Below are 72,089 nucleotides of genomic sequence, written 5' to 3'. Positions count from 1 at the left end.
AGATTGTCAATACAAGAAGGCACGGTTTATGCCATAAAAATTATGTCCAAAGATGAGATGTTATCTCTAACGGACAAACTTCATACTTTAGAATCCTCAATGAAGGCTTTGGAACATAATTCTGGACAGGAGATTCAGACATTGCAGAAGGCAATGGTGAATAGAATTGAAAAGATTGAGGAATTTCTAAATTCTGATGAAGAAGAGCAAAGGGTAGAAAGGCAAATTTTAACTACATCTGTGGGTAAATCTCTCCGGGACAATTTCCACAAAGCTCTACCTACATCTCTACCTGCCTTTCCAATAACAACAACAGAGAAGGTGATTGGTTCCAGAAACCCTAGGGTCATCAAGGAAGATACATGGGAGCCTGTCCATATGAATGATCTCAAGGAAATAAAACAGGCTGTCATGACTTTTGGGATGCAAGCCTCTTTAGTTAAAGAGATGATAAGATCTTGGGCCACGACAAGCAGAGCAACCCCCTCGGACTGGCTCCAGCTGAGCTCTGCGGTACTTGAGAGTGGACTGCAATTGAAATGGAAATGCTTATTCAGGCAAGAGGTTAGACTTTTAGAACAGCAGGAAAAAGCGAAGGGAATTGACATTTCCCTAGATAAAATTCTAGGTGAAGGGCTCTTTTCCGACCCTCAGGAACAAGCTAATTTGGATGAAACCACACTCTCCATGTGTACTACAGCAGCCTTCAGGGCTTGGGACAGGGTACAAGACCCAGGACAGAGAATGGAATCATTTGTCACAGTTAAACAGGATCAGTGAGAACCCTTTAGTGACTTTTTACAAAGATTAACTAAGGCTGTACAAATAGGGATATCTGACCCAGAAGCAAGAGGTATAATGATTGAGTATTTGGCTTATGAAAATGCAAATGTGGAATGCAAAAGGATTTTGGGGCCTTTAAAGCTCAGATCAGCTCCCTTGGAAGAATGGGTCTTGCATACACTCAATGTTGATACATTTGATTATGGCACTGAAGCATGGGTAGAAGAAGCAATTTCCAATGGTAAAAGGAGACACCAGAATATCAAATGTTTTAATTGTGGCAAAATGGGTCATATGAAAAGGAATTGTAGACAACAGATTTTCAGAAATAATAATAATAATAATGCATCTTTCAGAAATAATAATAATAATAATAACGTATCTTCTAGAAATAACAGAAATAGGAGGACTCAGGCTTCAGGTTTATGTAGAAGATGTGGAAAAGGCAGACATTGGACGAATGAATGCAGGTCTACAAGAGATAGACAAGGCAACCTGATACAGAGAGGAAACGGCCTCACAGGCCCACATGGCAAACATGGTTCAGTCATTTCCAGTTTCTGCAGAGGACGTGCCTCGTCAGGACAATTAGAAAACCCATGCCTACTGTTACAAGCAATAATGATCAGAAAGATAAGTTACATGTGTTTTGGCAAACTTCTATAAATGATCAAAGACCTAAACTGAGAGTGTGTGTAAATGGCATTTTTATTATCGGCCTGCTGGACACAGGTGCTGATATAAGTATCATTACCCCAGAATCTTGGCATCCGTATTGGCCTCTTCAGAATGTAAATGTTCAGCTCCTGGGAATTGGAACCCTGTCTTGAGTAAGGCAGAGCACGAGATGGGTTGAATGTATAGGGCCAGATGGACAAATAGGAAAATTAAGGCCATATGTAGCCAATATCGCAATGAATTTATGGGGTCGTGACCTATTAAAACAATGGAATACCGAAATTAACATTCCTGCTACTTCTAGAGCCTATATTTCTGAGGATAATATTAAAAGATATTGCAAATGGAGAAAATCGGCCATTTGGGCTGTACAAGAACAAGCTATTGATGTCCCTTCAGAGATACCAACAGCTTTGCCTCTAAAATGGTTGACTGAGAAACCAATATGGACAAAGCAATGGCCTTTAGCTGAGGAAAAGTTACAGGCTTTAGAACAGCTGGTACAAGAACAATTAGATGTTGGACATATAGAAGAATCTACCAGCCCTTGGAATTCTCCTGTATTTGTGGTTAAGAAAAAATCAGGTAAATGGAGAATGGTGACAGATCTCAGGGCCATCAACAAGGTTATTCAACCTATGGGCCCTCTGCAATCTGGAATTCCTTTGCCCTCTTTATTACCAAAAGGATGGCCTCTCATAGTTGCTGATTTAAAGGATTGTTTTTTCACTATACCTTTGCAAATAGAAGATAGAGAAAAATTTGCGTTCAAAGTACCTACTTATAATAATTCTCAACCTTCGAGGAGGTACCACTGGACCGTCCTCCCCCAGGTTATGTTAAATAGCCCTTCCCTGTGCTAATATTTTGTGAACCAACCATTGCAAATAATAAGCAAGAAATTTCCCAAATCTATAGTATACCATTACATTGACGACATTTTGTTATTCGATTCAAACATGGATACCTTGAACAGACTGTTTGAAGAAATAAAGATACTTTTACCTAAATGGGGATTGCAAATCGCTCCTGAAAAGATTCAGAAGGGAGATATCTGTTAATTATTTAGGTTATAAAATAGGTTTGCAAAAAATTAAGACACAAAAAGCACAAATTAGGAGAGATCGCCTACGGACTCTTAATGACTTTCAAAGACAGTTAGGAGACATTTCCAGTCTACGACCAGCTATTGGAATAACACCTGATCTAATAATTCATTTGAACAAAACCTTGGATGGTGATAAAGATTTAAACAGTCCCAGAGAATTAACAGCTGAAGCAGAAGAAGAACTGACAATGATTGAGGAAAAATTACAATAGGCACATGTGGACAGGGTGAATCCAGAGCTTGATTGTATTCTCATCATACTACCATCAAAAATTTCTCCTACAGCAATTTTAATGCAGAGAGATGATATTATTTTGGAATGGATCTTTTTACCACATAAACCAAGTAAAAAACTGAAAACTTATGTGGAAAAAGTCTCTGAGTTAATTATAAAAGGCAAGCTGAGACTTCGTCAACTAGCAGGCATAGACCCAGCAGAAATTATAGTGCCTTTCACTTCTGATGAACTAAAGAAATTATGGGAAGATAATGAACCATGGCAAAGAGCTTTTGCTAATTTTTTGGGAGACATTAATAACAACTATCCAAAAAGCAAGAGGCTTAACTTCATAAAGAGAACTTCTTAGATTCTTCCTCAAATCATCCGTGATGCTCCAATAACTGGAGCCCATAGATTCTATACTGATGCCAATAAATCAGGGAAGGCAGGTTACAAATCAGAAGACTTGGGTAAGGTGGAACAAAGTCCTTATAATTCTGTCCAGAAGGCGGAATTATATGCCATTCTTATGGTGCTAAGGGATTTTAAAGAAGCTATTAATATAGTCACTGATTCACAATATGCAGAAAGTTATTTTACATTTTGAAACTGCTAAATTTATTCCTGATGATACAGAACTAACCTCATTGTTTATCCAGGTTCAAGATTTGATCAGGAACAGGCTTTGCCCTATGTACATAATACACATCCGATCCCATAAGTGTCTGCCAGGTCCTCTAGCACAAGGTAATGCAGAAATCGATCAATTATTGATTGGCAGTGTGCTACAAGCCTCTGAATTTCATAAAAAAACATCATGTTAATAGAAAAGGTTTGAAGAAAGAATTTTCAATTACATGGCAACAAGCTAAGGAGATTGTAAAGAAATGCCCTACTTGCTCTTTCTATAAACAAATGCCACTGCCTGCAGGGGCTAATCCAAATGGCACCCAAAGGAATGAAATCTGGCAGATGGATGTGTTCCACTTTGCAGAATTTGGCAAATTAAAATATGTTTATCACACCATTGACACTTATTCAGGCTTTCAGCTGGCAACTGCTTTAAGTTCAGAAAAAGCTGATTCAGTAATCACTCATTTATTAGAAGTTATGGCTATCATGGGTATACCTACACAAATAAAGACGGATTACGTCTCTAGGAAAATGAAACGGTTTTTTGATTATTACAATATCAAGCATGTTACAGGTATACCATACAATCCTACAGGTCAAGCAGTCATAGAAAGATCAAATCGAACTATAAAGGATATGTTGAACAAACAGAAAGGGGTGGAAAACACCCCCAGAAATAGGTTACATAATGCTTTGTTAACCTTGAATTTTCTCAACGCTAATGAGAAGGGAACAACAGCTACAGAAAGACATTGGATAATGGAAAAGTCTACTGAACTAAATCAACCAGTTTATTTCAAGGATGTGCTGACTTCACAATGGAAGCCAGGAGATGTGCTACGTTGGGGAATGGGTTTTGCTCTTATCTCCACAGGTGAGGAAAAATCGTGGATATCCTCAAAATTAATAAAGGTTCGGTTTGAAGAAGAGAAGCCACTTGGAAAAGATAAATAACAATTCATTCACAAGGATGGTGAGCATACTGATGGGAAGAAATACAGATAGGTTGGGGGCAGGGTTCTTTTCTTATCTCCATAGGAAAATACTCATCTTCAAAGAAATTAAGGGACCCAGAATATTTAATTACTGATGGATGGACACATTTTTGTAAGAATTAATTTATGTATATATATATATATATGTCTTATTAAACATTTCTTTATAAATATGTAGAGCTGGTTTTGAAGTTGGACTCTGATTCAGTCCCTCTCCAATTCCAAGCCTGTTAGTAAGAGAAAAACCCAGAGTTTCTGGAGTTTCTGTCTCATGTCAAGAGCCATGATATGGGACAGAAAGAAATATGAGTTTAGAAAACATCTTTGCTTTTCTTCATCTCTATCATACTTTTCATTGAATATATCTGTCATGCCTTTCATTGAATATATATATGTATGTCTATATATGTCTATATGATTAATGTTTAAGTTTTTCACAGTGAACAATGAGCTTTTCCTGAAGTGACATTTGAAGTTTCCAGGAAGAAGATGGGGACCCACAACAACAACTCTACCTGGTTGATATGACGTCATGATACTTATAGCGCTACTACAAGACCTATTTTGGGTACCAGCTGGACAAGATGATCCTAACTTGGTTAGCTGAAATGGTGCACATCTTGTACAACATTCTGGCCAGACCTCCACAAAATACTCAGAGACTATTTGCAATTTCAAAAGACATTGATCCTGAAATTTAACCATCATTTTACTTTCACAGGATCCCCCAGAAAGAATGTCTCCCCCATGATAGCTAGAAGTAATTCTAGAGGATGACGTCCCCTCTCCCAGTAAAGTTTGTCCCTGGGTTTAAGGACATCATTTAGGGGTTGGAAGTTTGGGGGAGGAATTTTATAAGCTCAGGGATCATTTTGGAAAAAAAAAGTGGGAATGATGGGATAATAGATTTATTATTGTGAGTTACTTCTTTTAGACAAATATATTGTTATCGATTCTGGTATATTGATACAAAGTTCAATTGTATTGACTATTGTATGCATGCATGTTTCTACCTCTGTTTAAAACATTTTTTATGTATTCACATATATTGTATTGATATATATATATATATATAGTATATATTTACCATATTGCAGTGTACATTTCTACCTCTGATTAAGATACTTATATATTGTTTGTGTATTGATATATATTTACCATATTGCAATGTATATTTGTACATTGTTTATATTTGGAGGTCATTATCCTCATTTTTTTCACAGTTGTTTATTGTCTTAGTCTTTAAATTAGATAGATATTGAGAATTATAAAGATAAATAGTCATCTAAGTTTGTCGTTTATAATTAGACTAATCAGGTTCTCTAGATATATAAAGATTATACTTAGTATAGATAGATAATCTTCAACCTATTCAAAGAGCTGTAGAAAATGGCCTTTAATCTAACTCAGAGTTTCATGATAGTGAGACACAATTGCTCCTGGCAACACTGCTCTATTCCCGAGAGAATGTTGAGCACCAAAGACACTCCAGCTGGAGCCTTTCTTTTTGGCAGAATTGGCCTTTGGACAAAGAAATGCCCATACCTCAACCACTGACAGAGATAGAGAGCGTGCATCAATGGAAAAAACAGGACTGTCATATCCTGCCAAGACAGGGTAAGATAGTTTTGACAAGTTTCTTGCCTTTAATAATGATATGTCAGTTATGTTAGGCCTTAGCCAAAGTTGGTTGACTCAACATTGCAAACAAGACTTTGGGTGATTGCCCAGGTAGTCAGTTGTCTCTGACAATTGTTGCACATTTTGGATATATCTCGTTTGTTAAGTAATATTTATTCCCTTCTCAGATCTTTGACGGAGTTGAAGACTATATAATTGTATTTACTCTCTATATTATTTAGACTCCTTGAGATAGAATGTTTAGCAAAACTTTTGTTCTCAATATTGTTTGTTATATTTATTATTTTTTATTATTGTATATAGTTGTATTTGGTTTAGTTCTGTCTTATTTAGACAAAAAGGGGAGATGTAGGGATAAGTCCCGCCCCTTAGGGGGCGTGTTCACCTCGGGCTAATGTTTGCCTATAAATTTGGCGAGCGTGCTCCCAGCCACTGCTTCTGCATTCCTGGTCTCCGCGGGAACGGTGGTTCTGTAAGTCTATTTCTCCATTAAAGCTGTATATATATTTTTACAATCTGCCTGCATTCGTTTACACCGTTACAAACCCCTCATTATCTTTCGTGAAACTTACTTGGAACTGCTTGACTGCTCTCTAGTTGAGGCACTTCCTTTTTGGGTTCTCCTTTATCTCTGTATCATGGTCTGAAGTCTCTCTAGACATTCTCTGACAGCACTTTACAGGTATTTCTACCATTAAATCTCCCACACATCTGTTTCTACTTTGGGCTCTACCTCTTAGAGAACCTGGACATATAAAATAGACCTTGGGGGAGTTTGTTGATTTGTTTGGTTATGCAATACTGAGGATTGAACAGGTGCTATATCACTTAGCTGGATCCTCAGCCATAGAACTTGGTGTTGCCATAGCTGGTGGACTTGTTACTGACTGAAGATACTACCATTTAGTTGCACCTACTAAATGAGTGTGGCAAGGAGCATGGCAATACCAGTGGATTCTATGCCAACACACCCATTGACATATTGCTAAATTCCATTGTCATGTTATAACATGTAAGGAAACCACAGTACATGCCAAAGGTAGTCAGAGTCTTAAATCTCTGTATGCTGATTAGGAGAGGTGATGATTGCAACAAGATAAGCAGACTTCTTCATATGGTATCAAGTATCAAAATTGAAAGACCTGTTGAGCCTGCAGCTCAGGCAAAGTGAGAGGTAGAAATAACATAGTATCCACTGTGTGGGCAACCACTTGTCCTTGCAGTCAGTTTGACTGCTATTTGGATGTACCATTTCATATCACATGTATTCATCTTGTCACATTCTGTCAATTAACTTCATTTCTCAGTAACGAACATCTAGTTTGATTTCTATTGCTGTAATAAATATAACAATCAAAAACACCTTTGGGAGAAAAGGGTTAATTTAACTTATGTGTACAAATCAGACTCCATTATGAAGCATATTCAGGGCAGGAATCTGGAGGCAGGATCTTGGAGGCAGGAACTGAAGCAGAGGCTATGAAGGATCATAGTGGCTTACTCGACTTCCATTTCATAAAAGCTGGGGACACCTGCCCATGGATGGCACTTTTCACAGTAGGTTCGGCCCTTGCATATCAACTATAAACTAAGTAAATGGCCCCACAGACTTGTGTACAGGCCAGTCTGATGGAGACATTTTTTCAATTGAGATTTCCTCTCCCAGATGACTCTAGCTTGTGCCAACCTGATAAAAAAAAATATGAACTGACACACAACACTTCCTTCTACAGCATTGATGCTAGGGCTGGGACTCTGAACCTCTCATTTCTCTCTCACCAGTGCATGACTAGGTCCTGTAAATAAGAGAATCTAGAAAGTTGAAGGATACTGGTTCTTCACCTTGATAGGATCACTTGAATCCAGTTTCTGGATGATCACTTCATTGTTACCTCACACTCTTTGAATCAGTCTCTTTAGACACCAGCATCAGTTGCCTCAAGCTCAGTGCTCCAGTTCCCAGCATCATGGACCTCTTCCTTCATGTTACAAAGCTACTGTGAATACCAGTCAGAGTCTGCTTTTCTTCCTTCATCTGTTGCTTCCTTTCTTCTTTTCTTTCCTCTCTCCCTCCTTTCCCCCTTTTATTCCTTCCTTTCCTCCCTTTCTCACTTCCTCCATCCCTCCTTCCTTCCTCTCTTCTTCCCCTTCCTTCCTTCTTTCCTTCCTGTCTTCATTCCTGAGACAGGGCCTCACTATGTACCCCTGACTGGCTTGGAACTCATTATGTAGACCAGAGTGATTTAAACTCAAAAATCAAATTCCCTTTACTTCTTAAGTGCTAGAATTAGAAGTATGTTCCACCACACTCAGCAAGTGCCTTTCTTAAAGATCTGGGTCATAAATTCTAAAAGCCTCTACTTGGAGCTTCAGAGGCCACATAATCTTGTCCTCATCTTTTTATTCTCTTAGGCCTCAATTTGATAGAGACTTCTTGCAATTCTATGTTACTATAATGGTTCTTGGTCTGCATTTTTAGCCTTTTAATATATTTTATCTAATTCCTATGTTAAACTCTATTCAAATTAATGGTATTATTTATTTTCATGCTTGATTGAATAAGAATATATTTGGGCTATTATTCCCTTGTTAGATGTATAGTTGGCAAACATTTTCTCTCAATCTAAAGTATATCTCATTATTGTGTCATTTCTTTCCATTTCTTTACAAAGTTTTTTTGTGTATAATTCCATTTGTCCATTTTCATGCCTGACCTTCCTTTTTTGCTCATAAAACGATGTTTTTGTATTATACATTCTAAACAGTACTTTGTGGGGGGCTAGAGAGATGGCTCAGTGTTTAAGAGGACGTGCTACTCTTGCAGAGAATCTGGGTTCAGTTCCCAGCATTCATATGCCAGAATAAAACATTCTCAAAAGCATGAAGAGTTTAGTTCAAAACCCAAGTACTTATGAAAAATCCAGGCATGACCCTGTACATACTGTGACTCCCAGTACTGTAGGGGCTGGAGACAAAAGGATTGCTGGGTGGGCCTTGTTGGCCAACAGCCTAGTTGCAGTTTCAGTGAGAGACCCTGTCTCAAGGTGAAGAGTGATAGAGCAAGACATTGCTGTCTTTCTCTGGCCTCTGCATGCACACTCGGGTGCTCACATTTGTAACATGCACATGTAACACACACACACACACACACACACACACACACACACACACACACACCAAAAGCTATTGAGTTTTGGCAAAAAACAGAGTAAAAGAAGCTGTTACAACCTATTAATGGTTGAGTAGGGCAACTGCAAAACAATTTGAAGGTTCCCCAAGATCCAAAAATACAATTGTCATATGACCATTTTGGGTATATAGCAGAGAGAAATGTAGTCTGAATACAGAAACAACACTCCCAAGTCTATTTCAGAACCATTCAAAATAGCCAAGAAATGAAATCAACCCAAGCTTGTTTCCTTAAAGAATCTGGTAGGAAAATCTAGGCCATTAGCTAGCCACAATTTGACACTCACCAATGAAACAACCTTCTCAAAGTACATCCCCCATTACTTAATGCTGGTGTACCAGTAATGGCTTGCATGAGCACATTCCATTGCATTGATGATGCTTTGACAGTGGCCCTCATCTAAGAAAATATTCTCACTGTAATGTATGTTCTCTCACTGTATGGGTTATCTACATGTGACTGGACCCTAAATGAGAGTAAAGCCTGGAGTCAGGCTGTTGTAAGCAGACTGGGCCTGATTTTCATCCCACCTCGCTCCCGGCTGCCCGGTTAGCTTATATCCCAAAATAACAACACACAAATTGTATTCATTTAAACATTGCCTGGCTCATTATCTCCAGCTCCTTATTGGCTAACTCTTACATATTGATCTAACCCATTTCTAATAATCTGTATTGCCACTTGACTGTGGTTTACAGGCATGAGTCTAACCAGCTTCTGTCTCGAAGAGGAGAGCCATCACATCTGCCTGACTCTGCTTTCTTTCTCTCAGCATTCTGTTCAGTCTGCTCTGCCTATCTAAGCTGCTGTCCTATCAAATGGCCAAGGGAGTTTCTTTATTTAACCAATGAAAATAACAAATAGACAGAAGACCCTCCTACACCATCAAGCCAGTGAAGCTCATATTTGGACACTAAAAAAAAAAAAAGCAAGCCAAAATGTCATTATCTTTTACCACTGAGTAATATTCTAATGTGTATATATTCCACACTTTCTTTATCCATTCTTCCATTGAGGGGCATCTAGGTTGTTTCCAGGTTCTGGCTATTACAAATAATGCTGCTATGAACATAGTTGAACAAATGATTTTGTAGTATGATTGGGCATCTCTTGGGTATAATGATATTTTGAATTTTGCATGCAAATGGATGGAAATAGAAACACTATCCTGAGTGAGGTTACCCAGACCCCAAAAGGTGAATATGGTATATACTCACTCATTAGTGGACTCTAGCCATAAACAAAGGACATTAAGCCTATAGTTTGCAAGCCTAGAGAAGCCAAATAACAAGGTGAACCCAAAGAAAAACATATATAGATCCTCCTGGAAATTGGAAGCAAACAAGATTGCCAGGCAAAAGTTGGGACCATGAGGATGGGGGTAGGTATAGGAGTGGGTTTCGGGGAAGGGGAGAGGGGGAGAGAGAAGGGAGAAAGGAAAGACTAGAAAGAGTTTGGGGGAGTGGGAGAGTGCAGATGGAGGAAGGGCAGATATAGGAGCAGGGAAGAAGATATCTACATTAAGGGTGCCATTTTAGGGTTGGCAAGAGACTTGGCTCTAGAAGGGATCCCAGGTATCCACAGGGATGTCCTCAGCTAGGTCCTTGGGCAGCAGAGCAGAGGGTGCCTGAACTGGCCTTGCCCCACTATCACACTGATGATTATCTCGAATATCACCATAGAATCTTCGTCAGGCGATAGATGGAGATAGAGACAGAGACCCTCATCAGAGCAATGGACTGAGCTCCCAAGGTCCAATTGAAGAGCAAAAGGAGGGAGAAGATGAGCAAGGAAGTCTGGACCGCAAGGGGTTTGTCCACCCGCTGAGACAGTGTGCCTGTTCTAATCCAGCTAGACTGGGACTGAATGAGCATATGATCAAATCGGACTCTCTGAATGTGGCTGACAATGGGGGCTGACTTAGAAGCCATTGATAAAGGCACTGGGACTTGTTTCTACTGCATGTACTGGCTTTTTGGGACCCTAGTCTATTTGGATGCAAAGCTTCCTAGGCCTGGATGTAGGGAGAAGGGCCATGGACTTCACCCAAGGCAGGGTTCCCTGCCCTCTCTTAGGGAGGGAGGGGGACGGAGGAGGGTAGGTTGGGGAGCAGAAGGGGAATGAGAGAAGTGTAAATTTTTTAATGGAAAAATTAAATAAATAAAAATTAAAAAATTAAAAAAAAGCAAGCCTAAGGGATATTTTATAGCCCAGTAAAGAAAAACTACCAGCCTCAAAGATACTACCTGCAAATGAAGACTTGTGACCTGTTCTTTTTAGGAATCAGAAAGAGTATACCCACACCTAGGTATGTTATTCAAACATGACAGTCAGGGTTACATAGAGAGACTTTATTTCAATAAAGAAAGGAAAGAAAGAAAGAAAGAAAGAAAGAAAGAAAGAAAGAAAGAAGAGAGGGAAGGAAGAAGGGAGAGAGGGAGGGAGGGAGGGAGGGAGGGAGGGAGGGAGGGAGGGAGGGAGGGAGGGGGAAGAAGGAAAGAAGTACTTAGGCCTGGTACTGTAAACCTCATCAAAAGCATGCATATTTAAATCATAGGCCTGATGGACAAATCTACTACCTAAATGATGTGTTGTCAAAATTGGACTGTATTTAGGCAAGCCTGCAGAGCATTTTTTTTAATTAGTGGTTGATGTAGGTGGACTCAGCTCATTGTGGGTGGGACCACCTCTTTCCTCCAGGGCAGGTGGTCTTGGGTTACTTAAGAGATCAGTGAACAAACCATGAGGAGCAAGCCAGTAAGCAGCACCTCTCCATGGCCTCTGTGTCAGTTCCTGTCTCCAGGTTCTTGCCCTATGTGAGTTTCTGTCTTGACTTCTTTCAATGGTGTACTATGATGTAGAAGTGTAAGCCAAATAAATACTTACTTCCCAACTTGGTCATGGTTTTTTTATGCCAGCAATACTGGCCTTAACTATGACAAGGAGAGAGAAAGGGTGTAGGAATCAGAGAATGGGTAATAGTGCTATAAAATTCTGCCTTCATGACATGGCATAGCCATTGTAGATATAAACTCATAGAGCTATGGCTGGCTGTACAAGATCAAGCCAGTAAATAATTTTGGCATGGATGGAGGAGAGGCTCTCAAGGACCTACCCCAGCTGAGGAGCTATTGGCAATTGATTGCTGTTGCAGGAGTGACAGTCACTTTTCTGTGGGGGTGCTGCCACTAGTAGGTTCTCCATTCTCCAATGGGATGACTCCTTAATCATGTACACATTGGTAGCATCAGTTGGTCTCAGTTGATTTTAAAACATAAATCAATTAAGAAGGACATGAAGTTGGAAGGGAGATGTAATGAGGGAACCTGGGAAAAGTTGGAGAAGTGAGAGGTGGATATAACCAAGATACATAGTATATATGTATGAAGTTATTGAAGAAAAACATTATTTTTCCATATTTTAAAATTTAAATTTAAAAGTTTTCTAAATTTAAAAAAAAATTAAAATATAATCACATATTTACCCTCCCTTTTCCTCCATACCATGCTTCATGTACCCTCCTTGCTCCTTCTCAAAGTCATGCCTCTGTGGTGGTTTGAATAAGAACAGCTCCCAGTGGCTCATATATTTGAACACTTAGTCACCATGGAGTAGAACTCTTTGATATAATTAGACAAGGATTAGGAGGTTTGGCCTTATTGGAATAAATGTGTCACTAGGGGTGGACTTGGAAGTTTTGACAGTTTATACCAGGCTCAGTTCTCTCTCTCTGATTGTCAATCAGGATGTAGCTATCAGCACTACAACTGTCTACCACCATGTTCCCTGACATGATGATAATGGACTAATCCTTTGAAACCTGAATCAAGCCCCGGTTAAATGCTTTATTTTCTAAACGTTCCCTTGGTAAAGGTATCTCTTCATGGCAATATAAGAGTGACTAAAACGTGTTGACCAAGGTTTCTGTCCTGCCTGATCCTGCAGCCATTAAATCCCAAAGAACCACACAGCCTATTAGCTCAGGCTTCTTATTAACTCCTATAACTTATATTAGCCCATAATTCTTGTCTGTGTTAGCCACGTGGCTTGGTACCTTTTTCAACAAAGCAGTCACATCTTGCTTCCTCTGTGTCTGGATGATGACTGCAGACTGAACCTTTCCTCTTCCCCAAATTCTCCTGTTTTCTCCTGCCTATGCTTCTTGTCTGGTTACCCCGCCTATACTTTCTGCCTGGCTACTGGCCAATCAGTGTCTTATTAAAATACAATTGACAGGGTATAGATCATTGTCCCACAGCAAAGGCAGTCTCTTTTTCTTTAACTGTTACTATTACATATATGTATAAATACATAAATAGATAAATACAGCCTGATGAGTCCATTTATACGCTTGTGTGTATATATTTTCAGGGTTGACCACTTGGTATTGGATAGTCAATTAGGGGTTCATGCCTGACTGGTTCTCCCTCTTGCTAGTGAATAGTTGCTTGTAGTTCTTTGCCAGGAGGTAGAGCCACATGAGATTTCCCCCTTTCATGATGGCATGTCTATTAGTGTTATCATTGTTCAGGTCCAGTTTGGACATTCATATTGTTAAGGTAGCATGGGTGTTGCTTTCCTACTATTTCTAGGAGATAAAATTTCATAGCTTTGCTGGCTCTATGGCTCTTACAATCTTTCCACTCTTCTGTGAAGCTTCCCTGAGACTTAGGCATAGTAATTACAGAAGGATAGGTATAAAGGAAGAAAAACTAAGGATGCTTGGAAAAGTCACATTATATAACACAAAGAAGTATGTGAGTGTGTGTCCCTGTATGTGGCTTACGTGAAGTTGCAGTTCTTTGACTGATGATGTTATCTTCACAAGCCATAGACTATAAACAAAAACCCTAGTACTAGGCACAAAAATATCCCTCTCAAGTTGTTGATCAGGGAAGTCCAAAAGATTTACCCAAACAATATAGGCTATTGCTGCTACTCTTAGTTATCTCTCAGAGGCTAAAGTCCCTATTACTGAAGGCACCTTGTACTTTGAACATAGAATAAAGTTGGATCTGACATGGAAGCCTCCTCCCTGAGGACTAGCTTTCATAGTACCAGAAGGTACTGTATAAGATGACAAGGAAGGAGAGCAACCAAGAGTTTTATCCAGCTGTGATTCCTGTGAACCACAAGGTCCTGCAAGGTAGAATATCCCAAAAAGTACAGTAGTGACACTCATATCTTGATAGTAATCAAGAACAGTCTAATTGAACTCATAGCCCACTCAACAATGGAGTTGTGCCCCTGAATTCCTGAAGCATCCAATTCAGAAACAGCTGCACTAATATTTGCTCCTTCCTCACAGGTCAGCAGCCTAGCTAAAGTGAAATCATGTATTAAAGCAGTGGTTCTCAACCTTCCTAATGCTGTGACACTTTAATAAAGTTCCTCATATTGTGGTGACTCCTCCAACCATCAAATTACTTCCAATGTTACTTCATAACTGTAGTTTTGCTGCTGAGTAGTGTTTCAGTTCCTAAGACAATTGGAAACATATTTTCTGATGGTCATGATCCTTAGGGCAAGAACCACTAGTTTAAAGACACAGGTTTGCCATTCAGTTTCACTTACTTCATGGGTGTAACCTCTTCATCAGAAAACCATTCAAACCTCAAGATATCGCAGGTCCATGGCTAGAAGTCCAATGCCCTTTTAAGTATATTGAAGCCCCACAGGCCAAGACTCACTTTCCTACACATATCTGTGGGTGGTCCATAGTGCTCAAGTGCTAACCTAAGTTCCCAAGTATAGGTTACATCAGCTGTTTCAGTGGCAGTAGGGGGGGGGGGTGAAAGTAGAATATTTTCCTTCTGAAATTATTTTCCCTTAGGATTTACAAAGACTGGCAAGGGTTAAATTATTTCAACCTGCCTATTATGGTAAGCTTTCCAAAGCCTTTGTCCATAGTCATAGGTCATAAACATGGTCACCAGAGATTTCTTCTCAGTCACATTTACTTGTGATGGTTTTATGTACCTTAGATCTCAAACTTCTGATCCTTCCACCTTCACTTCCTGAGGGCTAGATTACAGTTATGTAATGGAGGAAGGTCATTGGTTAAATAAAAAGAAACTGCTTGGCCCTCATTGGTTAGAAGATAGGTGGGAGGAGTAAACAGAACAGAATGCTGGGAGGAAGAGGAAGTGAGCTCAGACTCCACAGCTCTCCTCACGGGAGCAGACGCCTCAGAGAGACGCCATGCTCCCAGCTCCCAGGCAGATGCATGGGATGAAGCTCCGACCCAGAATGGACATAGGCTAGAATCTTCCTGGTAAGCACACCTAGGGGCACTACACAGATGATTAGAAATGGGCTAAATTAATATGTGAGAATTAGCCTAGAAGAGGCTAGATTGAAATGGGCCAAGCAGTGATTAAATGAATACAGTTTGTGTGTTGTTATTTCAGGCATAAGCTAGCCAGGCAGCCAGGGTGCTGGGAATGCAGCCCCACTGCTCCTACTTCAACAGTTATGTACCATACTCAATTCATGTAGTATTGGAGCGGGAACTTGGGGCATCCTGAAAAGCTAGGAAAGCACTCTACCAACTGAGTACCTCTTTAGCTCAATTCTATTTATTACTACTAGTCCTAGGTGGGGTACATATTTATGCAAGGTACAGTTCTGTTTTTATCCCTTTTGTAGTTTCCAAAGGACAAGGCAAAGTTTGTCTCAAGTTAGGCATCATCTGTGAAGTAGTGAGTCAAGGCAAACCACACAGTATATACAAGAAATGAAGGTTTAATGAGGACAATTTAGTAGCAAAGGGTTAGCAGGAAGCAGTCCATGGATTCCATCCCCTCATGTCAACACAAACGTATGGCTTCTACACCTGTACTCCAAAAGTGCTGCTCTGTGAGTCTATCTGCATATAGAGCAAGACCTATGGCTGTCTTGCATAAGGAAATTTAAATTAGGACTTACATGTCAATCAGCCTGAGTCTAGATGACAGTTTTCAGCAGAGAACTCTTTGTCTGTAAACACCTGCTTCAGGGAATTATAACCTTAGGTATCATGGGGTTCACACTGCAGGACACTAAAGTCTCCAGTTAGATGGGCCTAGGATTTGGGCAAAACCCTTTGGCAGTCAAGACTGTGTCAGTCCTGGTGGACACAGTAATTAATGTGCAAATCTGATTATTTACAGTTTTTAAATGTTTTTCTCAAATGAAATTTCAGTTTGGTTTCCTATAACCTCAGCAGTACCTCTTAACTCTTAGAGATTCTAAGTATCCTAGTTACAGCAAACTTGGAAGTTTTCTGAAAATAATGGCTTTCCCTTGCATAGATCTGGTGTGGATGGTCTTTCTGTCTATGTGTTACTTTTATTGGTTAATGAATAAAGAACGGCTTTGAGTTTATGACAAGGAAGAACAGAACTAGACAGAGAAAGCTAGGCTGTATGCTGGGAGAAAGAAGGGCCAAGTCAGAGAGAAGCCATGGAGCACTGGAGACAGATGCTGGGAACTTTAGCTGGTAAGCCATAGCCACGTGGCAATATATAGATTAATAGGAATGGGTTAAATTCATATAAGAGTTAGCCAATAAGAAGTTAGAGCTAATGGGCCAAGTGGTGATTTAATTAATATGGTTTTTGTGTGATTATTTTGGGTCTAAGCTAGCTGGACAGCCAGGAACCAACAAGTGACCTCACTCCCTTCAACAAATTTGTACCCAACATGGTGCACCAACATTGTAGACTAAATCCATGTAAAACCTAAAAAAAGCTTAAAAAGGAACTCTAGACACAGGAAAACAAAGTTTAGCCTCATTTTTTTTTCAGCTGGTGGCTACTGCAGCTCCTTTAAGAGAGGTTTTTCTGATTCAGCCATAGCAAAAAAAAAAAGCCACATGGTTTTAAAACACAGTTTCCTGGGCTGTGCTGCCAGTGAAAACTCTGGCTTTGGGGCATTTTCATGGCATTTGTGGGCCTGGGTATTTGTTGCTTTGGAAAAGAGGTTCTTCTTTTGTTTCCACAGAGAATGTGAACCTGTGGATTCATTCCAGGCTAATATGGTTTGATAGACCACGACAACCTGAAAGGTCACTGTGAACACTCCTCAAAAAACTACTTTGCCCAACTGCTGACTGAGATGAATCTGTCACACAGGATATACCATGAAAGACCTGTTTAACAGTGTCCCCAATCAACAGGAAGATGTATGGAGAAAACAATGCCCATACTCCCAAATATTGTCTATAAATGTTTATTTACATTTAAAGAGGGATATGATATAGATAAGAATAATTTGCATTGGTATGGATCTTGGTTTATTGATACAAATTTAAGGTCAATTTTGTTATATGTATATTTCTGCTCTTGATTAAGGTATCATGTTTGTGTAGCTCATTTAAAAATGTAATGTTTAATTTAAAATATAGGTTAATAAATGATCATCTACAATAGTCAAGCTTGTAGGCATGTTAGTTATATTTTCTAGATGCATTAAGATATATTTTAGTTAGATAGGTATTCTTCAAATCTTTCAGAGACCTTCAGAATATGACATTTAAATTGTTTCAGAACATAAGACTTTTCATGACAGTGAGACACATCTGCTCCTGGCAGCACCAAGCTACTTCAAGAAGATGATAGGCTTTGAAGAGGCTCCTTATGAAGTCAGTTAGTCATGTGGGCAAGAAACTGCTCTTGCCTGAACTGCTTGATGAACTGGACATGCAGGACTCACAGAGAAATGACTGCTGAATTTGCCTAAAGGTGATACAAACCTTTGGGGTTCCTGCTTCATGAAAGAGTCTGCTAGACATTCTGCAGGACACAGAAAAATGTGACTGACCAAACTGCCAATATAGGCGGAACTGTCTTTGAAATTTCCTGCTTCATGGAAAAGTCTACTGGATACTATGGGCCTGTGGGCTGAAGATTGGGTGCCCCAATGGTAGAGAAGAATTTTGTATGACTATCCAGGCAGCAAGATGTCTCTGTCAATTCTAGAGTTTTGGAAGTTGCTTACAATGCACTTCTTGTTTATTTTGGTAATATCATATCCTTCTGGAGTCTTTGGTGGAGTTAAGGCATTTATAATTATAGTTTTCCTTAGTTATGATAAAAGATAAAGTAAATACAAATATTATATCTGCAATTCTTGATTGATAACTGTTTTGTTATATATAATTTTACTATGTTAAAGTTAAAGCTTTCCTTTTTGTTTAAACAGAAAAGGGGAAATGATGTGGGAGGTACTTCTGTTTATGTGTTGCCTTTATTGGTTAATGAATAAAGAACTGCTTTGAGCTTACAGCAGGGAAGAACAGAACTATGCAGAGAAAGCTAGGCTGTATGCTGGGAGAAAGAAGGGCCGAGTCAGAGAGAAGCCATGGAGCCACTGGAGACAGATGCTGGGAACTTTAGCTGGTAAGCCACAGCCACTTGGCGATATACAGATTAATAGAAATGGGTTAAATTAATATGAGTTAGCCAACAAGAATCTAGAGCTAATGGGCTAAACAGTGATTTAATTAATACAGTTTTTGTGTGATTATTTCAGGTCTAAGCTAGTGGGGTGGCTGGGAACCATCAAGTGACCTCACTCCCTCCAACATAGATCAATGCCATAACCAAAGCTGATTCTCTTGCCTAATTAGATAGATAAGGTTTTAACCTCCTTTGAGAAGTCTTTTTACTGATTTCATGCCAGTTCTGTTTCAATTGTAGCCCTCCTATATGGTTTTACCTAACTCTGTATATCTTGGCAGTGAAAATACTGGGAACTGGGAACTGGATGGGAACTGTCCTTGAATTCAGTCTTAACTTTGTGGTTATATTTATCTTTAAGAAGCTTTCTCAGCCAGCTCAGGTCTTCAGGTGCAGAGTTGTGAAAGAACAGCCACATCTGCCTGATGCAGGTGCACTCAGATGGGGGCTAACCTGCTGGAAGAGCAGGCAGGAAGAAAGTCAGCCCCAGTCCTTGGGTCCAGGCTGGCAGAAGGACAGCCAGGGGCCTGCTGGGCCAAGCATGTGGCCCCCTCATTTTACGGAAATTGAGGGGGAGAATTGGGAGAGTTAGAAAAGTAGAATGGTTTATACATCATGGAAAGACACATAAAGGAAGAAAGGTAGATAGTGTAAGGCAGATGTTAGAGGCCAGCTTGCCACCTGTGTCCATGGTGACTGTGATGAAGAGTAGTCAACTGAGGAAGGAGGCCTGCTTGCCACCTAGAACCATGACTGATGTCCAGACAGGCTTCTACCAAGGGCTATATGTGGGTCTCTGGTCCTATAGTAGCAGGGGTCTGTGTTGACATCCATGGTTCCTGATGCCATTGTGTGCCATTTTGAATTCAGAGGCCTGGGCTGCTCTCTGGGGCCGAGTTCGGGTCCACTAGCCATGTTGCCACTGGGACCATACTAATCTGGGTGGCCTTTGACATCATCTGGGGCTATGGTAACAGCCAGGCCTAGGCAGCTGCCAGAGACTATGGTTGTGCACCTGATCCTACCATAGTTGAGATCAATATTTATAGCCATGCCCCAACAGTGCCACTGAAGTCTACATTGTTATGCCCAGGGTTCTGGTCCGCAAATGAATTCACAGAGCCAGATTTCTGATGCAAATTACATTAGGATTTTAAATTCAAACTTGAGTTTGGACTGTACCTTCACCACACCAATGCAGTGGGTGAGGAAAGTGCAGCCCAACACTGGGGAAGGGGCAAATTTTTAAAGGGGAAACAACTTAGTTAGGGGAGTTTATGTCCTATCGGCTTGGGATTGGGTGAGGACTACATAGGATAAGGTAGTTTCTGAACCCATTGGTCAGTTTTTGGGCATGGAAACCTAACAAAGAGCTATAAATTACTGTCAAGGCATCTTCAAGGACAGGATGCCTCCCAAGACCATCTGGATCTCATTAAATTTTATGGTTCTGCTTCCTATCTTCTTAATTGGCCATTTTTAGAGTATCTTTTCAAATTTCTGCCATCACAGCACATTTCTGGAGCTGAGATCTGCTCTACTCCCAGCTCATTATAATGGTTAATGGAGTTTGCAAACTCAGGTCCTCACAACATGAAGCTTGGGGTCTGGGCCACACACATGCTGTAGCTTTGTCCAGGGGGCATACTGCCAATCATAGCCATCCTGATCTAAGTGCCTGACGCTATCACACAGAACAAGGATCAGGTTAAACTGCTACCTGAGACCATGTCTGGATCCATGGCCTGGCTACAGCCAGGATCTGCACCGAACTCTGTGGCACAGATTACCGCTAGGGCCCATACAGAGGCTGGGATCAAAGCCTGCGGCTTGCAGGGACCACCACCATGCCACAGCATGGGTCATACAGATATTGATTGCTTGCACTACTACCATTTGGTCCCAAGGGGTCATGCGGGCCCAGGCTTGCCACTGAGGGCCATGTCTAGGTCTGTAGCTCTGAAGCAGCCATGGTCCAGGTTGACATACATGGCTCAGGTTACTACAGAGCACCATGAAGAAGTCTCGGGTCAAACCAGCCACCTGAGTCTGGGTTCATATCCAAGGACCAGGATGCAGCCATGTCAAAAGTGGCCTGTACTGCTACTCAACGACATGGCAACATCTGAGCCCGAGCTGCAGCTGAGGGTCACGGCAGCATCCATGGCCCCACTGCAGTCAGGGTCTATGCTATCTGATGGTCCTGTTGCCTTCAAAGATTGTGCAGACACCCAAGATCAAGGTCAAGTTAGTGTCTTGAGGCCAAGTTAGTGTCTTGAGGTAGTGGTAATGTCCAGACTCAGCTGCTGTTAAGTATCATGCTGGAGTCCATGGTTCTACCACAGTTGGGGGTTTGACCTGAAGTCCAGAGCCTGCATTGCCACTAATGGTCCAGGGTTGGGGCTGCAACCTGAGTCCTTGATAGTGTCCAGCAAACATATGGCTGCTGGAACTATTCCCACTTGAGTGGCCATTCCTTCCACCTAGAGCCAGGATGTCATCTGGGCCTAAGCTGCTGCCTAGGGCTATGTCTGGGTCCATGATCCAGCTGTAGCTGGGGTCTGTGGTCAGTGTCATCTCAGGAGGCCTTAGGAATCATGCTTGATGAAATCAGGCTATACTGACCAGTCCCACCCTTCCCTGTCCTGGTAAAGCTGACCTTGCCTCTTGCACTGGCCACTACAGAGAGCTGGCCTCTAACCACAGGTAAGGATGAACCTACCCTGAGGGCAAGCATGTAGGGGAAATGACTCTGTCCTTGCATCCAAGGCAGGTGGCCCCAGGGGCTAGATATGATCTGCCTGGCTAACACCCAGGTCCACAACTGGGCCTTGGGTCGACACACCCTAGGATCTACCCCATCTAGGTCCTGCTGGAGCTTGTGAAGGAACTGGTACTGCAAAACAATACCTGCAATATCTCCAAGACACAGGATACCCTAGAAGAGCTCCTGTAAAGATAGAGTGAGGATGGTGTCCTTGAAACAGATCAATGACTCACTGCAATGGACAGTTGCTAATCAAGCTGATTGACAAAGGTGTATATTATATAACACACCAAAACCTCCAATGCCATCAGGGTGGATAAAGGAGTGATGGAGAGTCTGGAGAGGAGAAGCAGAGATTTTTCTGTTTTGAGTATGTTTTTTGTTTTGTTGTGGTTTATTTTTTGTTGTTCATTTTTGCTTGCTTTGTTTTGTTTCATTTCATGGAGAAGGGAGAATATGGGGGAACCAGGAGGTGAACAGAATTGGGGTACATGATGTGAAACCCCTAAAGATTAAAAAAAGAAGTTTTTTCAAAAAAGCTTTCTCCACATAAAACGTGAATACAGTATAAATGTGCAGTAAGGATGCTTACCACCCTCCCCACTTTAACCTTAATCCCTGAACTGACAGCCCAAGAGATCAAATGTCTCCTACAGTATCACAGGGCTAATTCTAAACTCCAGTCAAATGTGGAATCCAGTTCCCCACCCTGTTTCCCTTCCATTGCAATGTGTGGTATTTGTGCTACACTAGCACATTCTAATAACAGAGACTCTTGAGTTCCAGCACTGTTCTTTTATACACTATCTTACAAGTTTTGACCTCTAGGGAAACCTGACAAGGATTCCTTAGAATTTACCAAGCGAATCTTATCTTGGACAAAAGGGTTCTCATTTTCTTGTTCAGCATAAACCACCTAAATTCCATATAATACTGAATAATGGTAATAAATTCTAATCCCCAGGATTCCTTGCAATGACCTGTTGATATTTAGTTTCATTTCTCAATCTACTCCAATAATCAAGTATATAGTATATAGAAATTGGTTATAAAAACACTCAATTTTGAAATATAGTCTTTTATCATGTGGCAAGTGAAAAATCTAAAGGCTTTTATTGTAGCACAAATTCCAATTGGCCTTAATAATAAAAACCCAGAGTCAGATATTAGGGGATAAAAAACTATCAGAGCAGAGCAGCCAGCCACTAGTTCTTACCTCTACTAAATCCTCAGACTGAGTGGGGTATCCTGTTTCTACAATTCCTCAGGCTAAATGGAGCATCCTATCTCTACAAATCATCAGACTGAATGCACCTAGATCCTGTTTCCACCTCCTGTTGGCATTAATTTCCTGGCCACCCAGATTCAAAATAATCACTCAGAATATATATTAATTACAATAATGATTGGCCTATTAGCTTATGCATATTTCTAGCTAACTTTTACCCATCTCTATTAATCCATGCATCACCATGAGGTTGTGGCCTACTGGCAAGGTTACAGCATCTGTCTCCTGCTGTGGCTACATGACATCTCTCTGACTCCACCTACCTTCTCCTCCTCTTACTTGTCCTGTTCTGTGCTCTGCATAAGGCCCAAAGCAGAATTGGCCAGCAAGAACCAGGAAGCCAGATCTTAAAAAAACAGTGCATATTTTTGCTACTAAAGCAGGAAACCTCTTAAAGTACCTGCATCTCTGCCTCTTGCCAGCAAACAGAGCCTATATAAAAATATGCGACTAGCACCAATTTACTTCTATTTCTGTAGGTCTAAAAGCCTTTTTTTTCTTAAGCATTTTTAAGTCTTATGTGGATCTATGCCCCAGACAGTGTATGCCAATCTGTTGGTGGAGGCTGCTCGCTAGTTTCCTGGCCACCCAGACCCAAAATAATCACATAAAAACTTTATTATTTGCAATATTGTTTGGCTAATAGTTTAAGTGTATTTCTAGCTGGCTCTTACATGATGGAGGAAGGTCATTGGTTAATTATAATAAAGAAACTGCCTGGCCCTCATAGGTTAAAACATAGGTGGGAGGAGTAAACAGAACAGAGTGCTGGGAGGAAGAGGAAGTGAGCTCAGACTCGACAGCTCTGCTCTCTGGAACAGAGATGCCATGCTCCCCTCTCCCGGGCAGACTCGATAGCTCTGCTCTCTGAGGCAGACACAATGAACTCCGACCCAGGATGGACGTAGGCTAGAATCTTCCTGGTAAGCGCACCTCGTGGTGCTACATAGATTATTAGAAATGGGTTAAGAGGCCGAAACTAATGGGCCGGGCAGTGTTTAAAAGAATACAATTTGTCTGTTGTTATTTCGGGGTATAAGCTAGCCAGGCAGCCAGGAGCCGGGCTATGGGAAGAGGCTCGCAGCCCCTTCAACACTTACATCTTAATTTAACTCATTTCTATTATTTTATATTTCACCACAAGGCTTGTGGTTTACAGGTAAGGTACAGGTGTCTGTCTCCTCCGGCAGCTACATGGTATCTCTCACTCTGTCTACTCTCTCCTCTCTCTGTTTGGAATTTCTGCCTTACCCTATTCTGTGCTGCAATATGCCCAAAGCAGCTTCTTTATTAACCAATGGTATTCACAGCACACAGAGGGGAAACCCAAATCAACCTCCCTAGTATTGGGATCAAAGGTGTGAGCTGTTTTTCTTTTAGACATTCAATCTTGTGTAGCCCAGGGTGGCCTTGAAATCCTGGTCTTTTCTGGTTCATCCTCCCAAGTGTTGGGATTAAAGATGTGTGCCACCAACTACAGTTAACTAGTGGCTAGCTCCACCCTCTGATTTCCAGGCAACCTTTGTCAGAAACAAACAAAATACCACATTTTCTTTTCCCAGTACCATAAAATTTCATAATATAAAAAGTATTTATAATAGTCCAAGCAATACACACTGAAGTAAAGATGTCCAAGATGTAAAATCCTTGTGCCTGCTAAGTTTTTTGAGTAATCAAGACTTGTACCTGGCAAATGGCTATTTCAGAACTGAGTAGACCATAGAATGTAGAAGAGAATCTAGTGATATTATTTCAAAAATGAACAGTATTAAACTGTTCCTTAACTATTTATCTTTATACTCAACTCTCATCAGAGGCTTGCTTTTGTAGTATAGTAAATGGTGGTCAATATAGACTCACAACTGGTCAAACTGCAGTAAACAAAACTGAGAAGTACTTGGCTCTAGCTGGGACATCTCTATCACACTTCCACCCCAAGGCAGGAAGACTTTTAAGAGCTAGAGGTATGGAAGGACTTCTGTGGAGTGTTTTCTGGACATGACAGGGCCGTTGCACACATGAACTCACAGTGACCGACCAAATGCACAAGATTGGCACATATCAAATTGCCAAAATTCCAGCAATGGTGGACATTTCACTCCTCCCTGGCTGATGAATTTTGCAGTTCCTGACTGCTGGGACGGGGGGGGGGGGGGGTGTAAGTTTTCTTCAAGGATTCAGTGCCTGATAGGTTATCCATGATCCAGGAGGCGGCCTATAACAATGGACATAAGGTAATACTAAATGGGTTCAATCAGTGGGTTTAAAAAAATACATGGCCTTTGGAGGGAAGTGTTAGTGAGCCATAGAAAGAGTAAGAAGGAAAGGAATCTGGGGTGATTGTATTCATGCAAAAATATCTCTGACAAATTAATTTTGCTTTGTTTTCTTGAGAGGGAAATGTCCTTCCCACTAAGCCTGGGGGCTTGAGTTTGATCACTGGGACACACCACGAAAATAATCAATTTCAGAAAGTTGTACTCTAACTTCCACATGCACACACACAATGAAATAAAAATGGTTAAATAGCTTTTTTTAAATTACAAAGACCTGCTTACTCCCCACCCCCAATGTCAGGGTATACTGATGTGTTCACAGCCATGAGTTAATGTTTAATACAGTTTACTGGAATCCTATGCCTTATCATACTGAAATTTTATGAGAACATGGAATAGAAAATTTATGTATTTTCTTGTTTTACATTTATCAAAAACATTTTTTCATACACTATATTCTGACAATGGTTTTCCCTATCCCTACTCCCTCCAGACCCTTTCTACCTCTTGCCCACCCAACTTGCCTCCTTTCTCTCTTTAGAAATCACACAGACTTTCAATTTTGTTTTTTTTTAAAGAACATAAAATCCAGGATCACGTCGATATTAAATCCCAACATTCGCGATGAAAGGCAAAAGGACTACCATGAGTTTGAGTTGAGGTGAGCCATTCCAAGCCAGCTTTAGTTAGTGTGATATCTGGTCACACTGATAAAGGGGTAGAGAGATATCTTATCAGTTAGTTAAGAGCAATTACAGCTCTGTATAAGACCTGGGTCAGTTTCCAGAACCCATATGATGGCTCACAGGAACCTGTAACTCCAGTTTCAGGGGATCTGATTCTCTCTTATCTCTGTGGGTATCTTCATTCACATCACACACACACACACACACACACACACACACACACACACACACACACACACACACACACACACAAACATGTAAAATGATTATTTGCTTTGACTCAACACATTATTTTTTGCCATTTATGTAGAAACTGAATACAGGAGCAAACAGCTGTAAGACTAATACTTTGCTTTTTCATAAGTGCAACTTTTTAATAAAAATTTACATTTAGATAAGATAAACAATCTTCAGATTTTTGAAACTTTAATAAGATTTTAAAAACATGACTTTAAACTGAAAAACACACATTTTGCACAGAAATATTGTAATATGAATCAACTCCAACTCCATTTGAAAACATGTGAATCAAATTACAGTTTTAGAAGTTAGTAATTCACATTTAAGCAAGTTAGCGCCTTGCTGAATTCAGCCATTGTAAAAAAGAGACTTAGTGCATATTTTAACAGTACACTGTGACTGTGTGTACTATTTGTTGGTTTTTCACCTTATTAAAGAAGAGTATGTTTTGGAAAGTTGGTAAATAACAGCTAACCTCCTATGACAATGTGGAATTTCCAATGGTAACAGTTACATTTTGTAACAGAATACTTTCTATAGATTTCTTTCCTATCTTAAAATTTAAAAAGCAATCATTGTAAGGATTGCGTCAACATCAATTTAGCAGAGGAAGATCAAACTTTATTGAAACTGCTTGCATACAAAATATATTGCACTATAACCAAACAAATGTCAACATAAAATCCAATCTGTTGTCGCTAATATGTACAGAGAATATTGCCCAAGAGCAGTTACATTACAAGGTCATTCTACCTTGGTTAATTATCTACAGTATTTTAAACTGAACAGCTTACAGATGATGTGTGCAAGGTACCAATTTCTGTTTTCAAATACTATACATTCCCAGAATAAATAACTAGAAATCAACATGAATGTTTGGCAATACTTTTTAAAAGACCTTTTAATATTTGTGAAACCATGTGCAGTTTGTTACCATTTTATATGTTTATTTGTATGCAAGGAAAAGTAAATGAAAAATGAAAATTGAAAGAAACAAATTCACAAAGTATATCAGAGGCAGAACTTCGGTTTGTACGGCTCTGTACAGATTCAATGGTACCCCTACTCGGAGTTATTTTTAAGAAAAATATAACATCTCAGAGTGAAGGTCCTTCACATATTTTTCTTCAGTAAATTTCATTCATTAAAAAAAGCAAAAAAAAACTCAAAAATAAGACTCAACACATCAAAAAAGAAAAAAAAAATTACTTGTTAACCAATCCTATGTCTGCTTTCAATTCTGCTTATACATTAGACTTCATATTTCAAAGTTACAAAAAAAATTAATCTGCTTTCAATGTTTCTCAGACAAAGTACCTCTATTTCTGAGGGTTATTATGTGTTCATGAAAATGACCTTCATATCTTTCCAAAATAAGCTTTAACATAAAATATGAATGAAAAACAAAATTTAGGGAGGACAAAAGAAAAAGTCTCTAAGTTGAAATTCATCATCAGGCCAAAGAGCAGGCATATCCTAACTTTTGACCAGGAAGATTTGCAAGTAGCTGAAAACATTTTTAGCCTCTCCCAAATGAAAAGATAGTTATTTCTTTTCCTGTCTATACAGAAAAATTACACATCCCTTCCAATAACACTATTTGTCATACTTCAGTGCAACAAAACAGAAACAAAAAAAAAAAAAAACAAGTCCTAGTCTTTATACTGCCTAAGCTGATGTTTATGTAAAGAAAAAATATGGAAAGCATGCATTCTTATATAAAGTACTAATGTTTGACAGGGTTTGCTACATCTTTAACATTTAGTGTTTCCAACTTATCTTCCCTGAACTCTGCATCCAAATATAATATTCCTACCTGCCAAGATATAAAAAAGGCACAGATCATACAACTTTTTTTTTTTTGCTAATGAAAATGACAAATGTCACAAGACACACATTTCAGAGTCCACTAAAATACTGGAAAGTGGACCAAAACATAAACTGACACAGGACACAAAATGGCACAGAATTTCATGGAGACTTTAAATGAGACTGAAGACAGAGATCTAGTATGATTACCACAAATGTGATTTACTCAGAAAAACTGAAATGTACTGCTGAGTTATAGCCCAATGCAGGAAAATGGTCCTAGTTAATAAAGACCACTGCTTAGTATTTTTTTTTTTAAAAAGTAAAATCCTGCCCTGAAGTTTTAAGTGTACTTAAAAGTTACACTTCAAATTTCAAGATCATTTTGTGCAAATCTGGAAGATTGTTTTTTTATGGCCAATATCAAAAAATTCTTTGCAGAATTTGTGTTCATTTCATGCTCTGTGCCATCTTGCCTACTACTTGTCTTTGGCCTAACAAAGTTTTCTAAAATGGAATAAGAATTACAGAAATGGTAGAGGAAATACAACTTCAGAATTATGCATTTTAGGGTACTCCATTCACGAGCGGTTGCTGCCCATCCACACTGTCTGGCTTCTCCTTCTTCTGGTTACGATCTTTACCCATGCGCAGCCGGTTACCTTCACTGGAGGCATTCTGTAATGGTTTAGTTTGGACACTCCTTTCATTATTGCAGTCAACTCTAATCTAAAATAAGTTATAGTTGATATATATATACACACACACACACACACACACACACACACACACACACACACACACACACCAGATCCTACGTGAATGGCCTGACAATAATGGAAGTCTGAAATGGGACTTACACATGTTAAAGGGAAAATAGAGGCAAATGGACCTCTGAGTTCTAGGTCAGCCAGAGATATATAAGTGAGGCTCAATCTTAATAGAAGGGGATATGGAAATAAAAACAGAACTCTATTAAAGCATGGTAGCCTCTTTATTGATTTAGGTTTTCAAAACACTGTTCCTTAGCTGGAAAACAGTGGTCATCTCACTGTGTCAAATCTAAGAAAAAAAGGCCTAAAGTTTATATTCTCCCATTTTATATTCTTCTAAGCAAACAAAAATAGTGAGGTCATTTATAACATTACTATTACTGGCTACTAGAAGATATATATGCTATATGCAGAATATCTAGCATACCATATATACACACATACACAGCACAACTCACAATATCATTATATTTCAAAATGAATGTGGGAAAACTAAGAGAGACACAAAATAATGTCTTATTACAGTTTCACCAGAATGAACTCAACCAACCCATTCATGAACTAACTTTAGTTCCCACCTTTTACTCTGTCATCAGTATAATAAGCTTTTCTATACCAAAATCTCCATCTGATCCTCTAGAAACTTCCTTTGTAGCTGCTTCAAAGTCTAAATAATGGGGGACGGGAAGATGGCTCAGTGGTTAAGAGCCCCTGATGTTCTTGTAGAGGACCTGGGTTCAGTTCCCAGTGCCCAATGGTATCTCGCAACTACCTGTAATTCCAGTTCCAGGGGATCCAATGCCTGATGCACCTATATACTCATACACATAAAATAAATACATTTAATGAATAAAAAAGACATTTTAAAATTCTAAATAATGTTCTAGCATAAATTTCTGGTCTTTGTATCATCAGTCTGTATCAACTGTAGAAAAACTGTAGGTGCTGAATTCTAGGAACTTGTACTTCAGGAAGAATAAGATGGCCCTATAACTTGAGTGCTGAAAAATAGAATGAGAAGAGGAAATCTGGAAACAATGATTTGGAGAACTAGAATCCTAGAAAGGCATAAAAATTAATGTAATTTAAAAATAACATTCTAAGGGACATAAACTATTTTAAGTGTCAATGCTGAACACTACTAGTCTTTTTTATTCTAGTTCTTTAGAAACTACCATTAAGTTAACACTCCCTTAGATTTGGTATGAATTCTAAAGAAGGTTCTAATATAAAAAATTTGAGTTGAAATTAGCTAAGAATGTATACTGGTTTCTAGTCAGAACTCTATTTCTTGGTTTAAAAATTTAGAGTTAACAATTACAGATAAAATGAAAGAGAACATGAATTCTGAGAATCATATACCAATGTTTGAATGAATAATACTCCACCATATGCTAGCTAAATGATTGTGGGCACTGAACCTCAGCTTCTGTTTACTTACCTATAAATTAGATAATAAACTTCTTATCTCAGTGGATTACTGTAAGATTAGGTGAGATAAAATACAGATGAAGTACTTAGTAAAGGTGCCTAGATGTGTTCAGGGAGTAAATTTGAAATCACTTAGCAACTGGTTAAGCATTGACAAAGCTACTTGAAAAGGGGTTCTCAGACTAGACTGTGCGTGTAAATGAATAGCTGACCCATGGGGCATGGAAAATATTTAGATACTTTATGTCTTATCTTATCATGACTATGAGACAGATAAAGATAATATGCTATCCATGCACTTAAAAAGGAAAGGGTAGCTGACTTTAGTCACTTAGAACATTTCCTTTAGAATATTCTTTTTTTTTAAAGAGAGTTAGAGAACCACCAACATGGTCTTAAAATTATAATGTGGATGCCAAAGTATTCACAAATATTTAAGGTCACATATTCTCTAGAGAAATCCTCATATTTGCATATTTGTCTCAAAGTACTAAGACTGTCCACAATTGTACCACTTCAGAAAAAATTTAATATACTACAAATTTATTATCTTTGAACATGTTTAAAAATAAAGTAAAATAACCGCTCAACTTTCAAATGGCCACATTCAAACTACTTAGATGAAAAGAATCACCTAAGTTTTACCTGCAAAGATCCATCAGCTGTTCTTCCTTTAGCTTCTCTTGGATTACGTGGACGATTATCTGTTCGGGAATGATCATCATTTCCTGTATGAATATTTTTAGAATGTCAACAGTTAGTGACTCTAAACCATTTGCTTTAAATTGTTTATTTTCAGATTCCCCATTTAGGCCAATAATAGAAGCTAAAATGTAATGGAAAGTCTACCAATTCCAAATATACAACAGTTAATAATAATCTATTCTCCTAACAAAAAACCCAAAATATTCTGAAGGTATTATTTTATGAATCAATAGGTCAATCTGGATTAAGAATCAGATGCTGATTAGAAACCCCAAATAGTATGAACCAGTTATCATTATTTATTCATAGATTCCAAAAATCATAAAGAAGGTGTCATTTGCTATGAAGATAAGTACAAGACAGGTTATATCAGCAAGATTTACTTTTTATTCAGCTTCAAACAGTTAACAGTATACCATTAATCTTTATTTTTCTTTAAAAATATTATATTTTTATTAATTTATTTTTGGGTGGGTATATGTTGGGGTACATATACCACAGCTTACATGTAGAGCCAGAGGATAATATAGTTAAGAGTCACTTCATTCCTTTCACCATGTGGGGGATTGAACTAGGGTTTCAGGTTTGGAAGCCAAGTACCTTTATCTGTTGAGCCACCACACTGGCCCTTAACCTTTACTTTTCAGTTATGTAAACCACTATACCTTTGAAGCCTCCTCCTCTTCCTCTTCCTCCTTGTCCTCTTCCTCCCCCGCCACGCCGCCGTCCATCTCCTCTGCGCAGGAAGCTCTCCCTTTCTTCCTCTGTTGGAGCTAATGACCAATCACTGAGTTCGTCTCTGTGGTCAGATTCTGTTTCAGAAGCATTTGATGCTTCAGAATTAGTTCCTATCGAGAGTTAAAAGTTATATACCATTGTCTGATTTTAAAAAGAGGTTAACAGAAGCTTCCAGAGATGAAGTTTCAGGGGTAATTCAATATTCTTCCCAATTTAGAAGCCTACCAAAGAATATACTCATCTTCTATGTTTAAAAACAAGTAATTTTAAATTCAAAATGAAGGGCTTGCCATATCTAAAGTTATTTTAGTTATAATATTTCTTTTAAAAGAAAAGGTGTTTTGTTAGCTATCTAAGTTCAGACCTGAATGTGCCATGTCTTTAAATAACCGTGATCATGAAGGGAAAATTGTCTTTAACACAATACTTTGATAATCAAAACTTGAATAATGACAGCTTTTAATATTAAGTACAGGGACAGAAGAATGTATACATTTTGGCCAACTCTAAAAGGGGCCAATAACGGCCACCATGACATTTATGTCTCAGGGAGGAATCTCTTGTGGGATTATCCCCAATAAAAGGGGATATGCATTCCTGATGCAAGACCCACAGTCTTCCCTCCCACTCTCAGTGGACTGACTGAACAAAGGCTCACTATAAAACATCTCATTATGTCTGAGGTTTAATGACATAGGGGATTGGGAGTGGGGGAAAAAGATCTCCATAGTGAGGTGGAAATTTATTGGTCAAAAGAACTGTTGGGAGAAGGGTTAAGGTTATGTTCAAGGCTGGCCTTAAGAGTAGGTGTCTCTCCCCACTCTGAAATATCAACTCTACTACCTCTCTCTCTTCCTCTGTTGGAGCTAATGACCAATTATAGCTTCACCATTATAGCGTCACTCCTGTGGATCTTGAAGGCTTTTCCATCTTAAAGAGTTCCCTTTTGAAATGCAAATATTGGTGAGATGGATTATACCTTATACCATCATTAGCAAGTTACATAGTAGATACACAGTTGAGCAAGAAAGACAGTAGGAACTCGTAGGTGGGCACTGGGTTCACTGAAAGTTACTGGGAGAAAAGAAAGAAGCACGGACAGAAGAGCTGGGAAGGCAAAGAGACACTTCGCCTACTTCTTGACTGTGCCTAGGGCTGACTTTGGCCATGCCACTCAAAATCACCTTATGAGCCACAGGATGCAGACCCCTGATTTACACAGTCCATCCAGCAAGTATGACCAGCACATGCCTGACAAAAAATGAGCCACAGTACACAAATGAAAAAAGTTTTGGCTATACAGTAATAAAATCAGGAGAGGTCTTAGGTCATCAACACAAAAGGGTGTAAGCAGATTTATCCCCAATAAGAATATGGACAGAACTCACAACTGCCCTGTGAACTATGTGTGTCATTAGCAGGCTTTCACTCTACATGTCTCTTGAAACACAATTTGACCCACTGTGAGTTGGAAACCATGTAGTGAGAAATTGTTATAATGGAGTTCTAATGAATAGTAGAAATTAGCAGCTATTAAGTCTAGGAACAGATAAAGTTACTGAGGAAAATGCTTAGTTTGTACCTGAAGTATATCCAGGACCGCGTCTGCCGTGCCCCCTATTTCTGTAAGGTCTACTACCTCGACCCATTCCTTGACCATCATCAGTCACATAGCCTTTTTCCTTATCTGTACGATTTGGTGGTGGTCTAGAACTAGCTCCAATTTGTCGCAACTGCTCATCAATTTGTAATCTCTCCAAACGCAACTGGTCTACTTCCTATTTAAAATATACAAGATAACAGTAAAAATAATTTGACATTTTACTTAGTAATACCTTTCTCCTTTTCATCAGATAAAAAGTATACTGGAAATATTTGACTTTCAGTTCTAAATTTATAGTAAACACTGTTAACACAGAATTATCAGGAAATTGAATGGTCTTAAAAAGAAAATTACTATTGATACACTTACTGATGGTAAGACTTAGAGGTATAACAAAAACACTCACTTTTAAAGTTATATTGAATAAATTTAAGGTTGAGTGATTTGGCACTACTATTCAATTAGTCTATGGATAAGGCAGAGATATGTTAGTTTGGGGACTTTTTGATGTAAGGTTGACTAAAACAATACTAAAAAGTATGAAAATAAAGATAAATGACATACATTTAAGGTTTAATCAACTAACTTTAAAATAATCACACATTATAAATGAGCTAAATAAAATTATTTTTTCAGATAATTTAATTTACAAAGTATTATGCTTGGGTATTTTTTAAAGAACATGTATTAAGGACCACTTATTTTGAATGAACTAAAAGTGCTAATATTCCTTTATATTAAGGGGGAGAACCCTAGGTCTCACATCAAAATACCTAGAACTCACATCATGCCTTGAATACCTCTTAAAATACTAAAACTCTGCTTAAACAAATATAACAAATATGAATTGAGTTGAACAAAATAAAATCAACTCCAAAATCCACTGACAGATCCTTAAACACAGTGTGTGCAATAATTTGGATTCTGTTAAATCCAGATGAAACTTCATATTAACCCTTGACTTTCTAACATACCCATGAGCATCTCACTTATTAGCTAGATCTTTAACTACAGCAAATATTCAGTGTATCAGTCAAGAAGAGGCCACAAAATCTAAGTTGTCAAAATCTTCGTTCTGACATCTGGGAAAGAAAAAGAGTCAGACTAAGAACAAATTCACAGTGAATTTTACTTGTTCTCTAAACCAGAATCTTTAATAAACTGGGTAGGGAAAAGGAAAGGCTATAGCTAAGTGAGTGGCTCTCCCTAAAAGTATATTTCTAGCTCATGGAATGTGTTATCTAGATATTGAATAACAAAATGAATTCCAGGGTTATTCTACTTAGGCAAAGCAGTTAGTTTTGGTGAGATGCCAGACCCAACCAAAAGATGATTTGGTGATGGAGAGCATGGCAACGGGACAGCTGCCAATAATCAGACAAGATGTTTAATAGAGAAAAATAAATTAAAATATCTAAGAAAGAGCATTAATTGAAAAAAACAAGGACATGATACAATGCAGTCCTTTCTATCTAGTAATTATTTTAGCTAACATTATAAATGAAAACACATACAACAGATTGCACATAAAACACACTGTCCAACAAAAAATAAATAAGCAAATCAAAGTGGCATCCTACCCATGCAAACCTTGCTGGATGAAACCTTCCCACATTTACTTATTAACTGACCACGATTAAGAATGAACAAAATGACCAGGTACTGCACCGTTTTTCCTTTCATTCTTACTAGCAGACTCATTCACATTTTATTCTTTTAAGTCAGCAAACACGTCTTGAGATAGTATCATAAATGAAATAGAACTTAGATTTATTTTATAGATTTTTTTTAAAAGACCTATGTAATAATTCTGGTATTAGGTATTTTTTCAGAAATAAGACATTATAAAAATGAAAACAGTTAAGATTTCATTTCATTAAATTTTATGACATTTGTGCCAAAGGGAATTTGAAAAAGCATTTAGTGTAGGGAAGTGACTTGCCTAAAGTCACATAGTTCATAGTTGTATTGCCAATCCCGTGCTCTTTTCACTAATAGCCTCCGGGTTCCTACTTCCCAGCTTGCAAACTAAAGGAGGCATAACAGTAACAACAGTAAGATGAGCATATACAATAAGACACAGTAGTTTTTATTTTGATTAACATAATATAGAGAAAAGTATGAAGGGTAAACATTTAAACAGAAGATAATGACATGCTAGGATTTCCTTAATAAATGACATAAGAGGGACAACAAATGCAAGTGCTATAGACACAAAATTTAGATTGAAAACATCCACAAAAACTAGAAGGTTCAACTATATTGAAGATTATGTATACACACACACACACACACACAAAGAGGATATATACACACAAATATATATCCTCTTAATATACCTCTTAATATAGTTGAACCTTCTAGCTTTTTTTGTACACACACACACCCCTAAGTTGACTCTAAAGGTTTAACAGAAGAATAACCATAAATATAGGAATATATTAAAACTGGGATATTAGCCCTAAGATTTACAATGAAAAAAATTACAAAAAATAAAATCAAGAAATGAAATAAAACAATGTGAATATTTATTACTTTTTACAAGATCATACATTGTTATGCATAGCTCAGAGAGATCATAGTTTTGGAAAGATTTACTATACAGCTTGTAATAACTTAGCACAAGAAGATTAGAAGTTAAAAGTCATCCTGTTCTTACCTTTAAATAGTTCAGATGATAATCCAAAAGAACAGTGGCATTAGCGATGCTGTCTTTTGTTCCCACAAAAACAAATGGTACCATTCCCTGAAAAAGAAATTGGAAGAGTAAACCTAAAGAACTAGTGATGATTAATCTAAAAAAAAAATGACAAAACAACACAACACACACACACACACTCACACTTAATCTGTACCATAGGGTCTGCCAAGTAACAAGCAAACAAACATCTATTTAAAATATAAATCAATATGTAAAACCAGGTTTTACATCTGAATAAGGGCAGATCAATATAGTGATTCCTTAAAAACCGTAAGGTTTTAAAAGACTATCATTTAATGTTGGCAAAATAACAAACATACTAAAAATTATATAAGCTTTAATGAGATGTGTAGTGTAAATAAGAATACTTATGTTTTGATCAATTTACTATAAGTTATATCTAAATCAAATCTAGTTTAAATTCAGATGCCAGAGACGCAAATGAAAAAACAAACAAACTCAATTTGCTAACCAAACAACAGAATTCAAACCATGACTGAAAATTAGAATAAATTAAAACACACCACATAATCTGTACAAGAACAACAAAAATCAAAATTATAAGCATAAGTCCATATAAATTTCAAAAATATATTATGAAAGTCTTACAAAATTCAATCATGAGAAAACCTTTACTCCTCTATGTATACCACTTTAATATAGGGATAACTTTAAAGGTACAGTCTAAATACTTATACTCATCAGCATAAAAGAAGCAAAAAAAATCCACATCACAACCAGTAGGGAGGCCTAGCTACAGGTGCACAAAGAGGGGACAATTAAGACACATTCTAAGTTGAGAACAGTACAGTTATTATGCTACTGAAGAAATATACATGGTTATTGGTATTCACATATTACTAATGAAAAGTATTACAGGTTATGTTTGGCAAAGCTAAAAGGTATAGGAGGCCAAGAAGCTGTCCCTTGAGGAAAGTGCCATTCTTTTCTAAAGAACATTTTCTTGGTACATGTAGAAATTGTTGGGATCCTTTTGCCTGCCTGCATTCAGTATACAGTATGTTCAAGATAGGAAGGGAAGGACACATAATTTTCTTTATACCTGTACATGAAATGTTACTGTTGATGAAGAACAAAACTGAACCATCAGAAAATATTGCTTGTAGGCTGATTATCAACTAGTAGGCAAGGCACTGCCTCCTAGAAACAATGACTACCTGAACTATCAAGTACCATTGTAAACCTGTAAGGATTGATTTTCTCTTCTGTACTACAATACATAAAAATCAACCCCCAGCCCCATCAAATTGTATATTATTCTGTTTCTCACTAGCACAGTCACAGAGGCATCAGCTGTATTATTTCCAAGTGTCAAATATCACATGATGGAGTATTACATGCTTTCCAAGTAATTAGCAAAATAGGCTTTAAATTTTTGTGTTGTAGATTTAATTAGGCTGAATCTGAAAAACATCATTTAAAACTATTTTCTCTTATGATATGCTACAAACTGAAGTACCCATGAAGTACTTTAAGTGCCCCATCAGAATATCTGAATAAACTGAAAAAAATATAATACCAATACTAGGACAAAGTCATTCTCTGTTCTGAGAAGTGGAATACACAGCAGAAAGAAGTATCTAATCCACTTGTAGTTATAGTTCTCTGTATAAAATGGCATTTTTGCATTTAGTCCCTTCTAATTCATACCATCCTTATTGTAAGCAATTCTCAAAGGCCAGGTTAGGGACCCTGAGCTCGATGAGTTTACAGTGTGGTTGGGGAAACCAACAAGAAAACATCTAATAACATTATGCTCTGGTTGAGCATATAGGAGCATGGAGCAGGTGGGAGACCTGTGGTAGGTAGACGAGGAACGTTTCACACAGAACAGGGTCAAAGTGATATGGCAAATGCAGGAGAAAGAACAGTCCAGGTAGAATAAACTCACACTTGGGTTTCAAGTGCACACATCGAAAAGCAGCAAAGATTATGATAAATTTCAGAGAATTCCAAGACCTTTCCTAGGAGACACAGGGGGAAGACTGGTGGGAAACGACACTGGGCAAGTAAGGGGAAACCTTCTAAGTGGAATGAAGTTGTTTGAGATTTAGACCAGGGCCGTGGATCCAAATACCCACAAACATTCCTCCACCAGCCCCCAACCATGAGGCTCATTTGTAGTCTTTCTTAACAAGGGGAATAAACATTAAAATATCAACTTAAAATGTATTTTTCAAGGAATGGTTTCCTACCTGCCAAGCCTTGGGTTCAGGTTTCTGGGGTTCCCCTGCTACAACTGATGAAACCACTAACACCTAAAGCAGTATAAGGAATGCAAGTGATGTGATTAACTATAATGAACGATACACAGAAGCCTGAACGCAGGACTTTCACTGCAGGACTTCTAAACGCATTTCTAAATAGTTAAGTTAGTTCTAATAGTGAAAACCAGTTTCTAAAATATGACTTTAAGAAGTAACTAGCATATCTAAAAGAAGGTACACTTTGACTTACAACACCTGCAAAATTTAAGGAGTTACAGCATGGAAAAAAAAAGTCCACCCTCAACAGAAAAAAGTGACCCCATTAGGTTTACAGCTTAAGATTTGTCACTGTGAATAAATCAAAAAATATCCATTACTTTGGTTTGTAATCTTATATGGTATCAATCTTATGTGAAAATATAGAATTATGAGTAGCCTACAAATCTAACCAGAGAAAAAAAAAGCTCAAATACCAAATGTGGCATCTGAGCCAAAGATACTACTTTTAGTGTGGTTAGAGGTGACAAATTAATTCTTACCCTCTGGACTTTTGTACTGTTAGGTTGAGAAAAATGGGTGCTGTTTTCCTTTGTATCTAAATGTTTCTTTTCTTCAGAGGAATTAGGTCCAACCCTTGAATTATTGGAAGGTAGGGAATTTGGTGGCATAATTTCCTTGATAAAAACATAAAACACAAAAGATAAAAAAGTACCAATTTTAAAATTATTTAGTTCCAGTACTGTGTCAATGACTTCTTTTTCTTAAGCACAGCCACTTAATTATTTATAAAGATATCTTATAATTCAACATATTAGGAACAATCAAAATGTTTAAATTTCACCTTTTCCCATTAAGGATGATGTTTAAGAATACAGATTACTATGAAGTGTTTTGACACATAAAATTATAAGGGGCAAAAATTATGCAATTTAAAGCCAAATCAGGGACTAGAGGAGATGGCTTAGAAGTTATGAGCATGTACTTTGGTTTCCAGCACCCATGTAAGACAGCTCACAAGTGCCTGCAATTCCAACTTGAGGGGATCCATTCTCTCTCTCTCTCCAATGTTCTCTCTCTCTCCCTGACACACACACACATACAACACACATTTTAATAGATAAAAATAAATCTTAAAAAACACTAAGTGGATTTAACTTCAATTAAAATTATCTTTTGCAAAAGAAGGCTAGCTAGTTAATGTGTACATTATGACCCTGTGTGTGGATAGTATCTTTTTTTGAATTTTTATTGTTTGACTACTTCATGAATTGATATGACGCATTTAAGTCACTATCGCCCATACTCCTATTTTGCATTTCACTCTTGCACCAATAGAAACTGTTTTCTCAAAGTCACCTACTGACATTGTCTTCTTTTAGTGTGTTGATCCACTGAGTTTAGAAGAGCTACCTGCCTGAGTACAGGAAGGGGGTTATTCGATGGAGCACAGACAACTCATCTGTGGCTACAGCACTGAAAAAAAGGACAGGCTTTCACAATGACCACTAATTGACAATAGTCCCTCTAGAGGGTTGCATTTCACATGAATTATTTTTAATTCAGATACAGACACTCATTTCATTTTGTAAAATGTATTAAAGATGTTTAGCTGAAGCAACATAGCTAAAACAGACAGTGAATTGGCAGGAAAGTAAGAGTAGTTTTAGATAGAAGATAAGAAACTGCACTTTTTTTAATTTAAAGATAAAGTAGATAGCATCTTGGGAGTACAACTGCATCAAGGGTCATGTTCTTCCTTCCCACGCTCCATATAAACACTTCAACAACTACCAATAAGCATATATTCAGGTAGATAAGAATGAGGGTTATAAAAGTCAAATAGGATGCTAGGGGAAGCGATCTTATGTGCAGAAAAAGCACACGCAGAATGAACACACTTATTACCCAACCTTCAAACAAAAGCATTTACAAAAAGGCTTTCTATATATATATTATTTACTTGTCATTAATGGCTAACCTAGTGATATGTTTTCATGACTACCCTTTATAACATTACAAAATAAGACAAATATAGGTTAAAATGACTAAAGTCCAGCATTAGAAAACATATAGACATTGGGTGATGGTGGTGCATGTTTTTATTCCCAGCACTCCTAAGGGAGAGGCAGGTAGATCTTTCTGAATTCAATGCCATCCTGGTCTACAGAGCGAGAGTGAGTTCCAGGACACCCAGGGCTACACAGAAAAACTGTCTTGAAAAACCAAAAACCAAACCAAACCAAACCAGATATGTCTATTGTCTATAGTATCATGCATGTCTGATAATCAGAACATTTACATTCATGCTCAGTTTTAGAGCACATGCCCAGTAGGTCAAAGTCCTGTTTTGATTCTCAGAATCACAAAAAGGAAAAAAAAATGTATGGGTATAATACAGGGGCTCCTACATTAGGAAGTCAAATAAAATAGACAAACCAGAAACATAAGCACTATTACATACCTCTTCTTGTGGGACATTTTTTTCATTTTCAGCCTCAATCCTCACCCTCACAACTCCTGACTTGTCCACAATCTCTTGAATCAGTTTTCCATTTTTTCCTATTACTTTGCCTAAAAAATAAATAATTCATGTTTGGCTTTAAGAAGATATACTCAAATCCTACAAGCACATTCCACTATTAACTATCTTACACATTCATATATGCATACTGGATTATAGTATTAATAACAGAAGTTTTTAAGAAGATAGTTTAATTATAAATTAGTCTCTTTGATTAGGTCATTATTTAAACTCCTTTGGTCAGTTACTACAATTGATTAATACTTGTGAATTGATGGAATAATTTTGAAATTTTAAAGTAATTCAAAGAGAACCTCTTATTTCACCTAAGAGTGTATGCTTTAAACTTGCTGGTATTTACCATTCTGGAAAGCTCTATAAAAGGAATTACAAAAAAGAAAGATAACAAATGTATTTTCTCATTTGACAATGCCAATACTTATCTAGCTCTGATTCACATTTCCTTATTTATACGTAGGAACTAATTTTAGAATTGTGTATGGCACATCCGCAAATGATATTTTCTTAAATTTCAAAGGAGCTTAGGAAGCTATCATAATATCTAAAAGGAACAAAAATTCTTCATGTCAATGTTACTAACAGAATGTTATTTCTTTGCATTAGTGACAATTCAGAGTAGCATATTTATAGGTAAAGCACACTTCCAGATAATTCCAAAATCGGATGAAAAAGCTTAGGAATACTTTCCAGTAACATCTGTTGAAACTTAGAAGAATCAAGTACTAGTAATAAATACCACTTGATTGTTTGCCTCATTTTATAAAATTCAATTATATACAAAACTGGGGCATGATTGCTTTTAGTCACCACGAAACATCAGTGTAAAGTAAGAATTTACAAATTAAGCACTAATAATTCTCTAAACCTATGTATGTGGCATACCAGAGTCCAAGGACTCAGCCATGAAACGTAAAGCATTTATACAAACCATGACAGAAGTGCTGCTATATGCTTATTCTACCTCCTAATTTGAGGCAAAATTGGTGAAAAGGGAAGTCAAAAGTTGCTTACAGCTAGTCTAAATAAGAATCTAGCAAAAGATCTTCTTGTAGAAGGATTCATGGATCTTGTAATCAGAGCCACAGTTTTGACATTCTTGCTGTGTATGGCTTCTTCACTCCTCTACCATGAGCTCTTTCTGTCTGGTCAGTGGTTAGAGACCAGAACTCAAGCTACTAAAACAGGATTCATAATTTAAATCTGTTATTAATTATTTCTGCTTTACTCTTCTTTATATGAATACCAAGTATATACAGAAAACCTACCTTAAGTCTTCCCGGTTGGTTTTTCCTGTATAGTCCTTATATATTCATAAATGTTGATTTTAATAAAAGTATAAATTAGCATACAGAAAACTGGGATTTTAGCATGTTTCCATTAAGAAAATACCTTGACTACCCTAAGTACTGGTGACTAAACAAACTCATTGTAAAAGTGTATAAAGAAAAAGCAAATTTTTAAGGAAGATAAATTGGTGTACATACTAAAGAGGGCTTGTGAAAAACAGATAAATCAGTAGGTGAGACTCTACAAAACTCATGAAATACTGATTACATCTCCCCTGAACTCCTGCCTAGCAGACCTTAGGGAAAAATACTTTCTGAACAAACCCAGAATTCCCATTGCTATGGCATACCTCCCCCAAACAGAATTCTCTCATTTACTAAAAGTATAAACACAGCAAGAGAACTCAATTAGGCTGATTTACTGCAACAGGCTTTCTGGTGAAAACAACTTTAAACATCCTCTATATTCAATGCAAGACTACAGATATAATCCCTCTTTCCTCTTTGGTAACAGTCTAATCCTATATTGTAGTTATTTACAAATTCAAAAGGAACAATCTACTATAATTCTGTCTTGATGAAATGGAGTAGTTATGGATATACAAAAGAGAACATATAGTTTCCTCCTTTGCCCAAAACTGTGTTAGGTACTACGCATACTCACACCTCAATTAAGCTGCTGAACCATTACCACATTCATATATGTGATAAATGAAGTAAAAGACTCTTACTCTCAAGAGCTAAACCAGATGTCCAAAGTCACACAGCTACCAATTACATCTAAGCATTTCACCTACCATAGCACCATCAAAATAAACTAAATGGACATCCACAGGTCTAATATAATTACTTCATCCTGTGCTATGTATATATCTTCTATACAACTGATATGTGTGCTACCACAATAACACTACATTCACATACTTCTGTTTTCATATACATGTGAGCTACTAATTTTGCTAGTATTTGTACTTTATCTTAAAACTGTTTTTATTAATGGGAAAAATAGTATGATATTATTTGGAGTTAGGCTCTTGCTAGGTGTATCCCATGCTGCCTTTGAATTGTGATTCTTATGCCTGTCTCCTGAACGCTGGGCTATTTCTAGTTCTTTTAAAATGACACTGGAATGCCAGGTGGTGGTGGTACATGTCTTTAATCAGGAGGCAGAGACAGGCAGATTTCAGAGTTTGAGGCCAGCCTGGTCTCCAGAGTGAGTTCTATGACAGCCAGAGCTCTGTTATACAGAGAACCCTGTCTTGAAAAAAAAAAAAAAAACAACCAAAATATATATTACATGTGACACTGGAAGACGATTATGATTGTACTTTGACAAAATGCAGCCTACAAATCTTTTAAACTATGTACATAAAATACATAGGAAGTTTGCTCATTTAAAACTATAAGAGATTAAGAGGCTATATGCCTGAATCTCATTTATAAACTCGAACTCAAAACACATTTTGTTTTTTTAATATATAAAGCTATACCTGGTTTTGGTATGCTCTCTCAAACACAGCTGAATTATTTGGGAATGCCAGTAAAGAGTTCCTATACTAACATCCATTACACTAATGATTAGGAAACACCATTAATCAACTCAAAAGGAGGAGCTGAGTTACCACTGATTCCAACTTCATAAAATCCTAAGGATATTTTGAGTTAATTTATATTTCAAACTTAATAGATCTAAGTAGAACATATCCAGATCTTGAACTCAGATAACTGACACAAATGCTATGATTTTATCAGATATCACCAAACTAAAGACCTCAATTCTCATTCATTCTGAAAAAAATTAATGCTGTGATAAAAATATGCTAAGATGTGGGATGTCCTTCTGTATATGTGTTGCTTTCATTGGTTAATGAATAAAGCTACTTTGGCCTATGGCAGGGCAGATTATAGCCAGGCTGGAAGAGATATAAAGAGAGAGTAGGTGGAGTTAAAAACACACTATGGAACTGCCAAAGGAGGCAGATGCCTCTTGCCCAAGAAGCAAGAGGTAACAAACCATGAGCCGCGTGGGAGTAAATGGAAATGGGTTAATTTAAGATGTAAAAGTTAGTTAATATGAAGCCTGAGCTAAAAAGCCAAACATTGTTCTAATTAATATAGTTTCTCTGTGATTGTTCAGGTTTGGGCGGCTGGGAACAAAAATTTATCCTTTCAAACATTTATAAGTCTGAACTAACAAAGTATTTCTTGTATATCTTCTGAAGATAGAATTTTTGAGTATATATTTTTTAAACACTGTAGGAACAGGTTACATTTCAAAGATTGCTCCAATTAGATTATACATTTTAGTGAGGGAAAGAGACTTAACTGTTAGAGAACATGTGTACAGAATTTTATTTTTGTGGTATATATAAAGTTATTTTTGACTTACCTACTAAGTTACGTGGAACTTGTATGACATCTTCAGCAAATTCCAGAAAGCTTCTAGCCTTTTTCACTGCATCTTGATCCTAATAAAGAGGGGTGAGTGGGTGTAGTATCAAGCCAAAAACCATTTGTCATTTGAAATACTGTTTGTTTTATTGGGGGGGGGGCAAACTGCATTATATAGTGAAATAGTTACCTCTCCATAAATATGAAATGTGCAGGTATCCTCATCTAAATCAATAGCAGTGACCCCAGGTACTTTTCTGGCTTGCTGAATATTAGCACCATGAGTACCAATAGCTAGACCCATCAGATCCTCTCGTACGATAAACTGTTCATGAAATCTTGAGGCAAGTTGCCTTGAACTCTGAAGAAAAATGCACAACTTATTAACATGCTTTATCAATTATGAAGACAATTTCATTTAGCTCAGCCATGTAAATTATCGTGACCCTATATATCAGGGTCCTATAAACTGCTTTATTTGAAAACTAATTTTAAAATCACATATAACTTATTTTTAGGCTACTGAAGCTCTGTGCCAACTAACATTTTTTTGTTAACAGGAAAGAACCTGACAGTTTTTCAAGGTTACTTTTGAAAGCCTATTTGCAAGGCTGCCTTTGTTATTCAATGATATCCACAATGTAATAATTAAGAAGCAGACAAAATAATCCCAATTAAAAAACAGCTCACTAGGTCTGACAGACTCGCTGCAATTTAAGTTAACACAATTAAAAACACTATCTGCAAGGAAAAAATTATTCTGTATACTTTTATTATGGATATGTTAGTACTTTTTCTAAAAATGGTGTCATTTTCTTAATGCATCACCAGGTATGGTGGATCTTAATATTTTGCTGAAATGTGTCAGTAAAACAACACACTCCCCACTCCCTAAACCCAAGGAAAGGAATCTAAAATTTTCTAGTTGATCAGTTAAGTGAACACTTACAGAATATACAGAATTCTCAAACCGGTTTTGCATATGTGTTCAGAGTCTGTAAGACTTTGTGATCTGGATCCACAAGCTTGATGAACTCTTTAAAATATTCAGTGATGACAAAACTAAGTTCCAATGATACCCCACATATGTGGATAATCACTGTCTTTAAGTAGCATATCAAAATTGAATGTTTAGTTCTAGCATGCCATTAATGAAAACCAAACAGATTAGTGGCTCATGTTGAAAAATGGGTATTTTTTATAAGGATATATGAACCCCTTTAATATTAGTAGTGAAGAAAACAGTCATGCACACTAGTTTATCATTATTCAACACACCTGATAATTTGAATGAATGAATATATCTAATGTAAGAAATTTAAAAGAAAAGTTATTTTTAAGATAATAGTAGTGAGGTGTACAAAATCTTCTAAGATTTTCCAAGGAGCCACGTTTTTGGATCTTGATTCATTAGCCTGGTTCATTCTTCCCATTGATAATTTATGGACACACATAAACTAAAAATATGGCAAAGAGCATTCAAGAAGAATTAGATGATTAAGAAGAGGTGTAGGAGTATATTTTCATAATACACATAATGAAATTAAGAAGGCTGTTGTGGTCTAAAAGTTACAAGAAAATCACTAAACAAACCACAAAATTGTGAACATGGGGGACATCAAGAAAGAATAAGAACAAACAAAATCAAAAAACAAAACAAAAAAACTGATCAGACTTCAGTGGTCATTTGGAAAACAAAAGTAAATTTTTCCTTTCCTGCTAAGAGTTCACCAATCACACATCAAGTTAGAAAGTGGCAGTTTTCATATCCTTGACTACCTTTTCTCTTAAACTGCAATTTGAAACTCCCCTTTTCTTTTGCTATATCAACTGATGATTCCCCTTAACAAAATGAATAATGATGAGGGATTCTTCAATTTGACAGAAATCTACTTGAGCTGGTACATTAAAATAAAATCCATTTAGTTTCTATGGTAATGGATGGAAGTACTAGATAGTTATTATCAATGAAAATAAATGTATGGTGATGGCAATTATTGGAGGATTAATAAAAGTAGATAAAATGCACCTTAAGAGACGAAATAGTAAGTTAGGGAAATAGCCTCTGGCAGGAATCTGAAGACAGGAGTTTTAAAGAGTGACAACCAATTAGAATGAAGAAGTTCTATACCCTTTTAAACAGAGATAAACATACATAATGAAAGGAATAAGATTAGATATTTAAATACTTTCTAGTACTTTAATGATAACAATGTTACATAGAAGCATTGTCTCACTTTATAGCAGCTTTGACAAACTTTTGGTAAAAATGAATTATTCAAAATTTCCTTAAAATACATGACCGCTGTGTAATTTCAAAACATCAGGCATGAAAACTTTAGTATTATACTTTGCACAATTTAACCTCCCAAACTATGGGGAACTAGGGAATAGTAAATAAACAAGCTGCCCATACTTGAACTTGAAAACTATACAGTTATTTCTGGACAGCTTTACCATTAGTGCTAGGGAAAGGAACATACCTCCAGTTGTTTACTGGCTTCTTCATTTCTCAGTATAAGAGACAGCTTAGTGCGCAGACTTCGAAAGTGCATGTCAATCAACATGTGTGCTCGCTTTGAGGTGACTTCATTGATGGACTGAGTGATTTAAAGTTAACAACACTGTTACCAAAGCAAACATCCCAAATGGAATAAACCAAACTACCATTCAAAACACTCACCAAAATGACCAGCTGATAATTTTCTGGATCATAAGTTACAGAAAAGGCACCAACTGCCTTTTTAAAATCCTTATGTGCTGATTCTTTGGCACACCTAGAAATAAAAAATATTTATCATTAACATGAACGATCACCAATCCCTAGCACAAATATATGCAGACAGAATTATACTAAGACAAATCAAGGATTTATACTAGTTTCTTTTATTGAAAAACGTTTGATTTTGATAAAAGTTATGTTTTTTATTATACATCTTTGAAATAGTCAAAGCAAACACCTGATATAATAAAGAAAGGGTAAAAAAGCAGCTAATACTTTTTTGAGAATTTCATACATGGCACTGCATCTATATCACCACCCCCTAGCTATTTTTAAAATATTTCTTTATCCATCAAATGCATGGTGTTAGCATACACATGATGTATGTGTGGTGTGAGAGAATTATCTGTATTCTGTCAATCATGTTATAAATAAACGCTGATTGGCCAGGCAGGAAATATAGGCGGGAAAAACCAGACAGGAAGAAATGATGTAATGAGAACAGGAGAATTCTGGGAAGGAGGAAGCTGATTCCTCCCACTCTTACTCAGACCATTGAAGCAGCAGGGTGTGATCTGCCCAACTGAAAAAACGTACTGAGCCACATGGCTAACATAGATCAGAAAAATGGGTTAATTAAGATGTGAGAGTTAGCCAGTGAGAGGCTAGAGCTAATGGGCCAATCAGCTTATAATTTATGGAGACCTATGTGTGATTTTCTTTGGGGCTAAAGAGTTATGGGGGTAAAGGGCGGGACAAAAACCCCAACAACAAATGGTCCCCTTCATGTTACATATGTGGGCACATGTGGGCCATGGCATGCATGTGAACTTATTGTTATTGGCTCTCTATTCCCACTATGTGAATCCCAGGGATCAAATTCAGGTTGTCAGATGTGGCAACAAACACACCTATAGAGTCATCTCACGAGCTCTAGCTTTTCATTCCTCCCCTCCCTTTTGCAGATATAATCTCATCATGTTATCCTAGATAAGCCTTAAATGCAGTTATGTAATTGAAGCCTTTTCCTCTCGAATGTTGAGATTATAAGCATGTACCACCACACCTGGCTAAACAGTTAGGCTCTTAAGGAATTGCTATTAGGTTTAGATAGTTGAAGAAGCCACATTTAGGGGAATCACTACATTCTGTGTAATTCCTGATTTTGCTTACACATAAGTCAATATTGTTCATGGACCAAACTGAAACTTATGGAGATAAACTACAGGATGTTGTGGAATATTAAGATGTGTTATATTTGTTCATGCTGTAGAACATTTATTTTAATGATGCAAATATGTGCTGCCTTCTTTTATATTGCATTTGTTTAACTCTGTGAAGCTGTGTGACTTTGCCTGTCTAAAACATCTGATTGGTTTAATAAAGAGCTGAATGGCCTATAGTGAGGTAGGAGAAATGATAGGCAGAACTGGCAGGTAGAGAGTATAAATAGACGGAGAAATATGGGAGGAGGAGATCAGGAGACAAGAGAAAGAGGAGGAGGATGCCAGGGGCCAGCCATCCAGCCACACAGCCAGACATGGAATAAGAAGTAAAGATATATAAATAAAGGAAGGTAAAAAAGTCCAGAGTCACAGGTAGATGGGATAATTTAAGAAAAGCTGGCGAGAAACAAGCCAAGGTAAGGCCAGGCATTTATATGAAAGAATAAGTCTCCATGTGTGCATTTATTGGGACCTGGGTAGTGGGCCCCCAAAAACTAAAAGGAAAAAAACAACTAACTACGATGAATGGGGTGTCTGAATTTCTCTTCTTTTTTCTTTTAAAGTAAATCAGCTAAATATGTTGAAAGAGAGCAGCAAGCATAAAATAATGACTTGCATATATCATCTCTAAAATTAGGGAGGATTTCTATGTAATCTGAATATGAAATTTATCTATAGTAGAAGTTCACATCAGACTTAATGCCCCTTTTAAAAAAAAACAATCTCCTATCTGAAGTGTTTAACGTTATTCCAGATAAAAGATTATAGACAGGACTTTTACAAACCTCTTTGGCTTTAACCAAGTATGTATTTTTCTGAAAATATTTTATCAAAAAAAGGAAAGCATCCGGAGAAGACTTTATAGTCATAACTTTTGATAGAATTATCATTTTGTCATTTTCAAAATATTAAGTACTTATGAAAAATGTTGGTTTAGAGAACTTGATGTATATTATACACTTTAGCTAAATATAAGGTAAGCTTAAACAAATACAAAATGTGCTTGAGTATATAACTAGGAAAAAACATTTTTCCCTTCTTTACTGCAACCAATTACTTTTGCCAAAGTTCACTGAATTTAAAAACATTCTATTTTTTTTTATTTTTTATTTTTTTAAATTTTTTTATTAGAACTGGTTGTCAACCTGTAGAAGAATGAAAATAGATCCATATCTATCGCCATGCACAAAACTCAAGTCCAAATGGATTAAAGACCTCAATATCAGGCTAAACACACTGAACCTGATAGAAGAGAAAGTGGGAAGTACTCTACAACATATGGGCACAGGAGATCACTTCCTACGTATGTCCCCAGCAGCACAGACATTAAGGACAACATTGAATAAATGGGACCTCCTGAAACTGAGAAGCTTCTGTAAAGCAAAGGACACTGTCACTAACACAAAAAGGCAACCCACCGACTAGGAGATCTTCACCAACCCTGCAACAGACAAAGGTCTGATCTCCAAAATACATAAAGAACTCAAGAAACTAGACTTTAAAATGCTAATTAACCCAATTAAAAAATGTGGCACTGAACTTAACAAAGAATTCTCAACAGAAGAAGTTCAAATGGCCAAAAGACACTTAAGGTCATGCTCAACCTCCTTGGCGATCAGGGAAATGCAAATTAAAACAACTTTGAGATACCACCTTACACCTGTCAGAATTGCTAAAATCAAAAACACCAATGATAGCCTTTGCTGGAGAGGATGTGGAGTAAGGGGCACACTCATCCATTGCTGGTGGGAATGCAAACTTGTGCAACCACTTTGGAAAGCAGTGTGGCGATTTCTCAGGAAATTCGGGATCAACCTACCCCAAGATCCAGTAATACCACTCTTGGGAATATACCCAAGTGATGCCCTATCATATGACAAAAGAATTTGTTCAACTATGTTCATAGCAGCATTATTTGTAATAGCCAAAACCTGGAAACAACCTAGATGTCCTTCAATGGAAGAATGGATGAAGAAAGTGTGGAATATATACACATTAGAGTACTACGCTGCGGTAAAAAACAATGACTTCGTGAATTTTGCATGCAAATGGATGGAAATAGAAAACACTATCCTGAGTGAGGTAACCCAGACCCAAAAAGATGAACAGGGGATGTACTCACTCATAATTGGTTTCTAGCCATAAATAAAGGACATTGAGTCTTTAATTTGTGATCCTAAAGAAGCTAAATAAGAAGGTGAACCCAAAGAAAATCATATAGTCATCCGCCTGGATATGAACCTTCATCTGGCGATGGATCAAGATAGAGACAGAGACCCAATTTGGAGCACCGGACTGAGCTCTTAAGATCCAAATGGGGAGCAGAAGAGGGAGAACATGAGCAAGGAAGTCAGGATCATGAGGGGTGCACCCACCCACTGTGACAGTGGAACTGATCTAATGGGAGCTCACCAAGGCCAGCGGGACTGGGACTGAATAAGCATGGGATGAAACCGGACTTTCTGAACATGGCTGACAATGAAGGCTGATGAGAAGCCAAGGACAATGGCACTAGGTTTCGATCCTAATACGTGAAGTGGCTTTGTGAGAGCCTAGCCTGTTTGGATGCTCACCTTCCTGGACCTGGATAGAAGTGGGAGGACCTTGGACTTCCCGCAGGGCAGGGAATCTGGAATGCTCTTCATTCTCGAGAGGGAGGGAGAATGAAGGGGGGGGGGAAGAGGGGGAGGGGACGATGTGTGGGAGGAGGGGAAGGGAAATGGGAAATGGGGAGGAGGTGGAATTTTTTTTTTCTTTTTCAACAACTAAAAAAAAAATAAAAAACCACCAAAAAAACCAAAAAAGAAAAAAAAAATTCTGCCTCCTCCCAGCCTCCCATTTCCTTCCCCCTCCCTCTACAGTCCAAAGAGCAGTCAGGGTTCCCTGCCCTGTGGAAAGTCCAAGGTCCTTCCCCCTCCATCCAGATCTAGGAAGGTGAGCATCTAAACTGGCTAGGCTCCCACAAAGCCAGAACATGAAGTAGGATCAAAACCCTGTGCCATTGTCCTTGGCTTCCCATCAGCCCTCATTGTCCACCATGTTCAGAGAGTCCAGTTTTATCCCATGCTTTTTCAGTCACAGTCCAGCTGGCCTTGGTGTGCTCCCAATAAATCAGCCCCACTGTCTCAGTGGGTGGGTGCACCCCTTGCAGTCCTGACTTTCTTGCTCATGTTCTCCCTCCTTCTTCTCCTCATTGGGACCTTGTGAGCTCATTCTGGTTCTCCAATGTGGGTCTCTGTCTCCATTTCCAGGACCCAACAATACCACTCTTGGGAATATACCCAAGTGATGCCCCATCATATTACAAAAGCATTTGTTCAAGTATGTTCATAGCAGCATTATTTGTAATAGCCAGAACCTGGAAACAACCTAGATGTCCTTCAATGGAAGAATGGATGAAGAAAGTGTGGAATATATACACATTAGGAGTACTACTCAGCAGTAAAAAACAATGACATCTTGAATTTTGCATGCAAATGGATGGAAATAGAAAACACTATCCTGAGTGAGGTAACCCAGACCCAAAAAGATGAACAGGGGATGTACTCACTCATAATTGGTTTCTAGCCATAAATAAAGGACATCGAGTCTTTAATTTGTGATCCTAAAGAAGCTAAATAAGAAGGTGAACCCAAAGAAAAACATACAGTTATCCTCCTGGATATGGGAAGTAGACAAGATTGCCAGGCAAAAAATTGGGATCTTGGGGGTGGGGTGAGTTGGGGGTAAGGGGAGATGGGGAGAGAAAAGTGAGAAGGGGAGGATGGGGGGAACTTGGGGAAATGGAATGGTTGGGATAAAGGAAGGGTGGATATGGGAGCAAGGAAGTATATATCTTAATTAAGGGAGCCATCTTAGGGTTGGCAAGAGACTTGAACTTAGAGGGGCTCCCAGGTATCTATGGTGATGTCTCCAGTTAGTTCCTTGGGCAGCTGAGGATAGGGAACCTGAAATGGCCCTATCCTATAGCCATACTGATGAATATTTTGCATATCACCATAAAACATTCTATTTTAAAATTAACACTCTGAATTAGTAAGTCAGATATAAACACATATGGATTTATATATGCCTATGTGTATTTACATGTACATTTGTAAAAATACATGCCCTTGCAGGTTTCCAAAACGTTTTCATATAGCATGTTTTGTATATCAACTTACATTTGTCGTAAATCTTCTGGCACCTCCAATTTGATCTTATGAAAAGTATCTTTTGTAGCAGGCTTGTTGGGATTAACAGATCGTAGACGCTCAATTGTGACAATTTCATTATATGTAGCATCACATGCTGCATATTCTATCACATAAAACTGAGAGAAATAAAAATAAAATCATTCACAGCTATATTTTTTAAAGAATAGAAAAAAGTACTTTTTCCTATTTTTTTCTTGAGATAGGAAATCTTAATAGCCCAGGCTAACCTAGTATTACCATGAAGCCAAGGATGACCTTGAACCCCTGATCCTCCTGATTTAGCTACCTGAGTGCTGGATTAAGGGCATGGATCACCATGCCCAGCTCCTACTGTCATTTTGAAATATAAACTCTCAGGGGAGGGGTTACTTTTAATCAATGAAAACACATAGTATCTAGTAAATCTATAATAAAGACATTGTCATAAAATGACTTAAAAATTAAGTCGCAATTAAAAATAGATACCAAAATAAAAACGTGGTACCTGGGTTTATAAAATGTAAATAGTATGAACAAATATGCATTTTCCTACCTCACCCTTTATCATCCTCACTTTAGCTAACCACCAACAGCAAGGTTCTTTTTCATTTGCTCTTGAATAAACCTACACAAAAATGACAAAACAGATATTTTTGATTAATACAATTCAAAACCAGCATACATCACACATTGAAGAAAACTTCTTACAGCTTTGAAATCATATGCCACATGTCTTCAAACCAAACTGTTCCTATATACTGACCTAGACAAGAACATCTAGTTGGAAACAATCTGAGAACTCAGTGATAAAAGCACTTTGCTTACTTTTTTCTCTATGTCGGTAATATTTAGTACTTTCAACATGGACACTGGAGAAAAGCTGGCATCCATAGCATGGTTTCTTTTATAGTACTTAATGAGCTACAAAATTGTGTCTGAAATCATTTAAATATCACTGTTTTATTCTAATAAGTAAAACTAATGCAAAGTTACAGATACCAGTTACAACTACCTGCTCACTACATTCAGAGATCACTCAGCCACCAGGGTCCTGTATTTTATCTTTCCTGAAGGCTACTTTGCTTTTCTGGCTCAATCTTCTTCATAAAAAAGAACAAATCTATGCTGGCAATCTTTATCTTTCTGGCTCTCATACAGAATTCTAATAATTATCTCTTAGAAAACCACTCCAAAGTTCAGTTGCAAGGTGTACCATGGAATCTTTTGTGAAGACACTAGCAAATAAGTGATAAAAAACCTTAAGTGTCATGACCGGCTGTGCCATCTCATTAACTCCATAGGTAAGTTTTATGAGGCTTCTCTCTGTACCTTACCTGCCATGCACCTATGTCAAAAAAAAAAAAAAAAAAAAGCAAAATGGTTTTCTTTACCCCTCCAAAGTCTTGACATAGAAACAAAAAAAACATAAACTGGCATTTGCTTTTAGATAGCCTTCAGCCCACAGGGAGGATGACAGAAGGTATTTTTGAAAAAGAACATACACATTTGTTTACTTGGTGATGTAAGTATATGGGTACACATGTGGAGGTCAGAGGACAACCCCCAGGTGTCCATTCTTTTCTTCTACCATGTAAGAATCTAACTCAGATCACAGTCTTGGTATAGCAAGTACCCTTATCTGCTGAGACATATCAGCAACCTGAAGACCTTTAGGTTTGAATAACATCTCTATTTACAACTAAGATCTCATGAAAAGCCAAGCCTAGGAGACAGTAAGTACATTTTTAGGCAAATAAATATGTTACTCTATTTTTTCATTTAAACTGTAGAGAGAACATAGGTTTGGACATTCAGAGACCTTCTCTGGCTAGACTCTGAAATAACACTACTGCCCTGGCATTATCTTCCATTTACCTTTCTCTCCCTTCATTTGATTTTCACTTGTCAGGACATTAGCTATTCCAGCTAGAATGTAACCTCATAAAAAGCAGGAGACTGTCCTGTTTGGATGTGCCTCTCATATCCAGACCAGAAAAGAAGCATTTTAGGACCTAACCTCATTTTGCTTACCTCTAACAAGTATCTATTATTTCTTTTCTTCATACTACAAATATGCATGAAATTACAAAAAAGGGGGGCATTCTGCTAAGTCCTGCAGAGAAAAATGAGCTCAAAATGAGGCCTGTGAAGCAGGAGGTAAGAGACCATGAAAACAGTAAGATAAGAGTATAAGTGCAAAGTATAATACAAAACCAACTTTCAATTAGTAGAGAATTACAAATTCAATGATTTTGATCAAGTCTCAACAGCACCTTTTATTCTAAGAGCTCAATGGTAGAAGAGCAGGTAGTTCACAGTATGTTCTGTAAAAGAACATTTGGGCTATAAATGTGATCTAAAAAGATACAGGTTTGAAAAATATATACCAGATTCATGACTACGTGACCACTAAAATAAATTTTTAGGTTACTAGACTATTAAATAGAACTATTTCTTTTTGTTTATTTGTTTTTTGAGACAGGGTCTATCTCTATCGACTTGGCTGTTATAGAACTCACTATATAGATCTAGTGGCCTTGAACTCATAGAAGCCCACTGCCTCTGTCTTTTGAGTGCTGTTATTAAAAGCATGTGCCACCACATCTGGCTCTAGAATTACTTCTTAAATTTGTTTTTGGAGGTAAGGATCTCATGTACGTAGAGCTGACCTCTAACTTAATATACAGGCGACAACAAACTGAGAACTCCTAAACTGCCAGTCTCCACCTCCTAAGTGCTAGGATTATAGACATACATCATCATCATGCCTTGTTAGAACTATTACTTTCCTTTGTAAAACTATTTTTACAAATTCGTTTTGTTTAAAAAGCGGGCTTAATAAGAAGTGAAAAAAGTATTATCTAAACAAAGATTTAGAGATGGGGACAAGCGTTTAATAATGAACAAACGAACTTGAGACAGTGGCAAGATAATCTGTGAGTGTTGCTGAAATAGTCAAATATAAGTACCATATAACATTTCAAATCATTAACTAAAAGGGATACTCATAAGAATTATGCCCACTTCAACTCTATCACTCAAGGTGGTTCAAATACCGTTAAAAGTAAGATATATTTTAAAAATCCAAGAAAATTAAATACACAGATGCCTTCAGTCCTTAGTTATGTCATGGCTGGGGGAACTCACCTCAACTTCATCACTTTCATTTATATCTTTATTATAACCTACAGGTGGTGGGAATCTCACATCATGGAATGGAATCTGTCTGTCTGTCTGCCAGCTGCAAATAAACAAAATATCATTATTTGATATGCTTCTGATGTTTAATGGAAACAGTGACCATGTTGCAATTAACTGGTTAAATGTGACTTTTTCTTGTTTTAAAGAAGCAAATGCCTTCTAATGGCCAGTTTTTGCTGAGTGGTGCATAATGACACTGTACAGACATTTTAAGAAAGTCTACATGCAGCATAGCAGCCTGTGCTTCCACAAAGAATTTCTTTTAACACAATAGATAAAAACTATTATTCAAAATGTTTTTCATCTAATAATTTCAACTCTAAGACTTTTAAAGCCTAAGTCCACAGTAGAAATTCTTTTGATGCTTAAATTAGTATTGGTAATTGTTAGTAATCTACTTGCAAAATAATTATGACCACATTCCATCAACCACAGAAACTGTCCTCTACTTCCCAAGCAAAATTGCAGTCAGCACATTAGCAATTCTCAACTCACTTTTCCCCCTTTAAATTTTAGATCCCACGAGGTGGTCAATTCTTGCCACAGGTAGCTGGATGCTGATCGGTATGATGTATCAGCATGGACTGGGTTGGTGGGGGTTCTCCTAAACCACAGAAACCCAATGGAGACAGCCTACAGGAGTTCAATTAAATTGCCTACATTTCTTAAACTTAAAAATAATACGGAATAGCTTTAAGATGCCATTTCTTTATTTTGCTTTTACTTGGAAAGACAAAATACTAAGCAACAATTTTATAAAGATACTGGATGATTCAATCACTGGAGCAGTCAATTTTCTTGAAAGAAACTGAGATCTGTTCTGTGTAAAACACATATAATACATATATATTTTTAGATTTATTTAAAATTTTCTGTGCTTATATATACACCTGTCTATCTGTGCATGTAAAAGGATAAAGGCCAGAAGAGAGTAAGTAACAGATCCTCTAGAACTAGAGTTTCAGGTGCTGGGAACTGAATTTCAGTCCTCTGTAAGAACAGCAAGCATCCTTAACTGCTGAGTAACCTTTTCAGCCTCATAAAATGCCTATATTTTGACACAGGACATTTTAGTACAACACAATTAAGGAATACTAATTTATCTTTCTTTCTGTTTATAAAGAAGAACTATTATATAAAAGGAAAAATAATTCGGAATATGTGGAAATATGATGAGTGATGAAATAAGACTGACTCCTCTCTGTGACTAATGAATACATGGGGCCGGTGCACGCCTTTAAACCCAGCACTTGGGAGGCAGAGACAGCAGATCTCTGTGTGTTCAAGGCCAGCCTGGCCAGTCTGGACTACAGAGTGAGTTCCAGGACAGACTCCAAAGTTACAGAGAAACCCTGTCTCAGAAAAAAAAAAGAATATATTGGAAAAAATATAATTAAAATAAAACAGAACATTCTTTTTATACCTATTGATAGTGACTTTTAACATGTTACAAAATGATTGGTAAATTTCACTTGTAAAAGCATACAACGCAAAATATAAATTTTTTGGTTCCAAAGGAGTGACAATGACTTTAATTCTTTACAAAAAGAGATACAGATTCAAATCTATTGTTCAATGTTAAATATGGAAGGTTAAAACCTATATGCCCTAAACAAGCTATTCTTCCTAAATGAAAGGACCCTATTCTTTGAAATACTATGTGTGTTTTACTTCATGCTTGATGAACCTTTCTCTTCCTTCACACTCTTTTTTAAATGTAGATGGAAAGCCAAAATAGAAACACACAAAAAAGAACAAAGAGTCCGCTTAATAGTTTATAGTTCACAGGAGAAACTAAGAGCAGTAAACCCAAAATGTCCATTTTGGAAAACAGTGTTTTACTAATGAAGAAAATAAGCAGATAAAAGTATAAACACAATAAGGCTGGAAGCATGCCTTAGCTGCTTGCAGAGGACCTGAGATGGTTTTCAGCACCCATGTTGGGCAACTTACAACTGCCTCTAACTCCAGTTTCAGAGGGGATATGATACTTCTAGCCTCAATCAACATCTGTATTCATGCTGAACACACACAGAGATATACATACATGCACAGTAAAAGTAATAAAGAGTTTAATTACAGAAAGATTATCCTCCAAATTATCAATGGTTCCTTCAGTAGAGGTATGATATTATAGTTGTCTATTGTGTAATGATGGATCCTTAAAAAAGTAAAAAGGCAATTATGGAACTTTTGTCTTTAGGCATTCAGAGAAAGGTATTCTATTATTTAAACTTGTAGTGTAGACTAACATCATTAGTTTAGAGCATGGAACTTGGTTGATTATTCTCAATCATCTATGTCCTTCTAAATGTATAGCAAGCATCAAAGGCTACTACTTTGCCCTGTTCCTAGCTAAAAGTACTGTGTTTACAGTCTAATTTCAGATTTTTCTAGACAGTGAATTGCAGATCTACTCTTAATATTTTAAATTCAAGGCATTTGTGTCTCTGTGCCACAGAATGCATTTTGGGAGATTTACTGAGATATAATTTATAAACCACACAATTCACCAATTTAAATGTACAATTCAATAGGGTTTTGTATATTTTCATATATATATATACAATTGTTAGTGAATTGTAGAAACATTTTTATCACTACAACAGAAAGTCTTCTATACTTTAGCCTCCATCTCACCCCCTAATAAATTCTAAACAATCACTATACTACTTTATTATCTACAGATTTTTAAGATTATTTTAGCCTGATTTGGATGTACTTAATTGCCGTGGTTCCAAAAAAATTCTATGTCACTATCCACAGTTAGCAAAATCCTAGTATGAGCACCAAATTTATGACTTCAGTGTCTCAAGTGGCAACTACTACTAAAAAAAAAAGGCCTTTATTAGTACTCAAGTTTAGTTAATAGATTTTTCCCCAATAAAATATCTATACTATTGACTTTTACACACAGCCCATATACCTAGATCTTTAAGTATTGTTTTATGATCTAGAAACAGAAAGCAGTAAAGATTACCTGTTACTATTAATGATTCAAATTTATGAAAAAATAAAAATAACCTAAAGTCGAAACATAATTTTTCCTGGTAAAACAAACTATATAATTAAAAAATACTATAAAACTACAACCATTTTTTCTTGCAAACATCCTTTATTTTCAATTTTTAATAAAATTACAAATATTCCTCCTATTTAAACTCTCAGTTAACAGTAGAGAAAAATGTGCCTTTTTTCATAATCAAATGAACATAAAGGATCAAGATTATACATTAAGGAACTCTGAAGACATACATTAGCAGCAGGAGAGAGCCTTTTATTGATTTAATACTGAGCTCTTTCAGAACTTCTTGTTTGGTAATAGGAAAGACACTCAAACCAGACTTCATTTTTAAGAAAACGAGAAAAAAAAAGGAATGGGTATAAAGCATTCTGTCTTCAACATTAAGATTATAGAGTGAGAAACTTACTTGTTTTCAAAAGCAACTGTTATTGAATCTTCATGAACATCTTTTACAAATGCCTGGAAGTAAAATACAACAAATTAACTTATAAGCTAACTTTTAAGGTAAATTTTAGAGATATTTAAGAATAAAATGAGTCCCAGTTTATGGTGGCACGTGCCTTTAATCCCAGCACTTAGGAGACAGAGGCAGGTGGATCTCTGAGTTCTGAGTTTGAAGTCAGTCTTGTCTACAGAGCAAGTTTCAGGAGAGTCAGAGCTACAGAGAAACCCTGTCTTGAAAAACAAAAACAAAAAAAAAAAAACCCAACACAAAACAAAATAAAATACGGAATAAAATGGATCTTTGATTGAAAAATCAGTTTCTGATGTTCACTTATTCACCATATTTATTTTGCCAGGTACTATATATTAGGGTTTAGTAATACACAGACAGTTACAACATTAAATAAGAAAAATTGCCTCAGACTTTAGAAACTCAAAGAGATAGTTACATTGGACAATACAATTTACTGTTGAATAAGGTGCACTTTAGGCTACATTTTTAAAAATTAAGAAGCTTACTCTAGAACCATATGCCTAGCAGTAAAGATAAGCTGTAACTTCTCCATGAGTGCTGTATTGTTCTTTTCCCCTTTGTACTTATTTTCTATTTGCTTTTTAGGTTTCAAGTAAGAATGAAAGTATAACTAAGTTAAATTTAGTTTATGCACTATTATCTTGGAAATACTTAGAATGAACTCAATGAATGTCTATTAAGTGAACTGGTGCCTAATATGTTCCTCTCACAGCCTGAGTAAAAGATCTGTTTGTTGGCAGTGCTATATTACTTTGGTAAGGGAGATATACTGGAAAGGTGAGGCATCTACTGACTCTTAAAGTATAAGGAAGAATTAAAAAGGTCAGTGGAGGATGAATAAGCAAGAATAAAAGTGTAGACAATGAAAAGCATCTTGAGACTGGAATAAGTCATCAATAAGAAAGCTGAGACAATGAAAGAAGTGTAGTACGAATAATAAAAACCCAGAGTCAGATATTGGGGTTCAACCCAAAAACCAGAAAAGCAAAGCAGTCAAGTCATTAGAGATGGCTCACCTCTACCAAGGCTGGGTGATTGTAAAGTAAGCCTCTCTCTCCTCCCAGTTTATATTTCTTCTAGTGCTGAGATTAAAGGCCAATGACTACCTAGGACTGAGATTAAAGGTGTGAGCCACCACCACCTGGATGATTTGTTTCTGTATTGATCTTGTATAGCCCAAAGTAGCCTTGAACTCACAGAGATCTTTCTGATTCTGTCTCCCAAATCCTGGGATTAAAGGTGTGTGTCACCACTGCCTGACCTATAGTGGCTTTATCTTTGCCTCTGGTCTTCAGGCAAGATATGTTTATCAAAATACAAATAATATACCACTATAAGAAAGAACAGGATTTAACCCATGATTTATTTGTATGGGAGTGGGGTGGATAGCTACAAATCAAGCAATAAATGTTCCTTTGAGAAGACAGCAGCACCAACGAACCCTGCTGACACTGAGTAACAGAGAAAGTTGTTTCCCTAGGGTTCATTTCACCAATATGGCCTTGGCAGCACACCTTGGTGATTCACCTGCTTTTAAAGGTATAATAAAGATTATGGAAATTTCAAGCCAAATCGCAAAAGAAATACTAGAGGCCCAGCAAGCAATATGTGTACCAGGGATAAAATCCCTATAAGGAACCCCTGAACGATAATGTGAAGCCAAAGATACAATGGAGACTCCAGACAGTTGGAAATTACAGGAATGTGGAATGAGGCCAAAAAGCTGCAGGAAGCAAGCAACACACACACACACACACACACACAGACACACACACACACACACAGACACACACACACACACACAGACACACACACACACAGACACACACACACACACACACACCCATATAGTTACAGGTTTAAATGATAAGAAACCCAAATTTTCTTCCCACCTATCTGATCTTGCTTATTTCCCAGATTTATTTATTAAAATTTCTATAGCACATTTTAACAACTATAGTTCAATACCATTCAACATACTTTAGAATGTACACTATTTCATAAGCAAGCATGCTTCCAGTGTGCTAATATTTAACAACAAAGGTAACTGATTTTGAATTAAAAGTTGGGAGAATTGTTCACTCAAGTTCTTGATGTTTTTGCACTACAGAATAAAACTTTGGAGAAGGGAAAGGATAGCCATTATATGCCCATGTATCCTTTGTCCTCACACAATAGCTAATATCAAGTTAAAATTATTATTTCTGGGGGAGATTACTAGACTCCCAACTAAAACCAAGACTTCCTTTGTCCTTCATTTACTAAGAAAATGTAATTGCTTCCTCACCCTTGTTGAAAGTTGTGTGATGTTTACATGCCTTGGCAACAGCACAACAACACTAGGTCTTTACAGTGCATTATATACTGAAAATGTTAAATTCTTTAGTCAGCAAACTGAACTTTGGTACTGCTGGGTGAAGGACTGTCCTTTGCAAAGCAGTCTTTGCCTAAAACTATGCAGTCTGTGATAACTAAATGTAATCTACATTAAAATTAATTACAATTAAATTCAGTAATCCATTCACCTGTCACATTTTGAGTGTTTATGAGCTAGGGATAGCTCAGTGGCTATTGTAGCAAATCCTACTTATTTAGAACATTTACAAGTGTTAAAAGTTTTCAAATCAACCATAAAAGCACTCTTTAAAAGTCAGTCTTATGACTATATGGCTGTATTTTCTTTTCTCCCTACTTGCCTAAGTTAGTATTCAGTTTAATCATATGCATTCAGTACATTTGCCTATTTCCTAAAAAAATGAAGTGTTCTCTCAAAGGAGAGCTGTAAATTGTATAACTGAAAAAGAGAGAAAGGAAAAAATGGAAAAAAAAAGAAATGTTTTCACATTCCTTGAATTTAATTCTGGGTGAAGTGTCAGAAATCGTTTGAGTAATCATCACATCCCCACAGGGCCAGTGCCTCTGAGTTAATGAGACTTATCTAAGTATAGATATTTGCATGATTGTTTCAAAATCAGTCATTTTTGGCCACTGTTTGCATATAGAAGGGATGTAATACCTTCTGATTGCTGCATTACTAGGCAGAATAAAGGAATTTCAGCAATGGACTCTGGCCTGCACACACACTCACTCACACTAAGGACAATAAATATATCCTGCCAGTTCTAAGGTCTTTTAGCAAACCTTCCTTCCACAGGTTCCGCATATCCCTATGTGTTTTCATCATAATTCTTCCAACAATGCTTTTTATATCTGCCTCTCTCTTAATTCATTTACTAGGTTCCTCTAGAAAGCCAGAAACCAACTTGGAAAACTCCATTTTGCTGAGATTCTATACTATCATGCTATGTTGGTGTTTGTAAAAACTACAGGATGATAGGATTTCTGCAATATATTCAAAGGCATATGGGATGAATGCCTGAAATGTTTCACTGCATCTGACAGGTAGGGCTATTACTCAAATCAGAGAACTTCAAGAGGTTGAATTTTGATGTGAATTAAATATAGGCTCAAAATCTTAGCTGGCTCTATCATATAACAGCTGCCAAGATCAGGGAACCTCATTTTTAAAGGACCCAAACCAGCTTTTTAAATTTTTAATGAAATTATTCACATATGTAATTTTCATAAAAGATATTGAACCATAAATGCCTTTGTATTTCAGAATGTTAAATTCTCCCCCATACTTTAAAACAAAGGCTTTAATGGGGCTATCAAACCAGAAGTTCTTAAGGGCATGACTAAAGACTGAGGTTCTCCACAGGATGTCAGTCACTCAATAGTGCTAATGTTTTCCCTAAGGAGAGATGAGAATTAACCACTCATAATCATGACAGGATCTACAGACTGCTATTTGGAAAAATAAATGAAAGTCTTAAAGGTCAAATAGTGGCTTAAAAATAATACAGAAAAAGAAAGGGATCTTTCCACAAAGTTACTAAATATTAAAAGGCTACTTTGACTCTAGGAAAAAGAAAAAAGTGACAAAAGACTGGAAAAAGTAATAAAACACACTAAGGTTGTTTACCAGAGTAAAGGGGAAAGTTTACAACATCATAGCCAGAACTATATAGTTCAAATACTGCTTTATTAAATTTTTGCATGAAAGACAGAAAGCTCAGCCCTATTTGGGTAAACTTTATTCCCCCTGACTCCCTTACACATCTAAAGTTTCAAGATGTGTGAAAAAGTCATACTAGGGGTTAGAAAAATGGCTCCATGAAGAGCACTGGCTGCTCTTCCAGAGAATCCTGGTTCGATTCCCAGCACCTACCAAAACACCCATACATATAAAATAAAGTAAAAGATAACACAGTATCTTAAACAGGAAAGAACTGGTCACCAGAGGTCATTTTATAAGTTTCAATGTAGCCAACCCTCTTCCACTTACATGTTACATTATCAGTAAAGACATGTAACAGAATGTGTAATGCAGAGAAAGCTTATCAGCATTTTAAAATAACCCCCCTACGGGCTGGAGAGATGGCTCAGTGGTTAAGAGCACTGACTGCTCTTTCAGAGGTCCTGAGTTCAATTCCCAGCAACCACATGGTGGCTTACAGCCGTCTATAACGAGACCTGGCACCCCCTTCTGGCTTGTGGGCACACATGGAAGGAATGCTGTATACATAATAAATAAATAAATATTTAAAAAATAACCCTCCTAGGAAATAGTACAGGGGCATTTAAAATGTACAATTCAAACCCAAGGTTTCATAAATGCATTGAGTTTTTATTCTCCCCCCTTCACATGTAGGCATTAGCAATGTAAAGGAATGAAAAATAAAACTTAGCAACAGTTCTTCCACAAATTCTAAGAAAAATTTAATTCACCCTGACCAAAGACAACATAAGAACAAAGAAAACAGTATCCACTGACTTGTTTTCCTGATATTTATACACTGTTTATATTAAGTTACACAGTTTTTCAGGTTTAGTGAGCTCCATGAGTAAGTAAAAAAAAAAAGGAAATGTCACAGCAGGGCCAAAGATTTGTAACTTCATCTTTCCTTAATAAGAATTTATAGAAAAAGTTACAGGATATTTTTAAACTAGAAGGGTTAATAAAAAAGAAAACTGATACATAAACTGGAGATTTATGACATCTGTGTTCACAGTTAAAATTCACTGTAGAAAAACTGTAGTTATGGGATGCTTAAGCAATGTCGTAATAACAAATATGAGCAAAGATAATAAAAATGAAAAGTGGGCAGGAAATAGAATCAATGTTTTTCAAGCTAAATCTCATCGTTTCATGTCAAAAGTCTGATTTCAAATCCCAGATCCATCAGAGGCAAAGCAGTGCTTAGCACTCCATACCTGGTAACTATGACCACAACCATGATAGCAATCATCTCCCAGAATGGGCCAGACTCTGAACTCCCAAATTGGATTCACTGTTGGATTTTGCACTTAATTAACATTTTGAGATTTTCAGAATGGGAGTAGGAGTTGGAAAATGCACATTTCCAAGGTGTTGTGTTGCATCCACAAAGACATTAAATCTTACAAAGAGTATGTAGATTTGGGAAGATAAAATGTGGCAATTTACATCATTCATTTTTTCAACATTCAAAGTAACACCAATACTCAAAGTTTTCTGGCTGTCAGAGAAAACTATGAATGCAAGAATATTTGCACTTCATGCAGGTTTATAAATTCCTAAAGCTTGTGAAAGTTAACTTGTGATAATACAATGATTTCTATAAATGTAGCTAAAATCACATGCTGGGCCCTAATGACTTTAAAAAAAACCTTTAAAAAAAAAAGACATGGTTTCACTATGTATTCCTGCCGGGCATGGAACTTAGAGATCCACCAGCCTCTGCATACTAAGTGCTGGGATTACAGATGTGTGCCACCATGCCTGGCATTACAAAGGTCTTGACTGTACTGCACATAGTAAAGTACTACCTATGGTAACAATACTCTGTTAATGGTAGTCTTTTCTCAGATGCTAAGCTTAAAACTAAGATATTTAAGTATAATATGCCAATATATTTGTGAATTTATATAATTACAGATAATAAATTAGATATTAGCCATTATAACTTGAAATTAAAAACTTTTGTATTGGGCTGAAGAGATAAAGCTCAGCAAGGTTAAGAGCACTGGTTGCTCTTGCAGAGGACCCAGGTTCATTTCCCAGGACCCACATGGTTGCTCAGAACTGTCTATACTCTTGTTCCAGGGGATCTGACACCTTCACACCAATGACCATAAAATAAAGTTAAATTATTTTTAAAAAGTTTTGTATCTTATGTCTCCAATATGATTTGTTAATTTTCATACTAGAATATAAAACTTAGAAATATTTGTATAGAGAGTAGTTTCCCATCTGAATGGTACCCATTCTACATCTAAAGTGAAGTTAATTTATCATTCTCAACACAACAAAACTGTAATAAACAAAAACTACATAGGGGCAGATGCTCCTAGAATAAAGATATATTGCAATGTATTGCAACATTGCTGATTTAAAGATTGTAAAGATCATGAGAGATAGAAATCAAAGTGTCTTCACATTTTAAATAACATGCCTGAAGGGCTCAAAAACTGGTAAATGTGACCAACTTTTACTAAGTTAAAGAAATAACACAGCTTAAAAGTAGAAGTTCTAATGATTACTAAATCTAACTTTCAACTTTAAAAATAAACACCAAAGGGGGGCAGGAGCTGGTCCTGAGAGAGCTCAGCAGGTAAAGGCTTGCAGACCTGAGTTCCATCCCCAGTAGCCATACGATAGAGAGAGAGCCAACCTCTGTAAGTTGTCCTCTGAACTACACAAGTGTGACATGGGATGGACACAGGCACCTACCACCTCACACAGTCCCAAATAAATCTAATAAAAGTTTAAACACCGAAAAAAAAACTCAAAAAACAAAAAGAGCTCATTGGCCCTTAGCATGTGAGAAGCATATTTTGTGGATTTAGAATCTTTTAGAGAAAGAATCAAATCCTTTGTAGCATGTTCTACAAAGTTATTCGGCAAACTTAATGTGCAACTATCTTCCAGAATACCGTAGTACTGGTAAGCAAATCAAAACTGAATTCAATTATACTGAATCTGACTTGTTTGGCTTTAAATTTTTATTTCTCTCAATTTAATGAACGAACTCCTCAGTTTTTCTTTAATGGTTGTTATTTCTCTGTCATCTATTTCACTAGAAAGCAGCTTAGCATGTGTCCACTTTACTTTTTCTGCTCACAGCCAATATTTTAAGTGATGTAAAATTTAAACCTCTTTCGTACAGACAATAATATCCTTCCCTTAATACAGACCAGTTGAAATGATTTTTTAAAAATAAAACTTAAACACAATAGCAATTCCTCAACATACATTTTTTTCAAAGTATTACATTTCGCCTCAAGGAATAAAAGGATAATCCATAATCATCCATTCCTTTTTGTTCACCTCCAAATTAAGATGTCACTGAAAAACAAAGCCAAGAAAACAGCAAGGGAATTAATAGCAAAAACAGAGTACTTAAAAATATTAGTCAGTTTGCAAACAAAATTACTGGAGTCAATAAATCCTTCAAGAGTAGGATGGGCTACTTGTCTTCGATGGCAAGCCAACTTCATTAAAAGCCACTAACAGTGGACTCAAATCTAAGCTGGTATTAGAGATGAACAAAAATACTACTTAACTATTATCCCTTGCTCATCTGTGTCTCAGTGTCCCAACTCTAGCAAGAAAAACTGTCACTCTAGAATCTAGAAATGGAATGAAAACTAACCAAAACTAACTGGAAAAAAAATTTATTACAGCAAATTGAAAATAAATACATCGGTAAAATTAATAACATAAATGCTGTGTTATTTATGTCTCCTACAAATACAACAAAAGGATTTTTTTTGCTATAAATTAGTATTTTACAAGTCTTCCTCATTCATGAAAGTTATCTTTCTCTAAATGTCTTCATAAACTTGGTAAAAGCATAATTTATTAAAGTCATTTACCTGAGTCTACTCAAGTATGTCCCATTTGAAATGTCCAAGTTATTCCACAATAAACTTAAAAATGTTGGATAATGGTAATAGCTATTTTCCATGCTCCCTTCCATGTGCGCCTCCCATTACTAAAATATCTAGCGAGGTGGGGCCTTACAGAGGTTATAAACATTCAAGAAAGGAGAATTTATAATATTGCTAGATCTACATTATGCAGTATTAACAATCACACCACAGCTACATAGAAATATTTTAAAGTCCTTCTAAAACATACGATTTTACCTGATATTCAATGGTATAAAAACTCTCAGTAATTCAATTCCATGAACGCCTGATTCAAACCTCAATAATATGGTCCAGTGCAACATGGCAAAAGTCAAAGCGAATACACGCCTTTTGCTTTGAGCACAGAACAAATATTCCAAACAGTCTTGGTAAAATTCACTAGCAATCGTATAGTCCCAGTTAATTTCCTAAAGTTCTGTAGCACACATTCGGGTCCTTGAGAACTTAAACACAGAGAAAAATTTTAAGTAAGCAGACTTGTTAATATTTCCAAAAGCGGACCCATGGGCATCCCTGAATTTCTCCCAGTAAGAGGCTAGGAGGCCGGCGTCGTTAATAGGCTCTCTCAGATGTCACGGTCTTCCAGAAACTTTTCGGTCTAAAAACCTCCCTCGGAATTCACAAAGCGAGGCCAGTAAAAATCAGTTGCCATTGTTGACTCCCAGCTGACTACCCCTTCTTCCTCGCTCCACACCCCTCGCCCTGAACAGGGGAGCTCTCCAAAGTCTGGAGCGCGGAGCGAAGAGCAGGAGCCAGACTCCAGCAGCTGTCCAGGCTCCCGTCCGGCTCCCGTCCGGCTCCCGCCCGGCTCCCGCCCGGCTCCCGCTCGGCTCCCGCCCGGCTCCCGCTCGGCTCCCGCCCGGCTCCCGCTCGGCTCCCGCCCGGCTCCCGCTCGGCTCCCGCCCGGCTCCCCGCGTGTCAGGCCCGGAGCCCTCTGCGAGGATCATTTGGGAAAGCAGGACTAAGCCGCTGCCACCCCACGCGGCACCGGCCCCAGGGCAGGATCGCCTGTTCCCGCTTAGCTGACCGAGCTCGGTCACCGAACGGCCCTCAGCTCCCCGCGCTCCTTCGCCTTCCACCGGGCGCCGGGGCCTGGGGCGGCGGGAGTCGGAGCGTGGAGGATGGCTACAGGCCCCGAGTCCGCTGCTTTCCTCCATCCCCAGTCCACCGCACCCGCCGCGCCCGCGGGGCCTGCCGCCGCCGCCCGGGACACAAGGGAGGAAAGGAGGCCGAGGACCGGGCCTGTCCGGTAGCCGGTTACCTTGTAGAAAGCGCCATTGGAGCCCCGCACTTCCACCACCAGCTCCTCCATCTTCTCGTCCGTCCTCGCGCCGGGAGCCCGCCTCCGAGAGGTGGGCTGCAGGCGCTCGAGGCCCAGCCGCCGCCGCCGCGTTCCCGCACGCCCCCCGGCAGCGGCGCCGCCGTCACTGCCACCGCCCGCGCTCGCCGTCCGTTGGCTTCACTGCCCGCCCTCTCAGGCGCGGCCCCTCACCGGAAGTGAAACCGAAACACTGCCTAGCGCCTGACTGAGGCCAAGGCGCTACCCGCGCCTTGTGTAAACAGTCAAGCGATGTCACGTGGCCCGAGACGCCCCGCCCCCAGTGGGCTCGGCCCCCTCGGCTCCGCCCTCACCCCCCCAGGGGGGGGCGAGCACGCGCATGCGCCCTCCTGGGAACCTGCCCTGGGTAACAGGGCGGGCCTTGTGGTGGCGGGCTCCCTTGCTGAAAGGCGGGAAAGCGCAAAGGGTGGTGACAGGTCGCGCTGTCTCTGGTCACCTGGCTGGGACTAGAGACCCTTTCTGTAGTTGATGAAGCGAGGCCGTGGGATAAAGCCTCCAGGTGTCGAAAACGGGGCCCGGGAGGACCGGACGGGCTTTGGGTAGATTTTTCTACAGGATAGCATTGACCTGATTGAGCTGGAGGTCGGAGCAGGAGGGGCGGTGAAGAAAAGTGATCAACTCAATCTCAGCACACTTTGATCTAGAACAATGGGAACCACATTGACACTGACTTCTGAGACCCACACAACTGGAAGGCAAAGTTAACTGCTATACATCCTGTAGTTTTTGAGGGGCAGTGGGGTGTATCAGGACTTCAGGAAGTGTTCAGCAGTTCAGACACTGCTGGCCCACACACTTTATTTTCATTCTTGGCATCTGAAATAAAGGAGAGAGAGAGAAAAAAAATGTGTTAAACACTTGCTAATTTCCTTAGTTTGCTTCTATCTCTTCTATGCATGCTCGGTACCAGAGGGTGAGCATCAGTAAGACAATTATGTCACCTGTCTAAGTATGTCTCTGTGCCCTTTCCAGGTAGAACCAAGTCTATGCTTTTTCTTCTGGCCTCTGTACTGGGCTTGTATCCAGCCTGACCCATGTTCCCTTAATCTAGAAGGCTTGCATCCAACTGTGAAGTTCATTGAATGTCTATCATGTGCCAAGCACTGTGTTAAGTGCTACTTGAGTCACGATGAGGCCAAAAAAAAAAAAAAAAAAAAAAAGGTCGTCGTTGAAACCAGAATCTACAGGACTAGATGACAAAAATTTAATTTTGCTCATCTAAATGTGGGGCTGGAAAAAATGGCTCCAGTGATTAAAGCATTTGTCCTACAAGCGCAAAATTCTTAATTTTTGAAACCTTAGAATCCATATAAATCTGGCCTTAGCAGTGCCTGTATACATTCTAACTGTATATAATCTAAGCACTCACTCAGAGTTGAGTCCCCAGAAATCCACAGCTACGACCAACAAAAAGAGAGACCCTATCACTAGGTAAAAGGCAAGGACTGACACTGGAGGTTACTCTCTGACCTCTGCACTTGTGCTGTGGTATATGTGTGTGGCTATCCTCAAACACAAGAATGCACACACACACACACACATACACATGCTCACAATCACACACACTAAGTAAAAATTTAAATGTGGAATTGCAGCTACAATGGGCTCTAAAACGTGTGGATGTACCTTTTTGTAGTTGGGTATGAACCTGTCTGTGGTGTGGGAAAGGTAACCACAGAAGCAGGATGGTTTCAGCTGGAATGTGACAGAGAAGACTTATTTGTAAGACTAAGAGGAAGAAGGGCGATGTACTAGTCTTAGAATGAAAGGCACGTTGGGCTTCCAGTTCCCAGCCTGCCTTAGCCAGAACAATGTTAATGCTGTTGGAACTCCAGCTTTAAGGCAGTGGATCAAGGGCCATATTCCTTGAGGCCACTGTATACAGAAATGATCCATTGAACTGGAGTCTTTGGAGTAGCCACAGTCTATTAAAAATCCAGTAGGGCTGGAAACAAATCTCACCATATGCTAGGTGGAAGCATAACATTAACTTTAACTCCAGTGTAGTGAAATCTTCCATGTGTAACATCTGCAATTTGCCAAGGGCTTTCAAACATGTCATACTTCACAAATGTCACTGTCCCATGACACAGTTTCATGACTTCATGCCATTGTACATACTTCTCTTTGCCCTTAAAGTTTCCACATAGAGCCTGAGTGTTTAGTTATTTCGCTTCAAATGCAAATATCTGAGTGAACTTTTCATTCAATTCTCAGCATACTCTTATTAGTTCTTACATGGTCCCTCTTTTCTTCATATTATTGTGTGTTATTTGTATTCATTCTTCTTGTTCTCCTCTCTCATTCCTCTAGAAACCAATTGTAATGTTTGATATATCGTTAATAGTTTAAGATAGTGTTTTTAAGGACAGATTGTCTTGTAGGGCAGGCTGGCCAGAACTCAGTATGTAGTAGGGGCTGTTATTGGATTCCCTATCCTTCTTTCTCCACTTCTAGAGTGCTGGGATAAAAGGCATGCATCACCAAGCCTGCCACATAATAGATACCATTCGTGTATAACTTGTACATTTACAGAGATGCTACTAGACTGTAAACCTGTTTCCCACGGTTAGCATTAAAATTTTATTTAACAATTTTCTTTTGAGACAGGGTTTCACTAATTAACCTTGGCTGGCCTCAAATTCACAATAATCTGTTTGACCTTGCCACCCCAGTGCTGGGAGTAAAGGCATGTGCCACCATTTCCAGGGTCATGAAAACTCTTGTGATTCTCCTCACACCCCTTGGAAAGAACTTTGTGTATGTGCTCTTACAGACTTCTGCATGTACTTCCTGTTTCCTTTTTTGTACTGCTTATGCATCAGGTACTGAATGCTTACTATTTACTAAATAAAATGCTTACTATTTTACTGCCCTATATATGGAACTAGAATTATTTATTTACATTTATTCACTGGGCTGTTACTACTATCTAGGCAGAAACTTGTCTTCCTTGCCCTTGTACTTTAGGGAGATGAAATGTTTGTTATTTCCTCACTACTTGGATATGTTATGGCTTTGTCTTCTTTTTTCTTTTTTTATTTCTGAGATTGAGTTGTACCCTACAGCTCTCACTGGGATTTTTCCTTCTTGACGTGTTGTCTCAATCAGTCTCACTCTGATGCCTTGATTTTGAAATTCCCCCTTGCAAGACAGTTTAGCCCTAATTATGATCCTTCTCTTACCTCTCTGGTCTTAATGACCTGAGTTGTGCAAACTGTGTCATTTTGACTTAGATTTCTCTCAGACCCAATCACACACCAAATTCTTCCAGAGTTGAGAATCTATTTCTTACTAAATGCACATTCTCCAAGTTTCATTCTTTCACCTGGTTTCCTGGAACCTTTTTTATCTTCTTTTTATTAATTTACCAGATGAAACAATACTCCTGCTTATGTGTCATATCTGTCACTCTGCCATTCAAAACACACCAATGGGTCCCACATAAAATTTCTTTGGTAAAACCTAAAGTTATTATTTATTCAAGTATTCTACATAATCTGATACCTTTTATCCCTTCCGTCTTACATGCTAAATTTCACTGCCTAGCTATGACATGTTTTCTGGTGTCTTGAAAATACCAGGCAAGTTATTAGCCTTTTTTTTTTCTCTAGAACGTAAACTTAACAAGAAAAAAAAAACCTGCTTGTGTCACCAATGTCTGGAACATAGTAGATGGTCTTTAAATATTTATTGAATGAATGAGTAAGCGAATGAATGAATACATAATCAAGACTCGGCATGAATTAAAATTGCTCCCATACCTATATTTCAGAACTTTTGCCCCTCCCTGT

The 72,089-nt window shown here is 37.8% G+C and overlaps 1 protein-coding gene across 15 annotated transcripts; it reads right to left on the bottom strand.

The window, feature by feature from the left end:
* Positions 1-26,544: 26,544 nt before the first annotated feature.
* LOC121437316 (synaptic functional regulator FMR1) lies at positions 26,545-68,501 on the bottom strand. 15 transcript variants are annotated; one of them, XM_041637188.1, is made up of 18 exons: positions 68,218-68,501; positions 58,908-58,960; positions 55,423-55,516; positions 52,829-52,900; positions 52,264-52,412; positions 46,836-46,929; positions 46,636-46,752; positions 44,343-44,513; positions 44,151-44,229; positions 40,395-40,504; positions 38,473-38,607; positions 37,922-37,984; positions 35,664-35,750; positions 32,984-33,179; positions 31,329-31,511; positions 30,604-30,686; positions 29,969-30,007; positions 28,324-28,432 (listed from the first exon to the last, which is right to left on the bottom strand). In XM_041637188.1, exons 1-17 carry the CDS (start codon positions 68,266-68,268, stop codon positions 30,005-30,007), a joined length of 1,740 nt encoding a protein of 579 aa, XP_041493122.1. In that variant the 5' UTR covers positions 68,269-68,501; the 3' UTR covers positions 28,324-28,432; positions 29,969-30,004. The 15 variants fall into 15 exon arrangements, with proteins under 15 accessions (XP_041493112.1, XP_041493116.1, XP_041493120.1 ...); XM_041637178.1 differs by lacking the exon at positions 29,969-30,007 and having other exon boundaries at positions 26,545-28,432; XM_041637182.1 differs by lacking the exon at positions 29,969-30,007 and having other exon boundaries at positions 26,545-28,432; positions 31,329-31,475.
* Between the last annotated feature and the right edge of the window lie 3,588 nt (positions 68,502-72,089).

Source organism: Microtus oregoni, unplaced genomic scaffold (assembly GCF_018167655.1).
Source record: "Microtus oregoni isolate MIOR12 unplaced genomic scaffold, Mior012 000052F_000, whole genome shotgun sequence".
In the NCBI taxonomy this organism is placed as follows: Eukaryota; Metazoa; Chordata; class Mammalia; order Rodentia; family Cricetidae; genus Microtus; species Microtus oregoni.
This window is presented reverse-complemented; position numbering and strand designations above follow the sequence as displayed.

What these genes read in the sequence shown, in the direction of transcription:
- LOC121437316 (XM_041637177.1), bottom strand. Translation starts at nt 68,268, where the DNA reads ATGGAGGAGCTGGTGGTGGAAGTGCGGGGCTCCAATGGCGCTTTCTAC. An exon ending in AAAATGTCCCACAAGAAGAG is followed by an intron (nt 38,608 to 40,394) that starts GTATGTAATAGT and finishes GTTTTTATCAAG; the next exon opens with GAAATTATGCCACCAAATTC. An exon ending in AAGAGGAGGAGGCTTCAAAG is followed by an intron (nt 30,687 to 31,328) that starts GTATAGTGGTTT and finishes ATATTCATACAG; the next exon opens with GAAATGATGATCATTCCCGA.